Raw genomic sequence first — 72,089 nt, 5'->3', positions numbered from 1 at the left:
ATAAACAGATGATAGATAGGTATCAATCTTATACATAAAAAGGAAATTAAATTTAGAGTCATGTCAATTAGACATGGCAAGAACAGCACCAAAATTATATTTGGTGTTTTAATGTTGTCCTTGAAATGTTGACTAATTTCAAAAAGACATAAAGCGGTAATTATGTTATTATTAGAAAAGACAAGAGAAAATTATGATAATTTACAATTGATACTATTGTGTTCATCACACAAAAAATCAGCACATAAATATGAGAAAAAGAGACCTCAATAAAATGATGAAAGATAAGATCATTTTTTCAGCTGTTTATTTCAGAAACTATTACATCTATGAGTGTTGAGGCCAGGCACAGTGACCTCACGCCTGAAATCCCAGCACTTTGGGAGGCCGAGGTGGGCAGATCATGAGGTCAAGAGATCAACACCATCCTAGCCACCATGGTGAAACCCCGTCTCTATTAAAATACAAAAATTAGCTGGGCATGGTGGCACGCACCTGTAGTTCCAGCTACTCGGGAGGCTGAGGCAGGAGAATTGCTTCAACCTGGGAGGCAGAAGTTGCAGTGAGCCGAGATCGCACCACTGCACTCCAGCCTGGTAACAGAGTGAGACTGTATCCAAAAAAAAAAAAGAAAAAGAGTTGAAAGAGTAGTACAATGAACACTTGTGTTTTTTAACCATGATTCACCAATTGTTAAAATTTTTCTACATTTGCTTTTTTTCTCATTTGATTTTTGTCTCTCCCTCTTTTTTTTTGTGGCTAAGATGTTTAAAAGAAAGCTGAAGACATTGCAATGCTTGATTTCTAAAATTTCAGCATGTATACAAAACTATTTTAAAAGTTGATATGTTCTCATAGGTAAACAATAACTAGTTAGAAGGTATAATGAAAAATGTATCATTTTCAATAACAATAAAAAATTAATGACTTAGTCCATTAGAGCTGCTACAACAAAATGCCACAAACTGGGAAGATTATAAACAATAGCAATTGATTTCTCCTAGTTCTGGAGGTTGGGAACTTCAAGATCAAGGCACCAGCAGATTTAGTGTCTTATGAGGGCCCATTTCCTTGTTCATAGATGGTGTCTTCTTGCTGTGTCTTCACATGGTGTAAGGGCAAGGCAGCAATTTGGGGCCTCTTTCATAAGGTCAGTGTATTAGTGTGTTCTCATGCTGCTTATAAAGACATACCTGAGACTAGGTACGTCTTTATAAAGGAAAGATGTTTAATTGACTCACAGTTCAGCATGGCCAGGGACGCCTCAGGAAACTTACAGTCATGGTAGAAGGGAAAGCAAACATTCCCTTCTTCATATGGTGGCAACAAGGAGAAGTGACTAGCCAAAGCAGGGAAAGCACCTTATAAAACCATCAGATCTTGTAGAACTCACTTACTGTCATGAGAACAGCAGCATGGGGTAACCACCCCCATGATTGAATTACCTCCCACCAGGTCCCTCCCACAACACTTGGGGATTATGGGAACTACAATTCAAGGTGAGATTTGGGTGAGGACAGAATTGAACCATAATTCCATTGATGAGGGCTCCATGTTTCTGACCCAATGACCTCCTAAAAGGCCTCACTTCCAACCACTTCCAGCGTTGGATTTCAGCATATGAATTTGAAGAGGACACAAACATTCAGACCATAACCATAAATGGCCTTATCGAAAAATACATTAGATCTAAACAAAAAAAAACTATTAAAAATTTACTAAAATCCATCAAAAACAAATTATATTCCTGGATAAAAGATAACACATAATATACCATTTTCAAATTAATATATATATATTATAAAATACAAAATCCAATCAAAGTTGTATTGCGATATTTTTAAAAAAAACAAAATCTTCCTAATGTTTATCAGAAAGAAAGATCAGGCAAAAATCCAACATATAGCTTTGAAAAGAAATAAGGAAAGAAGACTAATCCCACATTTTGGCTTCCTAGTAAACTGGAGACCATAAATTCTGAATTAGCACAAAATTTGAGTCTCAATACATCACTACAACTTGTGTGACCTCTGAAGAGTGATCTGATTTCTCCAAATTTCAGGTTTCTCTTCTATAAAACAGACATGAAGATACCTGTCTTGCATAGCTGTATGAGGTTTCCAAGCAACTCACTTTAAAAATCTAGCATAATCTTCAGATAATGAAGAAAAATTGTTGTCTATATTAGAGGTTATTGAGATTATAATCAATTTGGATCTAAAATAAATTTCAGCTCTATATAAAGATTATTGCAAAGAAACATAAAATTTAAAAATTAAAAAGTAAGGAAAGATAAATTGTAGAAAAAGAAAATATAAACTAAAATTTATCAAATCCCTGGAATAAAGACTTTTACCTTAAGAGTGATGTAATTGCCAGTCATGGTGGCTCATGCCTATAATCCCAGCACATTGGGAAGCCAAGGCAGGTAGATCACTTGCGGTCAAGAGGTGGAGGTTTCAGTGAGCTGAGATCGTGCTACTGCACTTCAGCCTGAGCAACAGATTGAGACTCTGTCTCAAAAAAACAAAGAGTTATATAATATTTATTAAAAATTATGCATAGAAAAATTTCTGAAAGAAAACATCCAAATTCAGTCATGCACTGGACCACATGTATGATGGTGGTCCCATAGTATTGCAATGAAGTTGAAAGATTTCTACTGCCTAGTGGTAGTAGCCATCTTAACATCTGTAACACAAAGAATAACTCACATGTTTATGGTAACGCTGTATGAATAAATCTACTACACTGTCAGTCATATAAAAGCGTAGTACATACAATTATACAGAGTAGCTAATACTTGATGATAATAAATGACTATGTTACTTGATCTATGTATTTACTTCTTATCATTAGTGTGTTCTCTTCTCATAAAAAAAAAAAGTTCACTGTAAAGCAGCCTCAGACAGGTCCTTCAGGAGGAATTTCAGAAGCAAGTATTGTTATCATAGGAGATGACAGCTCTCTGTGTGTTATTGCCCCTGAAGATCTTCCAGCGGGACAAGATGTGGAGATGGAAGACAGTAATATTGATGATTCTGTACCTGTTTAGGCCTAGGTTAATTTGCGTGTTTCTGTCTTAGGTTTTAACAAAAAGTTGGAAACATTAAAAAAAATTTAAAGAGAAAAAAATCTTATGGCAAAGTTATCAAGAAACAAAATATTTTGTACAACTGTAACAATATGTTTGTGTTTTAAGCTGTTGCTTAAAGAGAGTCAAAAAGTTTAAATTGTTTTTAAGATTTGCAAAGTTAAAAAGTTAAAGTAAGCTACGGTTAATTTATTATGGAAGAAAGAAAAATATTTTTAATAAATTTAATATAGCTTATGTGTACAGCCTTTATAAAGTTTAGAGTAGTGTACAGTAATGTCCCAGGCCTTCACATTCATTCACCACTCATTCAGTGATTCACCCAGAGCAACTTTCAGTTCTATAAACTCCGTTTGTGATAAGTGCCTAATACTGGTATACCATTTTTTATGTTTTAGACCGTATTTTTTTATTGCATTTTAGGTTTGGGGGTACATGTGAAGAACATGCAAGATTGTTGCATAGGTACACACATGGCAGTGTGATTTGCTGCCTTCCTCCCCATCACCTATATCTGGCATTTCTCCCCATGGACTGTATTTTTACTGTATCTTTTCTATGTTTAGATCTGTTTGGTTACATAAACTCTATTATAATTACCTACAGTATTCTGTACAGTAATGTGCTGTATAGGTTTGTAGCTTAGGAACAATAAACTGTACCATATAGACTAGGTGTATACTAGGCTACACCATCTAGGTTTGTAAAAGCACACTCGATGATGACAAAATCACCTAATAATGCATTTCTCAGAACATATTCCAATAGTTAACCAATGCATGACTGTACATTCCTCACTGGGTAAATAATTGAATGAATGAATAGGTTGATTGATTGGAATTAAGAATTCTAAGCTGGTGAGAAATCTGATAAGAAGGGGGACAGCTGTGGGAAGCATGGACTGGTAGGGAACATAAAGAAGAGACATTAGGAGGCCATTGCACAGGTAATAAATGGCGGGCCTGCTTTGTGAGAATATGAACAGAGCTAGGAGGGTAAGTCAGCTAATCAGCTGTGTGCTTGAAGCCAAATTTTAACATCAGTGCCTTAGCTCTTTTACACTGCATCTACTTTACTACTACTGTCTATTTTCCCATTATTCTCCACAGAAACCAGCATACAATTTGTTTGATCTATTCAGTACCTAGGCAGTGCTTGGCATAAAAAGGGGGAGAATAAGAAGAAAGAGGTTCAAAGAAGGAGTCAGAAAAAAGGAAAGAAGGAATTCAAAATAGGAAAGAGAAAACGTGGGAGAGACAAAAAAGAAAAATGAGAGAGAAGAAAAGACAGGCAAAAAAGAAACAGGTGAGAAAAATACGTAGGAACAACTGAAATATTGTATGGGTAAGAAAAAGAGAGAATTTTAAAGATACTCATAACTGAAATAGTGCCTATGCATGTGAGGCAAATCATCAGAAATATTTCATTTATGGTTATTTCAATGATTTGCACTTATTCCTATTAAGTTTCATCCTGCCTTTCATCCTTGTTTCAATTTATTTTGCTTTTATGGAGTGGAGCAGTCAGCAGATGGATTTTCCAAATACACTCAATGGACCATTACTGCTGCTGGACTCCTGTGGGCTCATCTGTAGCGCATAGGTGCATGGCTCAAGTTTCCAAGTCAACTTCAGTCCTGATGCAGAAGGAAGCCACTTCCCATTCCAGCCAAAAGTTTCCCTGTGATATTTGAATTTGCACTTTAAATAATACAAGATAATAAGGGTATTGAACAACTTGGTCAGTACCAAGGGGCTAACACTGCTATCATTTGCTAAAGGCAATATAATTTGATCTGGTACATTTCCATTTACTTAACTATAAATCCTTATTCTCAGTGCCAAATATAAATATCTTCTTGCCTGCGGGGAACAGTTTTTTGAAAAGATGATATTTTTATCTATTTGAATAACTCGGGAAAGGAATATAGATCATCACCTCAGATTTAAAAAAAGAAAAAGAAAAAGAAAAAAGCTTTATTTTCATGAGCACCACTGACCACATCATTTACTAGTGTTGGCAAGGGTGCAGCGTCTCATGAATAAAAATAGCACCTGTCGCCCCTCAAGAGGTTACTTTTTTATATACAGCACATTTGAGGAGTGTTGTTTATTACAGCTTGGTAAATATTTTTAAAGACTTGTTTTGATGGAAGCAGTGTTTCTTCTAAGAGAGGTTTATAGGGATATTGTAGCAGCCTAGCATATGCAAATCAGTAGCATTTATGAGATGGAAAAAGATAGGCAGGCATGAAGTTGTGCATAACATCCAATGAAAACGTACAACTTTTGCCGTTAAAATTGCACATGGATATCCAAGAGAAGTTATTATTTCTCTTAAAGCACTTGTCTTCCTGGTGTATCTGTGAGCTCCTACTGCACCTGTTGTGTATGTATGCTCTCATTCAAGAAAACATTACAGGCAGAATCTTAAATTCTTGAAAGATATAAATTGAAGAACCATTATGTACAAGTCAAAAGAATTTTTAACATAAATTTTTTAATAGATGTCTTCCTTAGTGCATTTACGATGTTATTTGGCATACAGAATTGTGGCATACATGCAGTCTATCAAAATCACATCTATTGGGTAAAGTAAGATTTATCTATTGGGTAAAGTTGTATTTAAAGAATATATAAGAAAGTATACAACAGAAGTATGAAACTACCTTAAAACTTACTCATTTTTGAATTTCGAGATCCTTGGCCAGTATACGGGAAAGACAAGTATTAATTTAAATTTGCATATAGAATTTAAAAGGAGAGTCAATATTTTCTTCTTGCATAGTTGAAAGACTATTAGAGTCTTAGCTAGATTACTGACCATGGGCACACTGGACATCAGCTCCCAAACCTATCTCTATCCTTTGAGACTAATGTAAGTTTTGGGAACGGGTTCACTTTAAAAAAAAAAGTTTCTAATATACTTGTAGTCCTCAAAGTGTGGTTTGCAGACCAACAGCATAAGCATCACTTGGAAATTCGTTAGAAATGCAAATTATCAGGCTCCAACCCATACTTAATAAACAGAGACTCTGGGAGGGTGGTCCAGAAACCTGTGGTTTAACAAGCACTCTCGATGATTCTGAAACACACTGAAGTTTAAGAAGTACTGAAGTAAACTGTAAAGAGATTCCTAATCTGTGCATACATCAGTTTACTGCTTCAGACAGTTATTTTCAAACTCTGTTTTCTGGAATGCTAACTTATGTCCCAAAGTCCTCTGATGGGGAGCTGTGAGGAGTGAAGGAATATAAGGGGAAAATCTGTTTTAGAAGTGTAATTGAAGTTAACCACAGTACTTAAAAGTGAAAATGTGTAGTAGGTAATTGCAATTACACGTCCTGAAAACAGGAGCAAGAGCAGTACTGACAGGAGGGACCAAGAAGAAAAGAAAAAAGGAGAGCGGAGTTAAGGAGGAGACGCAGAAGAGAAAGAAAAGGGAGACTGTAGTCTTAGTTTAAAAATAATTTGCAAAATACATACAACAATCAGGATAAATGAATTTATACTGTGGATATTCATAATGAAGCAATATAGAAAATCTTAAATGAAAAATTTTGAATGTCTACATAAAGCATAATTTTTTAAAAGCTAAAAATAAAGTAAAACATAAATATGCTTTTTAGAAATATGATTTGTTGGGATAAAATGATGTAAGAAGCAAAGCAAGAGAACAATGAACATAGGACTTGGGACGGTGATTGTGTTAGGTCAGAAAAGATGGGTGAGGGGACTGAGGAGAACCACATAGCCAGAAAGAAGTTACTGTTAAGGCCTCAACTTTTGCATTGAAAAGTGGATTCATGACGGACTCTGTAACATGCTACATGAATGGATAAATTTACAGGGCCATAAGTGAATTAATGATGACTAAAGATTATTGGAATCCACTTTTATGCACCTGCTGTCCATTGAAATATTATGAAGATTCTAGTAGTGGAATTATGGAAAATGCCCTTGAAACTATCAACAAAATCGTTCCAAAACTAAGATTTCTTCATTATAATAAGTTCTTTTAAAGACAATAATAAATAATTAAAATAAATGTCCTTAGATAGAAATTTATTATATAGTCTTCATCTGTGGGTTGTTTAACAAAAAAGGAAATGTAACAAATTCCAGTTCTAGGCAAGATTGACAGAAATACAGTGTGTCCTCAAGACCTTGCTTTCCCATGTTTTGGTGCCATTTTGCTTCCGTTTTTTACCTGATTCCTAAATTTTCAGGGCTCTCATCTACAGAGAGTGGAGGTAGAGGGGTCACTACCCTTAGTTGCCCTAAATACAATGTATTGTTTTCAACCACTTCCATCAAGCCCAATCTTGTCTGTGTATACTGAGGCTCTTCTACTGCTGCATAACAAACAGTAGCAATTATTCAAATAGGCTAATTAATCCCTACAAACAAACTAGGTACCAGCTACTGGTTCACTTCTCTTCAAGGGATTGCTTAAGCTGGTTGGAAGGTATAAAACCTTTATACATTACAGACCCTTATGGATAAATGAATATTTGGAATTTGGAACACTGTGGTATGCCATGGAGGAAGATATTTCTCATCAGAGAGTCTTCTTCAAAGCACACCATCTAAAGAGCATTCTACCTTATTACATGTAAGATTGACCAGTAGGTAATTTTCATTAATACAGATTATTTCAAAAGTACGTATATAATACTAGGTGGTGACTGAAGCTGAAATGATTCAGTCTAGAAGGCTAGACCATGTTACTACTAAATCACTTAAATTCTGTGGAATAATCACATGCCAGTGGGACCAAAGACATTTTCCCATGTTTACTTCTTTTCTCATTGGGCTTTAATTGAAAGATGCACAAATATTCTGTTTCTTAAGTTACATGGAAAAGGAAAGGTCATACTAAATGAATAGACTTGATCTAAATAGACCCCAATTTAGATACATCATTATTTTAAAACATAGATTGGTTAGACTTGATTTTCTTTTTACCCAGTGCAATGAAATGAGAACTGGATTATGTTAGATCAGAGACAGATACATAGATAGATATATAGATATAAATATAGATAGATAGATAGATATAGATACATTACCTACTAATATATAAAAATGTTTAATTATATTCACTTTCAAAGAAATGCCACCTAAAACCCACAATGTTACAGTCTTATTTTTTTTATTGTACTTTAGATTCTGGGGTACATGTGCAGATCATGCAAGGTTGTTGCATAGGTACATTTATGGCAAGATGAAAACCACAATATTATGCTCTTAACTGTCTAGACTCAAATGTCTTTAGGCACTTATACCATAAGCATCTCTTTCTCCATTATATATGAGGGCAGATTCCTTCAGGGTAGATAACAAATTTTTTCCTACATATAAAAACAAAAACACTAAATAGATTTAGTTCAAGATTTTGCAAAAAGGAATTTCTCTTTGCACTAAAATCAGTTAATCAGACTCTTAAAATAGTTATGCATGAGCTAAAAATATATCTGTAATAGAAATTACTTAGCAAATGGAACCAAGATTCAAAGTGGCATGGACATGCATTGCTCCCACAAGAGAAAAGAAAGTGTGATCATTTATTCACAGGCACAGATTTGAGCCAGATACCCATAAAAAGTTAATGGGAGAATTCAGACCCTCATAAAAAGCTGTAGAAGAGCATCCTGTCCCACATCAAATCACCATACACATCCGCTGTGTGTGGTATACGTTATATGTCTTAGAGGGTGGAAATTATGCATATAAAAGGCTGCTACTAGGTTAAATTACAGATATTCACTAACCTGGATATCTATCATATTTAAGACACTTTATTCTCAGCATTTTTGGTGAGAACCCTGTCAAATATAACTCAAGAGCTTATTGTTAATGTTTTCTGTTAGCCCTGACTTATAGGAGATGCAGATGAAATTTGTTCCAGATCTCCAAGGAAAATTAGCCTTTCTCTGACACACTCCTCAAAATCCTTCCAGACCTCACCCGCCGTTCACCATGGCAGCACGTTACCTCCAGGCACCAAAATCTGTATTCGTTATCTATGGCTGAGTAATAATTTGTCCAAAACAAAACTTGATGGCTTAAAACATTTATTCCTACTGGTTCTGTGGTTAGAAAGCCAAGCTTGGCTTAGATGGGTCTCCTAACTCAATGTTTCTCACAACATCTCAAGGCTGGACCAAGGGAAAATCAGCTTTCAAGCTGACTCGCTGGTGAGTGGCTGGTGACAGGCCTCAGATTTTCACTGGCTATTAGCATGGCACCAGTTCCTTGCCATCCTGTCCCGTCTTTTGGGCCACTCACAGCATGACACCTTGTTTTTCTCAGGGCAAGGGTTCAGAGAGACGGCGAGTCCATGACAGAGCCAGTAAGATGGAAGTCACCATCCCTTTGTAACCTTATCTCAGCAGTGATAGCTCATCACTTTTGCAGTGTTCTCTTCATTAGAAGAGGGTCACAGCATCCAGACCACACATGAGTGGCGACACATTACACAAAGCTATGAATTCCAGGAGGTGGGGATATTAAGGAGCCATTGTACAGGCTGCCTATTACAGAGATCTTCTTGTACTGTAATGAAGGAATTTGTCACACATTCCTAATTGTCTAGGAATTATACAAAATTTCTGAATAGATAGCATTTGACCATAGCATTGTATCTACATCTATATTGTTAATGAAATCTGAAACAGTCTACCTATACAGTTTAAAAAATCATGTAAAAGTGGATCTAACTATGTATAGATGGTAAGGGAAGAGGCCCCTGAAGAAATGACTTTTCAACCATGACCTGAAGGGCAGTGCAGACAGCAAAACCTGCATGGAGGTTAGAATGCAGGAAGGAGGGGCTGTATTTAGGAAACAAAGGAGAAAAGAAGAATCCTATTCAGAACACTATATGTTTCTTGGCTGCCACTTTTTCTTCCTCATGTTAATCTTTTGTGCCAAGATCTATTAACTTATTGTACTAATTTAAGAACAGATTTATTCACTTTGATATAGTTCAAGAACCTAAACTTTAATGAGTTTGGAGCCCCAGTGATTTGAAAAAGAATGTGAGAAAGAAAGAGAATGAGAGAGAGGGAGAGAGAAGGGTGCAGGAGAGGAAGGCCAGGGAGAGGAAAAGTGGTGAGGCAGAGAACTAAGAGAAGGAAAGGACGCTTCAGTGCACTCCTTTATCTTCGCTTCTGAAAGATTCTATACAGGTAGACAAGAGAGTCTTTGCAGGGACATGCACTAAAGTCTTTCATGGTGAAAAGACATTCTGGGGTTATTCAAATTGGAGTTCAATTCACAGTCAATAATACAAACCCAAACTACCAAATAAGGGAGCTGCTGGAAATAGAATCGGTACCCCTAAAGAAAGTTCAAAACAAAACAGCATCCAGAATGATGGGAGAAGGAGGGCAGTTATCTGAGGTGACAAAGGTAGAGGAAAGGTTACATAGGGTGAATAAGGAGAACCCAGCAATCCAGCTCCTTGAAGACGAAGAGAATGTCTGAGTGCTTTACACATATTTTTCTGCACCAGCTTTTTTCATTTCCGATGTTGTTGATATTTCTGTCTCCCATTTGAATGTAGTTCACAGGTGAAACCTTCCAGTGCAGGTCACCAACTTACAGACTTCTGAAATACAGAACCATTTTGGCCCTCATCTCACTCTACAGACCTGACAATCAGCACTGGTGTGCCAGCTGTAGCCCTGGGTTTCTCCTGGTTATTCTGTATCTAGCTGGGTCGGTTGCGCCCACTTGCTAATAACTGCCGACTCCCACTGGCTTGCTCTTGGACCAACTAATGGAGACAGAAAATACCTACTGTCATGTTACATAGAGTGTGTCTCATGGAGCAGCAGTCCAATTTCTGAGCAAAAATAACTTTCAAGGTTAAAAATATTTATTTATAATAGGCGCGTTTAATAAGTCAATGCACATTATTAATTTCAAAGAGGAAAATATAAACGTATTATTTTTCAAAGGTATTTACCAGGAGGATACCCTTTTTCTCGGTGAAATGATGGTTTTGAGAGAATTCTTCTTTTGGAAATGTTGATCATATGTAGCTTTATACTCCATAAGTACATTATAGGTTTGGTGATGTTTGATTGACCATATAAGATCGTAGTGACCTAGAAGGCTACCAGGGTGTCTTGGCCAACAGTTGAAAAGACAGAATGATATGATAATTACTTAATCAGCTTTCTTGGACATGAAAATAAGACAGAAGCTTACCAATCTTGAAAAATTTTCCATGATTATGCTGAAGGGGAATTTCCGTATTCATCTGAGCAACATTTTCTACTCTTTACTTAGTAAATATCTTGGCAATCGTGGTTTCTGATCACAATAGCGCACTTAAATAAAACTTATGAACAGACACACATTTCTGGTGTCTTAAATAATAATTTCAGTGGATCTTATACACAGTTTCACATATGATCACTCACGTTAAAAAAGAATAGCAAAAATGACTAGATCTTTATGTATAATATCTAATCCCTTGGTAAACTTCCTTTGGGCCAGAATGTTTTGATATAGCTTTTTCTTTATACCGTGCCAGCATAGCAAATAATTAAACACACTGTCCATTTAATTTCAGAGCATGAATAAATTCTATAATGAATAGATCCCAAATCTTGGTCAGAGCAGGAGTTTGTCACTACAAGGACCATGATAATAGAGTAAGAAATTTCAAATCCATAAAATGTCATAGGTCAGAGGAAAAGCAGAACTTCTATTAGGAATCTTCTCCTTCAGTACACTTAATGCTATTAAGAATCCTTCAGTGTTTATTTTATTGACTATACTGCTTTCTGGAAAACAACCAACTCAGGAAGTAGTTCAAAGGTTAGTTACAAGATAAACTAATAGCTATGCTAAGCTATTACTTTGTAGAGCCAATAAAAAAAAAAAGAAATAAACTATATTATTTTCACAATCTGTATGGTCAGCCCCAACAATGCCAAATCAATAATAAAACATTTTTATTTAAACTTCCGCCTCCTTTCCCATGTCTGCTTGTGAAATGTTATCCCAACAGGGAAATCTCCTTGGAATATACCATAAATATAAAAAAGCAAGAATGGACAATGTAATAAATGTTTTATTTTCATTTGTTAATAGATGGTGAAGTTCAGCTCACTTGTGGTTTGACCTTATTCTAGTACATAGACAATTTTTCTTAAAAATAGCTTTCCTATAACGCCAGCCTTCTCAAACTTCTGCACTCACCCCAGGGAAATAGATCTATCATACACACACACACACACACACACACACACACACACACACACACAGAGAGTAATTGCAATGTAACATTATTTCAAAGATCTTTGCATACCACAATTAAAATCATATGGCCCCAAACATTAGTCATACATATAAGGACCTGATAAAATTCATGAGCCCACATATTGTCTGTACTATGGCATCAGATAAAATTTTTTAGATGTTTCACTGTGATGTTAATGTTAATAAAACTTACTACTAATAAATGATAAATATTTAATTTTTATTGGAGTGATTTTCATGTAGAGTACACAATGAGATCAGACCCAGGTATTCAGATCCAATAGGTCTGGAGTACAGTTCAGGCAGCTGTAGTTTTTGAAGATCCACAGGTGTTCCTGAAAAAAACATAAGGCTTAAAACCACCAACTTATTAAACCCTTATTGTGTGGTGAGCCCTGTGCCAAGTAATTTACATTCATTATCTCATTTAATTTTTATGACTATATTGAGTAAGTTTTATTATCTCCATTTCACAGATAAAGATACTGACACTTATAGGTTAAATAATTTGTTCAAGGTTTCCCAGAGCTGAGATTTAAAACTGGGTTGCATAAGCCTGTGTGAATGTAAATATATAATTCTGTATTTTTATCATATAACTCCACAAATAAGTAAAAATAAGACTGGGAAAAACTAATATGAGTTAATGAAAATTCATCTTAAAATATTAAATGGTCTTCCCAGATTAACTCCTTCTACACACTGTTCCATAATTCATTCTCACTCTCTTCCAATCTATTTCCCATCCTGCACCATGGTGATCATTTCGGAAGCCAAGCTGATTGAGCTACCAAGGCCCTGAGCCCTGAACTGCATGGGATTATGTCTGGTTTTGCTCCCCAGCATGTCCCTATCTTTGTCATGGTACCTAGTGCGCGATGAGAGGTGAACAAATATCTGTAAAATAAATAAATGTCACAGATTTATTTCCCAGTAATTGTTTCTCAGTAACTCTCATGCTCATCTCCTGATTCTTTCACGGTACTTCCTTGTCCCTAGCTCTAGCTCCTCTTTTGACTCTCAGCACCTCTGCAGGTTCTGGGTTCTGAGTGAGCAGTTGTATGAAGCTTGATTCTCCAATCACAGACTGAACCAGCCACACTCTGATATTTCCCTGGAGGCTCCAGATTGTTCTCTGAGCAGACCCCAACTCACCACATGGCACAGCAAGTGGGCTATAGAGGGAAGCTGAGACCCAGCGCTCCTGTTTCCAGATGGTCATTTAGACCACAGTACAGGACTGTACTTCAGAGCCTCTGCCCCACTGTACATTGTGCTGATACAATACTTACATTAGGTTATTCTGTCCCTCCTTACTGAGTGAATTCCAGAAATGGGATGCAAGAAAGCAAACGCCCTTTATTTACTGTGAGTGCAGGCAAGGCTGGAGAAAAGTGATATGTGATCTTTTTATCATCAGACTGATTTAAAGACAGCCATGTAAATCACCTAAATTGGTGTCATAGGGATATTAAATGTGAACCCAAGTTCATGGAGCACGGTAAAGAATTTGTCCTATGTGACTCTGCCTACCTTTCAAGAGAAACAATAGCTTATCCTCAGAACTTGGAGAGACACCTCAACAAATGTCTCACAATTAATACATTTGGCCTAATGTTTTAGGACAAGACAAATATTTAATTTGAACAAGATATGTAAAAGTTAGGAATTACTCTGGTGAAGAGAGATTTGGATGATGATGGACAGTATTAGTGTGGTGCCTCAACAAAGACTTTTGCTTCTTGCATACTATTATGATTGCATGGTAATCTTACCCAGCTAGTGTTTTCTTAATGTCCTAGGGAGCCTGATCATTGTAAATTACCTGTGACATCTCATTAATCCTCTTTTTCCTCACAAACGCATAATTAATGGTAACATTGACAATAATACACAAATTAGCTAAGTGACGCTTTATGGTGTTGGTTTTGATTAACGTCAGGAACCCAAAAATGACATTAATGTAATGCAGATCCCAAAAGGCAGTCTGCACTTTGACCCCAGACACACATTTTGTTTGCACCATCACCAAGATTAATCCTCCTCTGGATGAAGATGAGACAAAACTCTGGCCACTGGCAGTGTGTGCTAGGCTGTCGGAAAACAAACCGCCTCAATTGCATTTGTTTAAGAAGGAAATCTTAATGCATAGAAAACAACAGCGTAGTGTCATTTCCTATTGTCTAGTTAGGACAAAGATAAATGAGCAACTGTCGTGATTTAGATCAACTGCTTCTCTGCTAACTTCTATTATTTGCTTATTTATGGACTGGTGTTTAATTAAAAGTATACCTAGATATATAAACCAGATGATAAAATAATTAAAATTTCTTTTGCTTTCACTATAAATGGTTTTTGGAAATCAAAACTGATTTTTATATGCATTTCAACCTGCAGAACCTTTAAATGATACATTCTTATTAACCAAAAGAGAGTAAACAAAATCAATGCCTGAGAAAATAGTCTTTGTATGTTACTTGAGTAACAAAGTGAAAACACTAGAAGAAATTTGGATAAAGTTCTTTAGTTCAGCAGTGAGGCATCCTAATAGACTCTGAGGAAGCTGAAATAGAGGCGCTTTTTCCAAATTGTGAAAGAGACAAACGCTTTAAGTCACAGTAGCGTCTACTGCTGCATCATCAACTTCTAAATTCAGGCTGAATCATGTGACTTTTATATAATTATAAGTTTCTTAATTACAATTTTCACAAATCCAAGTTAAGTAGTGAATCTTCTTAACACTCCAAAGAGGTAACATATGCTAATTTTTTAAAAATGCAACCTTCTATTTTCTTCGTAATGGTTATTTATAGCTGAAAAATCTTAATGGTATACATTTTAAAAATGATAATAGTCTCATTTTTGGTTAATTTAACATCTACTTATTTAGACTGTTTTTCAAAATGTTGCTGCTACTAAACCAAAGCCCTGACTAATGATCATTTTCCACTTCAAAAATGAAGAAGAAAAGCCATGTTTTCATGCTTTGTTCTATTTTTCACATAAATAACTACCATATATGGACAAAAATATGTAACACATAAAGTGATATCATAAAACTTTGAAATAAATCCACCAAAATTGGAAAGCAAAAATCACCAAAATTATGAAACATGGGTATATTTGATAAAAAAGAAGATATTATTTTTGGTTAAAAAAAGAGAATATCTTTAAAAAAAGATTTAGGGATATTTTCAATTACGATACCTCTAATCCACCTCTTCCCCAAAATAAGAAAACAGACTGTCTTACAACTGCTTGTCATAGCAGTTTAATTTTGAAAAACGCCTCATCTGTCCCTGCCTGCAATACATTGTCTTATGACTACGTTTATCTTTCGGATTTTATTTGTTTTGAAAAAAAAGTTACAAGGAGTAAAATAATGTTTCTAGAGAATTTTTGTCTTCTCTCGTTTAAATATTATTTTAAAATCAAAAGCAGCTCATTTTTAAATCGACATATTAAGTGTTAGCTGCACCAACTCTCACCAGCACACAAACCCATTGTAAAGCAAACTGGAATTTAAGGGGCAATGGGGATTCCTACAGAGGTCATATTTTCACTCTGCCTAACTAAACCATAAATCGAGATTACAACAATAAATTATTTTTTTTATTATTTTGGCAGGAATAAGTACAGCCTTGAATTTTTACAGATATTTGGGCTTAATTCATATGTTAAATAGGTCGGGATAAAACAGTGCTAGAAGAAATTGAAACTGGCCCAATATTACACAGAAACTCAAATTAGGCACTCACCACCAAACTAATTAGTAATTGAAAAATTTACTATAGTAATCTAATTTCTTTATACTGCAAAGACAAAGAAATACGATGATTGAAAACTTCAAATCTTAAAAAAAAAATCTGGCAATCTTTTAATCAAAGGCATTGTTTACAACGTGGCTTTTAGGAAGCTCTAGTAACATCTTTAACTGGTTAAAAACACTCATCAAGCTATAAAACTACTTTCTTAGATGTCTATAACAAACTGTTCTTTTGAAACCTCCCAAAGTGCCTTAATTTATATTTTTCCAGCAGTTACAATGAATGTTACTTTCTACCAGCCCAAATGTATCATTTTCACTTTGTAACTTATTCAAGTTCATAGAGACAACCTATGAAGCCACAATTTTATAGAAATCTATTTTTCAGGTTTAAATGTGGTACGCTGACTTTTCATAAGCTCCAATAATTGTGCCAAGTTACTTTTCTTGTTATTCTAAGGAATAATTTTATGCAAATAAAGAGGCTGCTCTGTGGGAAAGCATGTTTTCTCAAGTATTTAATCGGACATTTCCACACCACAACACTTTGTAGACATGTTTTTGTTTTGAAAACATAATCTTATCGGGGGTGGTTGGTGTAAAATTCTTGTCTGTTTTCTTACCTTTGAATCTGAGCTCTATTTATAAGCCTCAACTAAATGATGTCTGCAGCTAAGGCATTTCCTTACTAGGGAGTTTTACATGAACACAATTAATATGAAAGTACACAACGCATTGAACAGGGTGTCAGTTTAGCTTTCCTGTAGAGTCTAACTTTATCAAAGTGTTCCCCTTTACATAGAAGAAAACAAATGTGATAAAGCAGTTAAATATGTATCTGGTCTTAGATTTCTAGTATTTCCCTCTCGATATGTCTTTTGAGAATAAACAAAGGGAGGTGAATTCTTCATTCCTTATTTGTACACACAAGTGAAATTGGGTCCCCTTCACGATGGAAGGCACTGGCCTTTCTCCTCTCATGGAACAAGCTGCTAAAGAAACTTGGTTTACACAAAATGGAAACATTTAATCCTTGCATCTATATTTCAAAATAGTACATGGTTTTTCCATAAATCTATGTGTGATGACATATTTCATAACATTACATAAGGCTTTCCATCCATTTTTATTCACAGGAGAATTGCTTGCAGAAAATCACAACATTGTACTATGCTTCTCCAACAAGTTAATTTTCACTTTAAGGTGAATATACAATTTATGGAAAAATAATAGTTATTTAGGTATAGCATACTTACCTGTTGCTGTGAGAAAATTCCTACCATTAAAAATGTGCTTTCACTTCAGTTATTATTAGTAGACTATACCAATGCCTGATGATTTTTATAAGCAGAGCCTGTAAATCTGCATTTTGGTTCAGGGGTGTACTATTTAAACAAATGAAAATGAAGCAGCCTGACATGAAGTCCAAAGGAACATTCTCATACATGCCTCAACTTCGGTTTTTTGGTAACTGCCCTTTGGAGACTATCCTTTATTAAGGATCTTAATGAGGGTTCTGCCTGTATTTTTCTACCAAGAATGTCAAATAAGGTTCGAAAGCAAATGTAAACTGTAATACAAGTGACACACACTAAAAATAGCCCTATAAATCTGTTCATTTTGTTTAGATAGTCTCCAGAGTTGTAAAAAGTAGGACTGCTTGGCTTTTTTATTTGTTTTGGAAAAACTAATTCTGTAGAGAATAAGGCCACTGATAATCCTATATTATTTTATAGGAGATTTATTAAGACTGTCTCTAGATTTAATTTTTTTAAATAAAGAAACTCTTTCCTGTTCTTATTTTCCAAATAATCTATGAGATAATTAACTGAATATCATCTATAACAGTAAAGAAAGTTTCCCACTTACTCATTAGAATTAAGGTTTTGAAAGGCACATTTATTGAAAATAAAATTAATTAAAATTTCAAATGGAATTCTCATTCCTATTAACCTGTCAAATATGTTGTTTTCAATGTTTCCAGTAACAGAGCAACAATATTTATTATCCAACATACTATGAGTTTTTAAAAATAACTCCAGGAGAACATTTTTAGAACATTTACAATCCGAATAGACAACTTAAAAAATCAGACATTTTTGTGTGAAAAATAGCTCTTGTAAATTAAAATGTTTGATGGAGACTGTATTTTTAGAAAACCATGTAATTTGAATTTGAGAAATTGGGTGGCAGAGCAAAATTGAAAGAGGGGGTGTGAGTCCTATCATTTGTGAAGGAGGTTGAGAAAAGGAGTTTAGAAGAGGTTTCTCTTGAGAAAAAGTTTAGGAGGTTTAAACTCTTCCTTAACCCTTTCCCCATGATAGTCAGGAGGATTTCTTGGATTGACTGGATGACTTTGCACTCAAGCCAAGATTGATTGCAATCTAGGGCTTTGTTTTTTGATATCTTATCCCAACGGAGGCATGTATAAACAGACAAAATGACTAAATTGGGCAGCAATCTGACCTTTTAGATGAGAGGCAGTTCAAAAACTACATCAACTTCTCTTTGAAGAAACAAGAACATTGTGACTGAACAGAACCTTACAGCTTAGTTCTTTTTCTTCCACATGGCCGGACTATACCCTGGAATTATTAAGAAATAGGAGTTTCCAAGGCTATGGGCCTCCTTTCTACCCCAGCCCCTCCCAAACTCTCTTCCCCTTGAGTTCAGAAAGAAAAAAGTGTTGCTATTCATGTGATAATTGTCAAAACCATGACAAGGGCCAAACAAGACAGTGCCAAGAAATCATTAGTTCAGTATACATCTCAGGTTTCTGTAATGTTCGATTAATGGGCTGGATTTCATCAGACCTTTTTGCTTGTAAATTCTCCTTAGTTTGCTTTTAGCCACCTTTTAAAAGAATTGTGTAAGCCAGGTTTTAAGCAATTCTTTTTCCGTGAAAGCAAATTTTTTTAAAAAACTAAATATTGAAATGTTGTTTTTTTTTTTACAAATTCTTACATTCCATTTTTATTATATACATTTTGAAATTACTAATTCAGAAAACTAAAATGCTGTAATGAAAAACCTCCCAACGCCCTATTAGAGCTGAACATCATAGCTCAAGCACATAAAACATAGAAGGGAGAGAAAATAACCAAAATATATTTAAATGAAAAAAAAATTCTGATTCATGTAGAGAGAAAGATAACACACAGGAAATTTTAAGAACATTTTTTATTCATTCGGGTAAATGCTGATGCAAGTCCGTCTTTTACGAATATGAGTTACATATAATGCTTCAAATATATATAATGTCATTCTTTTTAAATATTTTATAGAAATATGCCACCACAGAAAAAGCAAATATTACAATGAGAGTAACCAACCAGAATTTTGAAAAGCAAAGGAAAAGGAATAGTACAATTTTTGTTTGTAAACCTATTGACATAAATAGTCTGACCTGTCACAAATTACCTTTTAGCTACCGTATGTTAGGTATAGAACAGTCAAAACTGATAACGTTTTGCTTTCATCAGTTTTGTGTTAGAATTCTGAAAACCGGAAATGTTTATTGTGGTGAAATAATCAAATGTATCTTCATAGCATGCCTACCCTGGACATGTTTATTCTGGTAAGAATTCGTCAATGGAAAACTGGGCTAAAGAACAGGGTTATTGCTTCTAAAAGGCAGCTCATGGGTTGTTTAATAGTATTTTAAATGTCTGCTAGTGGGAGTCACAAGAAACCACAGAAGAGTAGAGAACTGGTTCCAGGGTAATCACACAGTAGTCAAGAAGATTAACATGCCACTAGGGGACAGCAGAAAGTCACAGAATGAGGTAGTGCCAGAGAGACCAGAACAAAAGGCTTTTCTTTGTCAAGAGACAGGGAGAGAGACTAAGATGTATTTCCAAACTAAAATCATTTTACAAGTATTTGTAAGTGTATTTTTAAAAAGCAGTAAAAAAATATATATTTTCAAGGTTCTATTTTTAGATTGCTAAGCTCTGTGTACCAGAATGTTATAAAATATACATAACTATCATCTTGGCAAAATAAATTCAAATATGGGCTATTCTATTTTCTGCTTTTTTAGAGTGAAGAAAAGTTTCAAACATCAGGAAAAAAAAAACTGCGTTGCAAAACACATTAGACTGAACCTATCGATGACAAAATACAACTGTGAAGTAATGAGACTTCGTTCAACAAAGCTGAACATAAGCAGGGTTCATTCCATTTTCAAAGAGGGAGAATGACTGGGAAAAAAAAACCAAAAATCACTAAAAATTAATAAATTAATAAAACTGACCAAATAATCTATGCAGGAAGTTGCTTATACAGACCCATAATATATTACATTTGTGATCATAAAGCACAATTTTGATTTTGGAGTTGCAATCATAGTTCAAGGAGAGTAAAAATTTTAACCTCTGTAATTATTTTAAAAGCGAATGCACATCCTTTAACAATTCAGTTTGCTGAAATGGTCAGTTATGCTTCTGTATTTATACACCTAAGCATCATTTAAGTGCAATAGATTTTGCAATCCCAAGTGATTTACCTAGACTGCAACATTCTTATCAACTGACAACCTTCTAAGTTTCTCGAATTCATGGATCATATTCCTTTGTTTGAGCTGCATAAAACCTATATCACTGAACACTCACTTAATATCTCTCAAGATAAGGATGTTAATGAGTTTTGCAATCACTTTTCTGAGTTATTTCTGCTGTTATAATATTACTTCTTGAATTCCATACATTCTTTATTCTAGTTTTATTTGGAACACATGTTCTTATTTACTTCCCAGTTTTCCCGTATGTCATAAAATCAAAAGTTCAAAAAAGCTTTGAGAAATTTGAGAAATTTAGTTAATCTTCCATTATTTTTTGTTTTATGCAAAACTGGGAATAAAATATGGCAAATCTGTTTATTTGCCCTATTCTTATTTTTCACCCTGTTTTTAATATTTAAGAATGTCAATTGCACAGATTTTTTAAATTTCTACTGGCTGTTATGTATTGTACATAAAATATTTAGAATTCTTTTCTTACCATCAAAATGTAATTTTGACTAAAATTTTAAATGTATTCTAAATTTATGGCATCCTTTCCATTTTTATTATTTTGTCTTTATTTAATCCCTTTTTTCTGTAATATATTTTCCTTTCTTGCCAAATAACTTCTGGAATTCAGTATTTCTTTCATCTATCTCAGATGGACTTTATCCCTAGATCCACAATTACTCATTTTTTGCCTTTTTTCCTGTGTGGGTTCCTGTTTTATAGATTGCATTCTCTCTTTTTGTTCTGCAATTTGGACTAGCAGACTACAAAAATAATAATTCAACACATGTTAGATCCTCCTCTCCCTGCACTTCCCCCGAGATGGAGAAGATCTTCCAGATATCTTGCTGAAATCCCCTTCTACTACATTTAAGACCCTGCTGTCTGGTACTATTCTCAGGGGAAACAGAGACCAGCTGTTCACCTCTACCTGCAAAGGACTGTGTTCCTTTATGAACTTGAAGACTGTGATTAATTCCTTCCAAGTCTTTTCTTCTCCAGACTAAACAAGGCCAGTTTCTTTACCCTTGTTTCATTTGGGACTATTTTCCAACACTTTAGTTATTTGCTGCTTCCTCTGGACCTACTCCAAATTCTGCACATTTGGCATAAGTGTTAGTATCCTAAAGGATACAATAGGATAACGAAGAACACATTAATAATGCACATTAAGTGAATGATTCTGTTTCCTAAATTCTCACTATCTGTCAGTATTTTGTTTTGGAACAATAGGACTGTGTTTTTAACCCATAATTAGTTTATGATCCACTGTGGCCCCTTGTATCTTTTTTCTTACTTATAATTTAATAAACCTTTCCTTCTTTAAAACTAAAGTTTATTTTTTTCTCTCTACCAGTTAATTGCTTATGTTTTTTTCCAATAACCCTCACTCTAATTTTTTCACTTGCTCCCTCTTTTTCTTTTTACTTTGGTTGTTCTCTTGCTTAAATTCTAAGTACAGCTTCTTGGATAGTATCAAGACCTCAACAGTTTCTTTAGAATGCAAAATTAATTGAAATAATTACATGTCCATTTAATTTGCTTAAGCAGACTCTTAATAAATAAGATTAGTGAGTTTTTACAAAGAAAAAATATCTTTAAAAGATTAACATTACACTAAAAGCTAGATAATTTTTCCTTCCAAACAAGAAGACTTGTTTGATGTGGCATGTGTGAGTGAAAGAGAGAGAAGAGAGGGTGTTGGTGTATAGAAGTAAGTCTAAGTTAACTTCTAGAGAATTGGAAGCATTTGGCCTTCACCCTTTTCTTACCTCAGAAAGGACCTGAGATTTACGATTTTCCTCACAATTGCACCCTCTGTCATGTCTAATACTATCTGTCTACATAGAGAGAGAAGATAGATATGAATAAAATTATGTCTAATCTCTCTCATCCTTAACACCTGCAAATTACAGCACTCCTTCAGCACATTCACCTTGTAGAATAGGTTATTCCACTTCAAAATTTTATTAAATGTTTAGTCTGCAGAGAAAAAGCTATGGACCAATTCTGCAAATTCTGAGTAGTTCCCACTGTGAGCCATTGGTGAATAAACTGACCTATAGTAATAACACTGAACAAATAAGAGAGAAAAGCAAAATCACTTTGTAATTCCATTATTGCCTTAATATTGTCTGTGAAAGCAAATAAAAAATTGAAAAACTATGTAGATTCAATAGAAAATTATGATTTAATAAATTTTCAATACCAATCATCAAATTTAAAAGAATAGCCCTACTTGGTGCAAAATGATCATTATTTGTGCTATCTTGCTTACTTAAAATAATAAGAAGATATTACAATAAATTTTTTTATTTTTTGTTTTTAAGACAGAGTCTTGCTCTGTCACCCAGGCTGGTGTGCAGTGGTGCGATTTCTGCCCACTGCAACCTCCGCCTCCTGGGTTCAAGCAATTCTCCTGCCTCAGCCTCCCAAGTAGCTGGGACAACCTACAGGCGTATGCCACCACACCCAGCTAATTTTTGTATTTTTAGTAGAGATGGAGTTTCACCATGTTGTCCAGGCTAGTCTCGAACTCTTGACCTCAGGTAATCTGCCGTACTCAGCTTTCCAAAGTGCTAGGATTACAGGTGTGAGCCACCATGCCCAGCCAGAGATCACAAGAAATATTATGAAACTGCTTGAACTCTAGCATCCATTCATCTCCAAACAAACCTTAACCCAAAAAGGTGGGGGAGGGGGAATAAAATAAAACAAATTAAATCTCCAATTTTTATTCCCACCCAGATCTTAGCCTGTAAAGAAGAGACATTCTTGCATAAACAGTGCAGGGCTCTATTGCTTCCAGCACCTGCATCGAAGTTGCTGACATTGCAAAGAAAAGTTCTGTTTAAACCATGTCTAATGCATATGAGTTCTTCCACGGTTTCTTAAACCCATTAGTTGCTTTCATGAAGAAAATACTACCTTCAAGAGAGAAGACAACAGAAAAGGTCTTCTTCTGTTTATATCATTTCAATTTACAAAAAATTAAAATAAATGAAACTTTGGGACTGTACTATAGCTGTCATTTGGCACATGGTGAATTTGATCAGACTGTTTACTTACACAGGAGTCTTATCTGAAGGTCAGAAATGTAATCAAGAACTAACTAAATACAAAGAGAAACTGGTGAAAGATGGAATAATCCAAACGCTAAATGCCCTACTTAAATCTCTTAGGGTTTTTTTTGTTTGAGGACTTCTAAAATTATTATTTCTCTGGAAATAATTACAGCTGTATTAAAAAATAGATGTCAAAAAGCCTCCACTATGAACTCTATAGAATATTTTTAAATGAAAGGAAATGTGCAAAACACCGTATATTAACTGCAATGAATATACGTATCTTCCTACACATGTTTGTTTACACGTGGCATATGTAGAAGAAGGGTGAAATTGAGCCTCTGACTTACTGTTCTTTGAATGGATAGACCCCCTTGGCTGGAAACATCAGGGACCCTTTGCTACATTCATTTCTTTCCCTCTATCTAGCACCTTCTTTTTTGATCAGGCTTCTGAATATTACTCCTTTCTCTGTCGCTCTTAACAGTCTTTCTTCTTTCTCTGGGTTCAGTAAATCTCATTTTTCCTATGCAACAAATATATTTATGATGTTGAATTGTATTTGTACTTTACCTTCATGGAGTCCCTTTTTTATTTTCCCCTCCCTAAATCATTTCTATCTTTCTTTCCAACTCTCTTCTCTTTCAAGCCCTCTCAGTCCCCTCCAGCTTTTTCCCTTACTCTGTCACCTCAAGGTGCTGCTGAGCTTTCTGCTCTTTTTCCAGGCACTCTGAACAATCTTCGGTAGCAAATCTCTTTCCTACTTCTCTTTCCATGTGGTCTGTGTATGCATTTGGGAAGGATGACTTACACATGGGGTCAGGGTGAGGGAAAGGGGTCTTCATACCCAAGAATATGCAGAGTGTCTCAGGAAGAGTAAACTTTTCAAAATATTTTATTTTAATGTAGAGCACCAGTAGATGCAAAAATTTAAAAGTAATATCCATAAAATATGATCCCTGTCTATTTCGCATATACTGCCTCTATATCCTGCAGGTATTCTTCAAGACCAACTTGAAGCACAGTCATTTAAAAGAGGTCTTATGATTTTATTTTTACATTTCATTTCCTAAAAGGCATTAAAAATTTTCTTTAGTACAGTTTACTAAAAGGAAGACAAATGTATTTTTCTACAGAATCTGAATGTTTCGGTTTGGCTTAGAAAAAGTGTGTTTAACAAGTCAGTTCTTAGCAGAGACACAGTTTAAATAACCTATTGCGCATTTCATTTGTAAATAATTTATTATTGAATACAAATCGCCATACTTTCTAACATGTCAAAATCAACATGAGGCAGGACTTGGTGTAAGGGTTTACCACTAGCCCCACTAAATTTTTGTCAAGATTGTGTGAAAGGCATCGTTAATATTTAATTTAGCTTATAACACTGAAAGGCTCTGGCATCCACCTTATTGTAATGTTATATACAAGGCTGAATTGGGTCTTTCTCATTTGCTGAAAAGAAAAATGCTTAAATACCCCACCAGTGAAGCATCTGAAAACCTGGATAACTTTTAATGTTTTCTATAATCCCACCTTTAAAAGAAATAATGAGTGTTTATATGTATATTCAGCAATGGCTATGATATCGCCATCACCCCATGCCCCACACCCCCCACTAAAAAAAAAATTCTCTGACAGATTTTCAATCTTAAAATCTTCTCTTTGCATTCTAGGAAACTGGAGAACAATAGGTGGGTTTCATATAGCACCTGATTGATATTTCCAGGGTGTGAAAACCTCTACTGGCAGATTAGCCTGATATTGCATATTCAAACACATACAATGCTATATTTGTCATTGCTATTGACCTTTATCTCTCCAGTTTCCTGACAACCTTCTGCAGTTATTGACATTACAAATACCAGCAACAACGTGCAGGGCAAAGTATAACCTTTCATTTACCTTCATGTCCCTCAAATGACTTGTGTAGGTAGTTTCAACAAAAGCGGCAAACAATGATACTGTTGATTTTTTTTCCTTAACTTGCTAAAATGTTTTCCATTTTCCTCTTGTTCTCAGAAAATCATGCCAATAACTCTCTACAAAGGAAACGATTTCAGATGAATACAGGTAATTAGAAGTGTCAAGAAATCAGCAAAGTAGGGTGTCTGCCATCATTTCTGTGGAAAGAGTGCCAGATTCTCTTTCAAAAAGGTCTTTGTCATTTTTTAATAGAAGGTAATTAATGTAAACTGCAGTAAAATGTGCAGGATTCCAGTTGCTTGTCTTTCTTGCCACAGAAATGGGACCATAAAGATGTTTTGATATCTAAAAACAATCTTCAGGGGTTATTTAAAAATGACTTTTAATTACAAAAGTAGTCCTTTTAGTCTTTTCATTTGAAAAGAAAAAAAGATTTAGAAAGGGCATATTTATTAGGAGACAAAGGAAAGAAAGTTTTACAAGGAAAAATTATCCGGAAAGTGAAAAAACAGGATTTCATAGAGCTGACAAGAGTTGAGTATGCTGTAAATTAGTCTATATCGCAAATGTTTCTAACAGTAAGAGAAATAATGCATAATGTCCTAGTGAAGGTAATTACACACTGCTGACAGTATGACACCATGGGCAAAATGAGATTCTTTTTTCCCTCTAAGGCCAAAATAGAATTGACTGACTCAATTAAAGCCACCCCTCCATGAAATCACTAAGAGCAAGTGGCTCAAAGATGTTTATTAAGCAAAATAATCTTTAGGACCATCCCCATTCTTTTGGGGATAAGGGTGGAACTAAAGTCTACTCTGAGATCATTTGAAGGTCATAATTTACCCATATATGCTATACAAATGGAATAATCCCACCGAGATTAAGTTTTACATGGATTTAAGTAGAAAAGTATGCCCATTTCATTTCTTGTTTCTCAAGAAACAGTATGTTTTCTCATTTAAAGTTTTTTTTATCTTGGGAGTACAAAAATATCTCATAACAAATACATTCTAAAACCCTGAAGTTTGAAATTAAAATTGTGATGTTATTTCAATTGACTCTATCACTGAAACACTGATTAATATGCATGCAGCCAGATAACCACAGGGTGAGCAGTACATATTATTAACACTACCTTCCAAATGCTGTCTCAAGACATGTTTTTATTTTTAAATTCAGATATGCATATAAGTATTCAATAAGTATGATCATTATTATCTGTTATTGAAAATAAGATGGACTGGAGAAAAAAATACAGCCAAATTCCCCTAATAAATCTGTTTCAGTACAAGTGGAATATTATCTTGGTTTTTTTCTTAATCTTCTTTCCTGAGATTGTCCCTCTTCAATGGATTCCACAGCATTCATCAAACAAATGATAAACACTAAACGACAATCGATGTGATAATGGTTATGTTATGCCACTTACCAATATGCTCTGGAAATCAGAATTTAGTGTAATTTGTTTATGAGCCAGTCAAATCAAATTTTTTGAATGAATGTTTCTAGGCATTTTAGAAAAGACTATACTTCATACAAGCCTAATCTTTAAAGTCTGACATTAAAATAATGTGTAAAAAGTGATACAAAATGTCACAGAGTCATTTATAATAGATACCCTCCCAAAGGTAGGAGAAGGAACAATGTAGTAATTAAGACAAAGTCTAGGAAAAGTAGGTTGGTTCCTATGTTAAAATTGATCAGATCACACACAAGGTTCAGAGTGATGGACTCAGGCTTAAACCATCACGTATACAAAATAATGACAGTGCTTTAATGATCAAAGATGAGTAAATCACTGATATGGTTTCACTCCATCTTCCCACCCAAATCTCACCTTGAATTGTAATAATCCCCAGGTGTCAAGGGCGGGATCAGGTGGAGCTAATTGGATCATGAGGGCAGTTTCTACCATACTGTTCTCGTGATAGTGAGTGAGTTCAGGAGATCTAGTGGTTTTATAAGGAGTTTCCCGTTTGCTTGATTCTCAGTTTCTCTCTTGCCTGCTGCCAAGTAAGATGTGTCTTTGTTCCTTCTTCACCTTCTGCAATGATTGCAAGGCTTCCCCAACCATGTGGGAATGTGAGTCCATTAATCCTCTTTAAATTACCCAGTCTCCGGTATGTCTTTATTAGCAATGTAAGAACAGACTAGCACAATTGCCATTCACAATCGGAGGGAAATTCACAATCTTATGTAAGAAACACAGTCAAGAACACAGAACATAGTCAGAAAAAAAGGATGGGGAAGGTAGCAGAGAGAGTGGAGTTCCAGAAGCAAGTCAGTATGAAGGAAACAAAGTTGAACTTCTTCAAGTACCTGAATTCAGCTGAGTGTGCTTTCTCAATTATTTGACACTCTTTTAGCCCTGGTACAGTGAGTGGTCAGGAAAGTAAGCAGTCTATGGCAGGATCATTTCAAGCTGTGCTGCTTTGTCCTCCAAGTAATATAATCTCAACTAAGATTTCTAACTTAATGCTGTCTCAGAGCCTGTATCATAAAACTCTTCCCAGAATCAAAGGAGAATGCAACAATTATTTGGTAGACCATATTCCAATTATGACAGTGTAAAACTGGTCTATATTTTGCTTCTTCCCCTCCTTGCTTACTTGTAGATGAATAATTCCATTGGGGTGCATGGCATTACTACTTTCCTGTGAAAGACAATGAAGATAAATCATTTCTCCTGTTACTGATTCCATGGTTGTATTATGTATGGCCTTAAAAAGCAGATGAACCTATTGGTTAACCACTGTCAAAAATAATAGCAAAATATTAACCATGCTCAAATCAAAGATTACTGGTTTTGTCATTTCTCATCATTCAAACGTATAATTCTAGGCAGGGCTGATATTCAGCCAGTAGGTAACAGAATAGCCATGTTGATTATTAAAATAATGAAATACTGCCATTCATCATCATTCATCACTAACCATTAAACAATGCTCTTACCCCTCCCCTAAGGATCACCCATGCTCCTATCCACCCGGGTTCCTTATCCCCAAAATACCCCCACATAAGCTAATTCAAGTTATGCCTTTTATAGCATCAGGTTCTCTGGGGCACACCTTCAGCAATATGAATGATGTCTCTTCTTACTGGTTTGTGACCATACCATACCAGTCGTTAAATATTTTTATAATTACCTTTGATTCCAGCTCCTCTATCCACACAGTAGGTTAATATAGCCAACCTCTTGAAAGTATATTTTGCACTTGTATATTTATTCTGTAAGTGCCACATTTGTATTTCATAGCTAATATGGTTGATTGATAAAATCTACACTTAAATTTCCTTGTCAAATTACATCTTCCACACTATAGATAGGCAAACGTGTCTTTATCTGTTTAAGCATAATCAAACATATTTTAAAGATTTGTTTTCTCACGGCCCCTTGCAACCCTTCTTTGCACAGAGATAAGATGACACTATATTTCAGTGGACAGTTTTGTCAGGCTTATTAATTTTCATAATAGAATATCAGCTTTGTCATCTTCAAATATGATATCTAAAATATACAGTTCTCACTTCAATAAGTGGGAATTCAAATGTTATTTTGGGCTAGGCAACTGGCAACATATGGTATTCATGCCAAAGGCACATGCAATTTAATTTTTAAATGAGTTTCATCCAAATTCTACCAAAACATGGTCAAGACAATCAAGATTTGAGAAAGACTGAAAAACATATTGACTATCCATTTCTCTCAGATTCTATAAACTCTATTTCAGAATCTAAACAATAGAAAGTAATGGGGTTGGACTATATTAATTTGGTACTCTATAAAAATGCTTTCATGAAATTACCAAGTGTTATTGGAATTCAATACAAGAGATGGTATTATAGAAAACGTTTTTTGCATATTCCCTAAATTAATAATTCAATGTGTTACGTAATCTCACTCCCAAATTTGTGTCTTCAGTTTAAATCAGCCTTAACTTCCTTTTCTAATAACCTCTTGACATATCCACTGCCTCAAAGGCATCTGAAATTCAACATGTCTCAGAGCCAACTATTTGTCCCTCCAAATATGATTGCCAGGGATACCCTATCTCAGCAGCTTCCTCCATTCAGAAGAAGCAAGTTTGAAATTCAGAAATAATCCTTGATCTGTCAGTCTCCTTCACCAGTATATTAAACCCATTATGAAAGCCAATTAATTTAAACCCTCAAGTATCTCTCAAGTCTGTTTCTTGCTGTCTCCACACTATCATCTTTCACCTAGACACCAGAATCTAACCTAAATAGCCCTCTGCTTCTACTGTGAATATTCTTTATTTGGTCTTTATACTGCAAGGGTGATATTTTCCAAATAGAAATCCTGTGATGTTCTTCTTCTGCTTAGGAATCTCCAAAGATCTTCGTGTCTCTCAGGCCTGCCAGCCCTGCTTAAGTGGCCAGAGGGTGCATAGATGTTCATTACCTTCTCATGCCATTTCCCCCTCTTGCTTTTACTCAACTCCAGCCACATTGCTCACATTTCAGTTCATCAAGGCTTCTTCCTCCCACAAAGCCCTTCAGCACATTGTTCCCTGTATCCTATCTCACCATTTTCTCTAGATCAGTGCCTCTCAAACATTAATGTTAAGAGGAATTAACCAAAGGTCTTATTAAAATGCAGATTCTGACAATAGGTCCAGGCTATTGTATATCTATACAGTAGATACTGTATCTCTAAGAAGTCCCTAGTTCATGCCAGTGCTGTGGTGTACGTACAGCACTTTGCAAGAAAAGACCTAGATAACTTCTGCGTAAGACTGCCAGTCTCATAGCACTTCTTCAGGAAAGCTCTCCTAAATCCAAGTCTAGGTCATATTGTTTTGTTATGTGCTCACATAGAGCTATACTCCATTTCACATAGCAATAATCCCATTTTGTAATCGCAAACTAAGAAAAAGATTAATGGCTAATTTCGTCCACTACTGCACCTTCCATATAGGCAGAGAACTATTTTGCTCACTGTTGAGTCCCCAGTGAGTAGAGCAATACTAGAGCCATAAAAGCCATTTATTAAGTAGTTGCTGAATGAAGGAAGGGAGGAGAGAAGGAAAAACGTATGTAATAAATTAATGGAATTTAGCATCAGAACAAAGTTTGAAATGTGTCCCTTCTGAAGAATATGTATACATTTCCCTTTAGTAAGAGCCATAGAATTCATCATCTTTTCCTTTCTTGCTTGTCTGTGGGAAGCATTTCCAAATTTACTATTCTATGGCAGTAATCAATTTAGCTTGGTTTTTTAGCTTTTAATTATAATAATCTCACCTTCTATTTTTTATGTTTCTAACTCCTTGTTTTATCTCATTTTTTGCTGTCTTATATGTTGACATTTTATGATAAGCTGCATCAAATCTCTTGAAAATAGTACTTTACTTGAAAACTTCTACATAAATAGCTGTACTTAACACATTTGTAGTTATGTAGACTATAGATTTTTCAAAACGGGCTCTAGAGTCCCACAGTTGGTATCTGAATTCTGACCTCGTGACTTAATAGCAGCTCTGTTTTATAGACTTGTGAGACTCAAATAAAATGACATTTAAAAATGCTACTGTGCCTACCCATGAGAAGCGCTAAAAAAAAATTGTTTTGTTTGTTGTTTGTTTGCCCAGGTTGGCCTCGAACTGGGCTCAAGCAATTCTCACACATTAGCCTCCTGAGTAGCTGGTACTACAGAGAGATGTAATCGTGCCTAGTAATTAGTTAATATTTGTATGGGTGTTAAAGGCACAATCAGTAATTAAAAATGTTCCCAAATTGAGTTGCCACTCACTTTAGACTATAAGATCAGAGTACTCCTTAAACTAAAACACTGTACAGTAGGCTTAAAACTGGAGCAAGCATCAGTGAGAATCCTCTGATTTTTACGGAAAAGCCTCAAGTCCTCTGTAAAAATAGAATAATATTGCCTTATATTCAAATAATATTAGAGTGTAATTAATTAATTAGAACAAAATCATAAAGCCAGCCAGTGGTATAAGTACATGTCTCTCGATAATCCGTAAGTCTTGATTCTTCAATGATTACATGATATTCAACTTTAAATACCTTTATATTGAGAACAGCACTTTAAAGGTTGAAAGTAAACTTTATAGCATAATAAATAAAGTTGGAAAATTATATTGAATATATATGTCCACAAACTGAAGAGATGCCATAAAAGGCCCATATGATATATTGCAACTGAACAGAAATGTTGCCCTCAGGGAAGCTTCTATTTTAAAAAATTTAGTGTGTGCTATATTTCCAATGTGTAAAAAGTCCTTAAGCTTAACAGCAATGTATAAATTAATTGTTAATCAATATAAAATGTAACAATCAGGGTAGAATTTTGCTTCTAAATGAGTATATAGAGAGGTCTTATTATCTTCAGAAAGGGGCCAGGTGAGTGCCACTGGGAATAAAAATGATTTGGATATGAGAACAGCATTTTACACAGGTCCCACATACAATCCATTTTAGAAAGCCCATCGTCGGTTCAAGAACAGAAGTTTAGAAGAATACAACAGGAAAAATGAAAAATATATTTTTCCTATTAACAAATGTTAATTTAGCACAGAGCCATCAGGTTTTTATATACGTTCTCATTTCAGTGATACTAGACAAAAGAAACAAGTTCTTTACAGTAAAATGTCAAAGTATTCAAAAATTCTCTTGGAATATTAAGGGGCTTGCATCACCTTTCAGTTTTCAGTTTTACTTCTGTAATTCATGAGTCTCCAAATAGTATGCAAAAGAAAATTTTTAGAGGAGACAAAATATTTATTTTAGTCTGAGAATGTATTGAACCCCAAACCAGCAATTAAAATTCAGAGTAATTTATGCTCATATGTAAAGAGGTAATAAAGCCCCCTATGGAATGAAATCAACTGAGTTTCACTTACCTTCAGTAAATGCACGACAGCTCAATAAGTATTTAGCTGAGTTCAAATGTTCTTTGTTGTTATCTTTCATTCCCCAATTAAGCCTCTTCAGCAAACATTTGGTGGGATAAGCAAGACTTTCATTTCATTCAGCATTTTGGGATTTCTAGGTTATGCACAGACCTGTTCGTGTAAAAGTTCAATTCCATTCAAATCAGTAGAACAGACAAGTCCTCTCTTGCATGATTGAACTTTTGAAAACATGCATATTGCTTTTACAAACACATATGTTACTGCAAACCAAGAGAAATTCCATACAAAAGAAAAATTTCCCATAGAAAAAAATGGTTAATTTCTGGCTTAAAGAAATGACACACCACCTTCCAAAAAAGTGCATAGCTGTGGAAATATAAAATGCAACATTTTAAGGGCTGAAATGTAAGAAAACCCTCTGTCATGAAGACATCCAAATATCTTTTGAACTATTTACACCATATGCGTCCCAATAAGGCTCTTTTCTGATTAAATAATGACAAGTAAGTGGAACCAAAGATGGCTTCAAAGACCCTTGAATCTTTACACAGCTTTTTGTAATTTTGCAAGTGTGAAATTTAGCTATCATTATACAAATGCTCTAAAGCATAATTTTCTTGGTCTGTAAAATATGTCTAGGAATAAGATACTATGCCCCTCGTAGGCACTCAAAAGATATGAATGAATAAATTAATAACAAATGAAAGCTTAGGAAAGCAGCTCTTATGAACCACATATAACATTTTAAAAATTCTGAGCACAAATTTAATTACTTGAAAAGAGTAATTGTGAACCTATGATGGACAACCACCTCTTACACAGAATTAGCTGAGAGCTAACCGAATGCGTTCACTTATGTGTGACAATAAGATAATGGCCAAACACATGTGGAACACACAAAGAGGGGGAAATTGTGCCGTCATTAAAATTCAGAATAGCTTGTAATGATGTAGGAAAATATTTATAATGAAGTATTAAGTGTAAAAAGCAGGAAAAACTATGCATATAACAAAATGTGAAGGCTTTCATACTCAGAAAACAGGACTGGATTAAAACATTCAAAAAGTTTCAATAGTGGATATCTGGGTAATGGGATTATAAATGCTTAATTTTAATTTAATCGAAAATGTCTTCCAATGAACATATGCTTCTTCTTTTCTTTTTAATTTATTTTTTAGTTTTCATTTTTTTGAGACAGAGTCTTACTCTGTCGCCCAGGCTGAAATGCAGTGGCACGATCTCCACTTGCTGCTACCTCTACCTCCCGGGTTCAAGCGATTCTCTTGCCCCAGACTCCCAAATAGCTGGGGTTACAAGTGTGTGCCACCATGCCTGGCTAATTTTTTATTTTTAGTAGAGATGGGGTTTCTCCATGTTGGCCGCGCTGGTCTTGAACTGACCTCAAGCGATCTGCCAGCCCCTGCTGGGATTACACGCGTGAGCCACAGTGCCTGGCCTACGTCCACATTTGGGATAAAAAGTTGTTCTTTAAATGGTAAATAAGAGTGCTATAATGTTATAATACTTTATACAATTTAAAATTCCTTAAAGAAGATGTGGCTAGTTAAGCAGCGTTCTAAAAATACCTATAGGCTCTTTGTAGATTCAACTGCATCCTCCCCAGGTCCCCCAGAGAGCCCGAAAGGGGTACTGGTAAGCATCTGAATGATATCTGGATGCTTTGAATTGACCACACAAAAAGGAAGAAGTAGATCACAGAAAGAACTTCATTGTGGCTGAATAAAACTAGAGAAGTCCAAATCTCTTAGACATTTTAGATACCACATACTTTAAGTTTCTACTGCATAGCAATGTTCTAAAGCCAGTCATCAAGACACTGTAATATATAAGGGTGTAATAGTTCAACCCTACTGTCATGGCATCTCAGGAATTGATGGGAATTTAAGAGGGCCATCTGGTATGGCACTTGATTGGAGACTTAACATCCCAGAGCCAGCATCACTGTCAAACAAATGTCTGAGTCTAGACAATCTTTAGGAAATTTGCCACCTCTATAGCAAATATGATGACAAAACTGTATTTTCTCCCTCAGCATCCTTTGGAAGCAACCACCTTAGATATTGATTTTTTTAAAAAAGAAAGAAAGGAATAAAGAACATGTTAGCCACAGCCTTTTGTTTCGTTTTGAAACAAGGTTTTGTTCTGCCATGCAGGCTGGAGTGCAGTAGCACAGTCACAGTTCACTGCAGCCTCGAACTTCTTGCCTCAAGCTATCCTCCTACCTCAGCCTCTCAAAGAGTTGGGATTACAGGTGTAAGCCACCACACCTGTCCAACAACAACTATTTTGTTTACAATAAGGGAGAAAATATTTAAAATGGCTAAACCAAGAAGCAAAACAGAAACATGTGTTGAACATTCCAGAGGTCAAGCTGGCTTGGGTGCAACTGGATCCTCACATAGGAAAATCAGGACTTGAGTTCACACTGTCTCTTGGCTCCACCTCTTTCTTTCTTGGCTCCATTGTCAGGCACACTCTTCAACTGTGACAAGATAGGTGATAAGATGGCTCTGACAGCTCCAGACCCAAATTCTTTGCTCTCAGCAATCCTCTCAAAACACACAGACACAAATACACACACACACACACACACACACACACACACACACAATTCCTCAACAGTCTGGGCCTGACAATTATTGTCAAACTTGAGCTCTGTAACCTGCTTAAACCAATATCTGTAGTGAAGGATATAAAATCCACTAATTGATTATTTTTGACCATGAACCTGCTCTTAGGACTGAGTGAAGGGTCACTTACAGTCAAAAGAAGAGAAGGAAACAAAGAGTGAGGTCATCCTAACTGAATGGCAGAGGAGATACTAGATGATGATGATGATTGATAGAAACACGGATAGATAGGAATAGATGCTCATCTATTACAAAGCATTTTCTTTGCAGCTAAGCTCTCCAAAGTCTTGACATGAAAAAAAATAAGATGGAGTAGGAATTGTACCAATGAAAATGCAGGGAAGGCCGGGCACAGTTGCTCACACCTGTAATCCCAGCACTTTGGGAGGCTGAGGTGGGTAGCTAACTTGAGCCCAGGAGTTCAAGACCAGCCTGGCAACACAGTGAAAGTCTATTAAAAATACAAAAATTGTCCAGGTGTGGAGGGATATGCCTATAGTCTCAGCTACTGGGTGGCTGAGACAGGAGGATTGCTTGAGCCCAGGAGGTCGAGGCTGCAGTGAGCTATAATCATACCACTGCATTCCAGCCTGGGCTAACAGAGTAAGACTCTGTCTCAAAAAAGCAGAAAGAAACGAAGAAAAGAAAATGCAGGGAAAGAATTATTACTCTGCGTGTGCATCAGAGGACTTTACAGGTTTTAAAATAAAGAAACAGAAAATGAGCATAATGGTGAACCATTTCCCAAATATTGTGGTAATATTAGCAAACAATGAAACAGAATCAAAGATAAATTTTGTGATGACCCATGCCATCTGCTGCCTGGCATGGTCTAGTATAAAACTGAAAATTCTGTCACCAAACACCACATGCCTTCAGCCTTTCAACAAAAGCAGCATCCAGTCATTCAAGGTGTTGGGCACAAAATGACTAGTCGGAAATGTGCTTGCTTGAGTGTGTATCTCTGACAATCCCACACAGCTTGCAGTAGGAGGAAATGTGTTAGAAGCAGTTAAATGAATTTGAGAAGTGTACTATGGGGTGAAAGATGAGTGCAATTGTGTTTTGTGATGAGTGACTTAGACAGAACTTCTAATGGAGGATGTTTCAGAAAGCTGTGAAATAATAACTGAGGGAAAAATCTTGGTGAGACAGCTAAAATTTAAGGGATTATGCTGAATGAAGAAATTAAAGCACATGCATATTCATGTACCAACTGAGAGAAAGGGAAAAAAAATCAAGATACAGAAACAGTCAAAAGAAAATATAAAAAGATGACTCCAGAGGAAAAACAAGTAAAAGATATAAATCTTTTGAAGACAAAAATCATTCTTTTGATCTTTCTTTTGACAAGATTAAAGGAACAAAGACAAACAAAAGTAATCCTGAGTAAAGCTCTTTCATCTTCTCAGCAGGTATTTATTGAGTAACTATTTTGTGCCAGTCACCCGACTCTATCCTCCCTAGAAATATCCTCCCTAGAAAGCCAAATAGATACGGTGTCTGCAATCAAAGAACTTGTGACAGTATCTAGCCTACAGTATCACAAAGACTTCCACGAGAAAGTGTTATTTAAGCTGGGATGTTAAGAGTAACTAGGAGAGAATTAGGCAAAGGTTGGGCTTCAGGAAGAAGGAACTCTATGTTCAAAAACAGCCTGAGGCAGGTGAGAAAAATGGAGCGTGCAAAAGAGACAGGGTGGGTTGTGAATTGCAAGATTGGAGGTCAGCGTTACAAGGTGAGGCTAGAGGCAGGGGTTGGTGCCAGATTACACGGGGTCCTTTTCACTGCTTATGTCAAGAGCAGTGAAAGGCCACTCAATGGTTTTGAGCAGAGTGGAGTCTTGAGAAGATACGTGCTTCCAAAAGGTCATTCTAACTGCAATGTGGCAAAATAACTATTATCATATAAAAGTTAGCGGGGGAGTGCAGGCTGGTAGAATGAACATCAGAACTAATGGGGGATCAACATGGAGAGGGAAAGAAGTAGGTGATTTGAGAAATATTTCTAAGGCCCGATTGACAGAACTCAAGGATGAATTAAGCCAGCCACGGTGGCTCACACCTGTAATCCCAGCATGTAGGGTGGCTAAGAGGCAGGCAGATCACCTGAGATCAGGAGTTCGAGACCAGGCTGGCCAACATCGTGAAACCCTGTCTCTGCTAAAAATAAAAAAATTAGCCGGACATGGCAGCACACTCCTGTAGTCCCAACTACTTGGGAGGCTCACTTGAACCCAGGAGACGGAGGTTGCAGTGAGCCAAGATCATGCCACTGCACTCCAGCTTGGGGGACAGAGCAAGACTTTAATCTCAAAAAAAACAAACAAACAAACAAAAAAAAAAAAACAGGATGAATTGGAGAAGAATGAATGAGGGAAACGGAGATGACCTCTGGTTTTTTATGTGCAGCGATCATGGGTTCACTAAAATAGAGAACACTGGAAGAGGAACAGTCCAGCGGGAGGACAGGATTCTGAATTTTCTTGGATGTCTTCAGTATGTGGTACTTTTGATACAGCAACTTAAGAAAACAGAGCAGACAGTTTGATATATGGATATTAAACCTGGAAGAGCGATCTAGGCTGGAGCTACAAATGTTGTTGTTGTCGTTGTTGTTTTTTTTTTAATTTGAGATGGAGTCCTGCTCTATCACCAGGCTGGAGTGCAGTGTCACAATCTCTGCTCGCTGCAGCCTCCACCCCCCAGGTTCAAGCGATTCTCCTACCTCAGTCTCCCAGGTAGCTGGGATTACAGGTGCCTGCCACTGCACCCGGCTAATTTTTGTATTTTTAAGAGAGACACAGTTTCGCCATATTGGCCAGGCTGGTCTTGAACTCCCGACCTCATGATCCACCCACCTCAGCCTCCCAAAGTTCTGGGATTACAGGCTTGAGCCACCATGCCCAGCTGACATTTGGTTATTTAAAAAGAAAAAAGTAATTAGTGATATTACCAGAAAGATTACCAGAAAAGAACACAGAAAAAAAGAAGGATAATTTTAAGATCCTTGAGCAACTAATGCTTAGAAGAGCAAGTACTTAAAAACAAATAAAAACAAATCCAAGATAGAATCTCCTGCATGATAAAAAGAACATCAGCTGGAAGCTGAGGCAGGAGAATTGCTTGAACCTGAGAGGCAGATGTTGCGGTGAGTCAAGATCACACCACTGCTCTCCAGCCTGGCGACAGAAAATAAAAATAAAAAATAAAGAACATGAGGATTGTGAATTATGAAAGTCAAGAAAAGAGAAAGCTGAATGAAGGAAGGACTGCTGGCCATGAAGCAAAGAACCTTCTGTTACTGACAAGCATTTGCAAATTCAGAACAATTATCTCAAAAGAACCAAACAAAACAATTAACTCAAAAAAAAAAAAACAAACAAACAAAACTCTCCTACCCAAACAAACAAAAGAAATTGCTACTTCAGGATCCCAAAATATGTCATCATTTTTAAATAACAATCCTGATTTAGTCTTGTACCACTGTGTAAAAGTTTAAATAGGCCTGGAAATAGGAACTCCATACCTAAGATTTTCTCTTACAAAGCAATGCTGTCACGGAATTGGCTACTGCAAAGTTGTCAGGCTGCTTCTTTTACTGCCTCTCCCTCACAGACAACAGGAAGTGGGAGACGTATCCTCCCTTAATGCCAGAAAAATTAAGGTGCAAGGAAAAAGACCCCACTCTTCCAACCAGAGCTACAAAGGGAGCTGTTTATTTTCTAGAGGCTGGCGGGGAAGAGAGGTGGGTTCATTTGTCACTGCTGCCCTGCATTGTTGATAAACAACTCAGGATGGAAACATGATGGAAAAAAATCATTAAACAGGATTATAGGTCAAATAGGTTTTCTCTAGATCAACTGGGACCGAAACCACCATGTAAATCCTTTCTCCCTAGGAAAAACCATGTACAAAATTTGCCTTTCCTTAGCACAAAATTATCCTGTAAGCTTCTGATCCTCTCTCCAGTTAGTATCTTTGGGCCCAGGATAACTCACATGCTACAAAAAGCATAACATAAGAAAGAGAGAAAGCAGTCTTGTTTGTCAATATTTATATTGCTGGGCCCCCGGTCATGTTTTAAGAAGATGCTGGAGCAAGGAAAATGCAGATTCTGAGGAATTGCTTCTCACAGAGTCCATTGAGGGATCAAATGCCACTGAAGCTCAAATGCATGGAGATGATGTGGCCTTGATTTCAGATGGGTCTTTAGTGCTCCTACGTTAGTGAAAATGAAAATGGCAATATTCTTCTTGCATCGGAAATTTTCTTAACAGACCCAGGCACTTAAACAATTAAAAGGTGATGAAACCCCATCTCTACTGAAAATACAAAAATTAGCCAGGTCTGGCGAAGTGCGCCTGTAATCCCAGCTACTCAGGAGGCTGAGGCAGGAGAATTGCTTGAACCCAGGAATAGGAGGTTGCAGTGAGCAGAGATTGCGCCACTGCACTCCAGCCTGGGAGACAGGAGACTCCATATTTAAAAAAAAAAAGAAGTTTTGTACTTCAAGGGTGGATCTAACCATAGATGACAAGAGTGTCCCCAGAATGAAGAGAAGGAGCTTCTTTCCTGCCTTCCATGGATTACAGGAACCCTAGGAGCTCTCCTTGGTGCTACTAATATCAGGACTCTGCCCTCTTTGCTGGATGCTATCTTTGCTCCTACTTCTAAATACAAATCTGCTAGAAATCATGACTCAGAGAAACTCTGCTTCCTGCTTCTGGCCAGCTGCACTGGGCTACCACTTTCCACCATCACCTCTGTACTGTTTTGTTCTTGCACTGCTATAAAGAAATGCTTGACACTGGGTAATTTATAAAGAAAAGAGGTTGAATTGGCTCACGGTTCTGCAGGCTATACAGAAAGTAGGATAATGGCCATTTGCTTGGCTTCAGAGAAGGCCTCAGGAAGCTTATAATGGTGGAAGGCAAAGGGAAAGCTAGCACTTCACATGGCTGGGAAAGGAGGAAGAGAGAGAGGTGGGAGGTGTCACATACCTTTAAACAACCAGATCTCATGAGAACTCTATCACAAGAACAGCGCCAAGGACGGTGATAAACCGTTCAGGAAGGATCCATTCCCATCATCCAATCACCTTCTACCAGGCTCCACCACCAACACTAGGGATTACAATTAAACGTGAGATTTGGGTGGGACACGGATACAAACCATATCAACCTCCATCTCCACCCAATTTGTCTTCATTTCACCTGAAACAGAGAAGCCTCCTAGCATGCACCTTGGATGATGCTTCTGCCTAGCATTCCCCTTTAGAACTCTCAAAACTCACTGTAAATCCTTAATAGTGTTACATCAAAAAAGTTACAGAACCTGAAGGGGGATTAAAGATTATTTAATAAATACTAATCATTATCACCCAGAGTTCAAGGCACTGTCCTAGAATTCATTTAACCTTTACAACATCTTTAAGAGGTAGATGGTCCTATTACCTTCATTCTATGCATCAGGACACTAAAACCCAGAAAGATTAAGTAGCTTGCTGTTTTTCTGCCTGGATCTCAGTCTAATTACCTTCCGGCTACTCTATATTGTCTGCTTGGGCCTGTGGCTACTACTGGACATGATCACTTGCCCAGCTAATTCTACAACAGCTGTCAGACTCAGTCTCCTTCTTTGCACAGCCATTGCTAGCCTACACTCATCAATATTTATTCGCCAACCCATATACTCTAAGTACAGACTTTAGATTTTGATTGACAGAATTTGAAGCCTGGCTTTGCTGTTCCATAGCTCTGGTACCTTGTGCATTTTACTGAAATCTCAGTTTATTTATTCATCTTAAAACAAGAGTATTTATACTTCACCTGGTTGTTTAGAGGCTTACAAGAGAGAACACATCTAAAGTAATTTGTGCATAATGGCTGCTCAATAAAAGAGAGTTATTATTTTTGAACACCTCCCATGTGTTGAGCAAGGGACAAGTGCTTATTACTCTCATGCTCTGCATGCCAAGAACAAACTTTTAAAATGGGCTCACATATAAATTGGGGGCCAATTTTGCACAGTTTTCTATACAGTCTATACATACACATGCCCTACAAATTATAAAATATTACTTATGTTTTAGAAATACGTGCCACGGAGGGTCATCATTACAAGTAATCTGTTAACATTTTCTATGTTTGCAGTTACTTAATGTTTTCTGAGGGTAACATGTACATCCAACATTTACTTGTGTGTGGTTTCAAATTATGTTCATGTACATTAATGTTCCCAATTACAAGACAGACCCCTGAGCCCCATTTCCCATTCACTTTACATCAGGAAGTCTACAGGATGACTAGATCTAAGCAATTGATGCCTAACACCAAAATGTCCCAAACATAGTCAACTGGTGCCAATGCCATGTGCTGAGTAAAAGAGCTGCATACGTGAAAATGGAAAGAGCTGCTCCTGTGATGGTCTGTAATGAGTCCCGCAGCAAGAACTTCTGGCTTTGGGATCTGAGCTCCTCACAGAGGTTTCTCTGAGGGAGTCGACTATCTTTTCTAAGATAGCATTTGGATCTGAGCCTCCCTAGTTCATCAGATGCGTTTTGAATAATCTTTAAGCTTTATTTGGGGATTGAGACTGACAGGTTCAGATCTAAGGTCTCTTTTAACTCAAAAGACTAGTCTACCCCTATGTAAATTTATAAATGCAGGTATATGTAGATATTAGGAAAAGGGTATTGTTTGGTGCAGAGACCACTGTCATCCATTAATTCCATTGGATTTTTCTTCTTCTTCAAGCATACAAGTAGACAACGTATCTTAGGCTCCATGAAGTTAGGGTTTGACCTTATGAACAAATTCTCACCAGTGGAACCTGAAAAGTATTGAAGACTCAGTCTATAACAAACTCCCTGTGGGATTCTTCATGCTATTTCCTTTTCTGCTGGCCAATTTTAAATAATAATGAGGAGTTTGGAGGTGACAGGAGCCTGGGTTCCTGAATGATCATGTGGAGAAGAGCTGCCCTGTTGCCCTGAACACATACCAAGGCCTGACAAGCTCATATGTTGTTCAGCTGTTACATGCCTGTGTCTGTTGGTCACCATAGATGTTATACTCCTACAAATATACTGCTTAGTTCCTCTTGGAAGCTCTGAAGCTCTAAATGCAACAGGAATGTTGGGGGAGAAGTGATGTACCTTGAGCATGTATAGCATCTAAGTCTCAGGCTCTGAATCCAGTCTAAATACCCTGTTTAAATATCTGGTTCAGACCCAGTTGTATCATTCCTTCATGACAGATAAGAAAATATAGGAATTGCCTGGCCAGGCATGGTGGCTCACATGTGTAATCCCAGCACTCTGGGAGGCTGAGGCGGGTGAATCACCTGAGGTCAGGAGTGTGAGACCAGCCTGCACAACATGGCGAAACCCTGCCTCTACTAAAAAATACAAAAATTAGCTGGGCGTGGGTGGTGCATGCCTGTAATCCCAGCTACTCAGGAGGTTTGGGTAGGAGAATTGCTTGAACTCGTGGAGGCCAAGGTTGCAGTGAGCCGAGATCACACCACTGCATTCCAGCCTGACAGAGCGAGACTCGATCTCAAAAAAATAATTGCCTAAAATCACACATCTTGTAAAGGGTAAAACTACCATTTGCACCCCAGTTTTAGACTTAGTCCAAAGCATCTTCCACCATCTTTCACCAAAGGTTCCTTAAGAGCTTCCATTCAAAGACCATTAGCTACTAATGCTACTTTACGATTGAACGATGGCCTCTAGAAATTTATTTCTTTTCTCATATTCATACTTCTAAATTCATTTGAAGTAATTTTTTTTATGAATTTGGCAAATAGGGATATTAAGGAGAAAAAAGTTGAAAGAACTACACAGAACACAAGTTTTTTCAACTGTGAATTTCAGAACAATTATTTTCTGAACTTCTAAAAATGTGATCTCTTTTACAAACAAACCTACTTGTAAATAATGAATGAATGAATGAATGAATGTGTTTGGGCTTATCTCTTTTTCTCAGTATCTTAATAGGATTTTATAGTACAGATAATTCAATAGCTTTAACTATAGCTATTTTTGAAGTCTCAATGGTAAGAGTCTTAATGTAGATGTAACTCTGATTTTAAAAAAATACTTTTTTTCTTCCATGTGTCTATATTGTGTGTAAGCCTTTGGGGGTTTAATTTCAGAAGTATCTCATAGGCTGCAAAGACAATAATTTGTAAGATTTAAGTCAGTAATGGAAACATTGCTGTCTAAATTTTAAAGCAGAATGTTGCAATACATACAAAAAGATATCAAATGCTCTAAGGGGAGTCGGATCCTGCAAGCTTGCAGCATCAATCACAATTCCGTTGAAGACTTGACACAGCAATTAATGACATATCTGGCATGTATAGGTTCTTCTAATCATGTCTTGGACTACATACCAAAATAATACCAGGCAAAGACTTTCAGTAAATTACTTTCATTTCTCTGTGCAACTGAGTAGAAATTCTTTTCTCAGAGTACTCTGGACAGATTCTGTCTTCCATACGTGTATTTTTGACTCGGGCAACAAAGAACATAGAAATGGTAGTGATCATTCACACAACACAATGACTCAATCATGTGATGATCAGTTATAACGCCCAGTTGGGAAGCCACAGTTGACATCCTTTTTGGAATAATATTTCTCAAATGGTCCTCCAGTGACTATAATATTCATGGAAAAACGGGATGACTACATAGACAGCATCTTGCTTCCTCTCATCCCAACGCCCGACCAGTCTGGAACAATAGCATGACTACAATATTAAGCTGCATATTTCTTCTCATTCCAAGAGATTTGTCTAATATTTGAAATTAACAATGTCCTCTATCATTTTAACTACAGCTATGCTGCCATACCAGTTTTCACATTACCATGACTATTTCTAGGCACTGTGTTAAATATGTCTCATTTTAATGTGATATCACTATGTTGCTCTCATATTAGATTCTGCTGTCCTGCGTCTTTAGATGTTGAACAGGGTGTACAGGTCAATGGTATATTAATAGGAGTTAGTTATGGTCATGAATTGTTGATTATTTTGTTGTTTTAAATATTTGTGGAATAAGAGCATAAAATTAGATTATTTTCACACACACACACACACACACACACACACACACACACACACACACTATGGTGCCTATATAGAAAGGGAAAGAAGAGAGACAGAAAGAGATTAAGTTTTCATAGTCCAGCAAGTCTTATTCAAAGCTATACAATCACTAAAGCAAGACAAGTCTTCTTTGGCTAAGGGTGAAACTCACTAAAGTGTATAGATTTATAGTTTTAATTGAATTTTAGAAGGATAAGTTATATAATTTTTGAAAAATTGGAAGAAATTAATATAAAAATAAAACAGATATGTAAAAGAAAAGATTATATAAAGTTCAGTATAAAATTGGCTATAAAATTAGTTCTTTGATGAACAAGTATTCATAGAGTAGATACACCTCTTTGTGCATAAGGTTCCCTCACAAATATTTAAATATAGCTTATGTATAATTATTGCAGTTGCAAAGAAAGTAGCTGTATGTGCTTTCCTCAAAATTATTTGGCTGCGTTATAGGTAATTTTGAAAGCAACTTTATCTTGATCAGAAGAAAAAGAACACAATGGCCTGGGCCAACTGCTCATAAATGTCAGATACACTTGTGCTTGCTAAGATTAGCATGTCCGGTAGGTCATGAGGGCATGACCATTTCAGTTCAAAATTCCCCAAATTCATTTACCTTTTATTTGTCATCTCTTATGACATTTGAAGCTCAATTTGTGTGCTGTTTTTAGAATGTCTTATCTAATTGTTTCTATAATTCAGAGTTGCATTCTACATCTTATGATGAAAAAGGAAAGAATTTGCATTTGCTATCCATGTTTTCAAGAGCTTATTTCCAAATGATATTTTCTTAAGTGGAGTTTGACGGTTTTCTGTAACACAATTCAAAAGTGCCTCTCCTGAAAGGGACAGGTTCCTAAAGAAATGAATCAATGTATATTAGATATAGAAGGAAGAAAATAAAAAGCCAAACTTCTACTGGTATCCCACTATCCAGCCCCAGTATATCTGCCTTTTTTTTTTCTATCTTGACAGAGATTCACAGATGTCTTTTTAACATCCATAAAACAGAAATGCTCAATATGAAAACAAAGGAACACGTACATTGCGGGTAATAATTTGGTAATCTACAACTCCTTCCATTAACACTGTTGTTTTTATCCGTTTCCACATACAAACTTCTTTCTGCTTGTAAATCAGGAGACTAAAGGGGAATAAATACATACGTATCATAGTGATCTAACATCCATCCCAAGCAAGCCTCATCCTGTGTCACTGTCTAAGTCATGCAAATTACACCAGAGCTGCCAGTTGACTAAGATTAATGACACTGCGCCAGCTTCTTTGTTTCTCTCTGCGGCCGTTTAGTGTGAAATACTATCCAAAAACATTATCTATCCTCGATTAATCCCACAAATTTGTTCACACGATGCACATTGTTTAGGGCAATTTACAACAGGAACATACTGAGCACAATTGCATTTAATTACTTGGGTTCTAATTACATTCATTAAAGGCTAATAAAATAAATGAAACAGCTTTAAAAGCTTCTGCAAAACACATGGGTCTTGTCTCCCTAGTGAAACATACAGTAGATGTTTGATGTGAAACACAGATTTGACCATATATGTGTGTTTATAGATGTATATATATACATATTCCATATGTTATATAAGGTAGATTTTAAATCATCAGCAATAAAACCTCAAATGTTCTACTAATGCATTTATTTAGTGAGTGGGTGAAAGATTTTAGGAACCTAGCACTACTTTTTATGTGGAGAATAAAGAGAAAAGCAAATCCGTTTTTTAAATCGCTTTTGAATCTTAATTGTTTCCACCTGCACAGCCCGGATGCCCAACCCTCTCTTTTCCATGTCCATTTATAAAGGCCACTGACCAACAGAAGGGGGATGCATTCCATTTAAGCTAGGTTCTGGAGAATATTCCCATCAGCTTCAATCCCAAAACTCAATCAGGACTTTTGGCTTACTCGCTTCTAACCCAGTGGTAGCTTGTTGAAAAGATAAATAACCTATTGTATAAAATTCACATTTTAAGACACCGTAGACATGCAAAGGTTTAAAAAGAATGAAGTGGTTCCTACCTGATTTTGCTAATATTTACATATGTATTTAGTGCTTATTGTGGAAAACCATTTAAGAAACACAAAACATAAAATAGCATTGTTGACAATTATGCCATAAATAAACCAGTATTGGATACTCACGAGAATGGCTTTAATTTCATCCATATTTTTGATCACCTCAGATGGAGCTCAGAATAATCTATATCATCCAAAAGGAAATATCTACCTAACTAATTATCTTATGTACTTTTGAGGTTCATGCTTTACTTTATCAAGTCCGCGGGTGAGTTTATCTGGTAAAGCCAGAAAATGGAGATGCAACACCTAAAACTCAATGCAAATAATTGGCATATCTCATCACAAACAGAATTTTGCTTCCAGAGTAGATTTTGAACATAATCTGAAAAACAGCAAGCAGTTCTGGAATGATTTTGATAGGTGCTTGGATTTAGAGTTTCAACTAGATTTAGATCTTTGCCAAAGAATAAAGATTTTTTTTAAACCTTTCATAAATGCATTGGAAATAACCTATTATTGTCTTTTCTTATATGTGTACCCTGGCCCAGCGTTTCCTCTTCTAGGAATCTGTCTTGAGGAGATATTCTCACATATGCACAAATGGAGTTAGGAAGATGGTTTATAGAGCATTGTTTTTAGTAGTGAAAAAACTGGAAACATTGTAAATGCCCATCAACAAAGGAATGGTTAATAAGCTATATAAATGTATACTCTGTAGATCTATATAGCAATTAAAATAAGGTAAATCTGTATGTGCAATTGAATGCTCTCAAAAAGCAAGTTGTGGAACAATATATATTACATGAATCAACAAGGTAAAACAGTATATAAGGGTGTGTGTGTATGAGTGTGTGTGTCTGTGTGTGTGTGTATAAATGCATGGGAAAAGGTCTAAAATAATTAGAAATCTGATAGCAGTGATAACTTCTAAGGAGAGTAGACATGAAAAGACAAGGATGGAAAAGACGAGTCCTCAGGGCAGAAAAGGACTTTCACTTGTTACTTGATAGACTGCAGAATCAAGTGGACATTCATAAGAAAAATGTATTTAAGTGCTATATGTAATATTTTGAAATTAATGTGCAAGTTAGAGTCATCATGTGTCTATTGAACCCTTCCCCACGCAAATATACACATAGTAATTTCCCAAATATTTTCATCTGATCGCTCTTTAGAATATAATCTGGAAGAGGGTTTCTCAGAAAGTTATAAAAAGGGATGGAATTTTGCAGCCTAGAAGTTTTCTCACTTAGACACCCTCTCTCTCTGCTTCTACTTTACTATTTTCAGTTCCCTTTGTTATGCATAAGTGCTGGCAATTTGGGGGAATTCCATTTTCATAACGCAGCTGCTGGGGCACTTAGTGTCTGCGTGGAATCCCTCTAACAGGAACACCGACTTCCTTCAGGGCCTCTCACCCTTAGAATATTCAGTTCAGAGTCATGTCCAACACGGTTGAAGATTATCTCTCTGAAGTGCAATGGTGTGGGCTTAGTGCAAAGTAAACACTACTGTTGGCTTTTAGAAAAGTTTTAATATAATACTTTGCTATCATTCACTCATTAATGTGAATGTTTTAACAGTTTCATCACTATTCTATAAAACTCACAACGATAATAGCTCAGAAAAAGACATAAAAGAAAAAAAGATGAGTAAAATTAGAAACAGAGCAAGAACTATAAAGCCTTGGAGGTTTATTTTCTGGCGCAATTCTGCTTTTGTCTTCACCACATTTTGAACACTACAAGATTCCCAGCACTTACTTGTAAGATTAAGGAAATCTAAATCTGGGCTGGGCATGGTGGCTCACGGCTGCAATCCCAGCACAGCCGTGCTGGGAGGCAGAGGTGGGCAGATCACCTGAGGCCAGAAGTTCGAGACCAGCCTGGCTAACATGGTGAAACCCCATCTCTATTAAAAATACAACAATTAGCTGGCCATGGTGACAGGTGCCTGTAATCCCAGCTACTTGGGAGGCTGAAGCAGGAGAATCACTTGAACCCAGGAGGCAGAGGTTGCAGTAAGCCAAGATCATGTCACTGCACTCCAGCCTGGGTGACACAGGGAGACGAAAGAAAGAAAGGAGGGAGGGAGGGAGGAAAGGAAGGAAAGAGAGAGGGAGAAAGAGGGAGGGAGGGAGAAAAGAAGGAAGGAAAGGAAGGAGAAAGAAAGAAGACTCAAAGTGGAGACCCACCATTTTATCATATGTCATCTTTGATAATGCCAACAAAATGCAGTTCAAATCCTGGGATCTTACATTCAAGGTCCTTCACATTTATGGGGTTTTGTGTCTTGCCACTTTATTTTATATGCCATACATACCATTTGGATTTAGCCACGTCTTGCTGATGGTCTTTCCTCCTACAATATCTTTGTTGCTCTCTGTTACTCTTCACCTGTTAGGATCTCTCAGGGTTCATCTTAAATATCATTCTCTTTGGCAGTTTTCCCTAGTATCCTGAGTGATACCTTTTCTGTTGAGAGTGATCTTTGCCATTACCGTAATTCCATTGCAGCTTATGTGTGTCTCTGTGGCATGTGCTCTTTCATTATAGAAGTCGAGGTCTGCCTCATATTCCCCTAATAGAATGTAAGCTCCTGAAGAGTTTGAACAGATACCACTGTGCCTATTAACTAAGTAGAGTGTTCCTCATATAGCAAGAAATTTATTTTATTTTATTTTATTTTTTTGAGATGGAATATCACTCTGTCACCACGGCTGGATGGAGTACAGTGGTGTGATCCTGTCTCACTGCAATATCCGCCTCCCAGGTTCAGGCAACTGTACTGCCTCAGCCTCCCAAGTAGCTCGGACTACAGTGTGCGCCACCACGCCCAACTAATTTTTATATTTTTAGTAGAGATGGGGTTTCACTGTGTTGGCCAGGCTGGTCTCAAACTCTTGACCTCAGGTGATGTGCCTACCTCAGCCTCCCAAGTGCTGGGATTACAGGCATAAAGCCACTGTGCCTGGCAAAGAAAACATGTTTTAGACCTAATAGTCAAACAAAGGAAAATAGTTTCTAAATCATTTAAATAATTATTTAACTCTTTTTATTAATATGTAGTTGTCAGTAGACAGAGTATCTCCAATGTCAGAGTACCTGGTATATAGCTGGTGCTCAATATATATCTGTTGAATGCCTATGAATAAGTAAATGAACAAACACAGAAACAAATCAATGAGGTGATTTTTTCTTTCTTCCTTTTTCTCATTTGTCTATCCCAGTGGGGAAAATGTTTATTACAGTATCTCATGAATAATGTCAAAAACCTTAAATACAGCAGTCTGGTATTACAGTCTAAAACCGTAATAACAGCTTTATACAGAGCCTATAATTCAACATATAGTTTCCATTAAGATTTTTGGACTGACTCTTACATAATGACACTTTAAATTGGTTCTCTTCTACAGTAAAGGCTATAGGATAATTACAAATATGTTTAAGGAGTCCTGAATTAGTAATATGATATCTTTAGAATTCTGTCTTTATGCATACCTGCAGAGATTTAAAGATAGGGTTCATTTAATGCATGAGCATCCTGAGAGGGGATAGGCAGAAGATATGCCTTAAACAAGGAGAGCAGAGGCTGTGCCAATTCTTTAGTCAGTAAGAAACTCCCCTGTACTTTGACATGTCTGGGCAGAAGACCACAACTTCTTCTGGACAGCCAAGGGGCAGCAATGTATTGTGAACACTCAGATGCATTTCTTTCTGTGACTTATGAGAGCTTCTCCTTCCCTCTACTAACAAGGAAGCACATGTGGCCGGAAAAAAACAAGCACAAACAATATCAATGCACTTTCATGGAATATGGAATTCGAGAGTTCTTTTCTTCTTTCTTATTTTTTTACCCATCCCTAGGAAACTAGGAGGAGCTGTTCCACGTAAGCACCAGAGAAATGAAATATATAACTACAAACTGAAAGCCCGTGACCTCAATCCTCAGCCGCCCCTTGCCCCTCATTACTGCAGCACTTGGTGTAGGGAAGGATTAAAGAGGGCTGGAAATCACTGGGCGAGCATACAAGGGCTCAGAAATTTGACCTTCGTTACTTAAAGCACACAGTCTCCACTAAAAGCTGGTATATGAGGAGAATTAAAAACAGAACCAAGAAAGGTCAGGTGGAGTGCAGATACACTAACAAAGATGAACGTGAAATGGCAAAAAAAAAAAAAATCCTCCAAAATATTCATCTTTTCTTTTATTGGACAAAAATGGACATCTCTAGGAGACATTTTGGCTTCTGCCCCTAACCAAAACTGCAAAAGAGCTCTTTGCCAAAAGTAAGAGCTTAAAACATCCAATTGCCAGAGCCAGAGAGGACTTTAGAATGCAACTTCCCATGCAGGAGACTTTCTTAGGGCACTTTCTAATGAAATGGAATGAGATTGTGCCTCCCTCTGTATCTGATAGTTTTATTATCAAGATCTATGAATTACTCAGTTTAATGGGAAATACAAGAAAAGATTACAAAAGCACTGACTAGTAAAATATTTTTACAATTGCGAAACTAGCAACAGGGCTCTCTCTTTTCTGGGAAGGCAAAGTAAGGGGCAAGGGGCTCATGCCGTAAAGCAAATGACCATGGCAACTGCCGCACTGGGGGCGTGAACTCAGAACCATTTCAGAAAACATACACTAAGAAGTGAATGATTCCCATCTGTCAGCAACAGTGGAGCCACATTATTCATTGTTTTGGCAGTCCTGTGTTCTGTGAGTGTTGGGAGCAGACCTTCTCTTTCAGAGACTCCTGCACACAGATGAGGAAACTGAGGTATTTAATTGAACCTAGCCTAATGACTACCCCAAATAGGTAAGCAGCCGGAGATCAGTAAATATTTAACGTGTTCTGAAAAGAAAATCTATTAGCTATCTGTTTTCATTCTTAAGAACGACAACTATTATAAAGATATGATAGATTTCCATAATGGCTTGTACTTTCCGAAAGAGTTTCATAAATTTTCAATGAAGCAAATAAATACGTTAAGTACTATCATAGAAAGATGGCAAGAGGTGTGCGTGAGACAGACAGATCTCTACCCCAATCTCTTTTTTTCCATTTAAAAAGTAAATCTTTTGGAACAGTGCTGTCCAGTAGAAGTAATATGATACACTTATATAGTTTCAAATTTTCTAGCAACTGTAGTGAAAAAACTAAAGTGAACAGGTGAAATTCATTTTAATAATATAGTTTACAGGGCCGGGCGCGGTGGCTCAAGCCTGTAATCCCAGCACTTTGGGAGGCCGAGGCGGGTGGATCATGAGGTCAAGAGATCGAGACCATCCTGGTCAACATGGTGAAACCCCGTCTCTACTAAAAATACAAAAAAAATTTAGCTGGGCATGGTGGTGCGTGCCTGTAATCCCAGCTACTCAGGAGGCTGAGGCAGGAGAATTGCCTGAACCCAGGAGGCGGAGGTTGCGGTGAGCCGAGATCGCGCCATTGCACTCCAGCCTGGGTAACAAGAGCGAAACTCCGTCTCGGAAGAAAAAAAAAAAAATAATAATAATAATAATAATAATAATATAGTTTACATAACACAGTAGATCAAAAATGTTTTAAAATGCAACTAATAAGAAAATTATTGTGATTTTTACCCCGTTTTGTATTAAGTCTTTGAAGTCTACGTGCAGTTTATACTCACAGCACAACTCTGTTAGGACTAGCCACCTGTCACATTCTCAATAGCCATGTGTGTCTAGTGGCAACTATTTTGAATAAGACAGCTCTAAGTTTTCGTTTTTCACCCGATTTGGATGTTGTCCTGCCTTGGTTTTTCTGTTAGCTGGTATAGACTTCAGGTATCAAAATTAGTTGATTTGATTTAGTTTCATATTCACCAAGGGCATTTAACAATGCATTTAGAAGATATCAACATATTCTCTCAAGTCCTAAGGATGAATATGTATGTGTGCATTTATGGTTATAGTAGTTTATATGTGTGTGACAAGCATTCATTGTGCCTACTCCATGTAAAAGCAATAAGCATTAATAGTGTTGAATATCAACAAGCGTTAATAGCATGTCTATTCCATGTAAAGCACTGGAATTCAATATCAAGTCATCATTTTGGCCAAAGTATTTATTAAACCACTACAGTACATGAGACTGCCATGGTCCTTTGACCAGCAAGCCTCAGGTCCATTGTAAACTTTTCAACAGCTCTGAGTGTCACAGAGTTCAGCATTAAACAAGGGCAATGAAGCCCTGACTGCACATCTTGTCTCTGTCCTTTATAAGCACTGTGATTTCGTGTAAATCATTTCTCCACCCTAATTTTTACTTTACTTATTGGTAAATTGAGGACTAGATGACCTGTAAGTAACTTTGCAGTTTTAGCAGACTATTATTATTTGGTAATAAAAGTGCACCTCCTTTTAGCCTTAAGGAGCATATGGCTTACTCTTCAGCAATGTCTGTTCAGTGTGAGCCATGGAGTACTAGCAGGGTTGCCAGATTTTGAAGGAAAAAAAAACACGCAATGCCCAGTGAAACTTAAATTTCAGGTAAACAACAAGTAATAAAGCATAAGTATGTCCCATGCTATATTTGATACACACTTAACTAAAAGAACTATTGTTTACTTGAAATTCCAACTTAGCTGGCATTCTGCGTTTTATCTACTGACTGACCCTAGGTACTCAGAAAGTCTCATCCCAATCAGAGCTTCACATTTTCACGCTGTAGCACAGTAGAATGAAATAGGCACAACTTTTTTCCTTTTTTTGAGACAGAGTCTTGCTCTGTCTCCCAGGCTGGATTGCAATGGTGTGATCTCCGCTCACCACAACCTCTACCTCCGGGGTTCCAGCGATTCTCCTGCCTCAGCCTCTAGAATAGCTGGGATTACAGGCATGTGCCACCACGTCCGGCTAATTTTTTGTTTTTTTTAGTAGAGACAGGGTTTCATCATGTTGGCCAGGCTGGTCTCAAACTCCTGACCTCGTGATCCGCTCACCTTGGCCTCTGAAAGTGCAGGGATTACAGGCGTGAGCCATCGCACCCGGCCAATAGGCACAGGGCACAGATTTTTATCAGACCCCATGGCTATTAACCCTGGCTTAGCACTTTTCATTGTGTGTGACCTCAGTTTTAGAGCCTCTATTTCCTCCTTTGTAATGTTGAAACTTATCCTTAAGGCATAATAAATACTTCTCCTCATCCTATAAATGAGGAAACTGCTGGTCAGAGAAGTTGGGCTGGTCACTCTGTATTCAATTAGTAGAGTTGGTGTTTTCCTGTGAGAGGATAAGCATTAAATAAAATAATGTATGAGCCAGGTACATCCTTTTTTTTTTTTTTTTTTTTTTTTTGACAGAATCTCGCTCTGTTGCCCAGGCTGTAAAGCAGTGGTGCGATCTCAGCTCACTGCAACCTCTGCCTCTGGGTCGAAGTGATTCTTCTGCCTCAGCCTTCCAATTAGCTGGGACTACAGGCACGTGCCACCACGCCTGGCTAATTTTTGTATTTTTAGTAGAGATGGGGTTTCGCCATATTGGCCAGGCTGGTCTTGAACTCCTGACCTTGTGATCTGCCCGCCTTAGTCTCCCTAAGTGTTGGAATTACAGGTGTGAGCCACCATACCTGGCTGAGCCAGGTACATCTTAAGCATTCAATAAATGGCACATATTACAGCTGTTATCGAGACTGTAGGAGTTGTGGGTGGGGTAGGTGGAGAGGGAAATTGTTGAGTTAGAGTGCTCTTTAGGAAGGACATACATGAGTGAGACTTGATAACAGTCTTGAACAGCTGAGATAGAGGCGATGAGCCAGAGGTAGGTAGGAGAGAGGCATAGGATTGAGATGAGGGGGCACAAAAACCTTCACCACTTCACTTTCTAACGTACTCACTAAGCATGCACATCGCACTCCAGTGCCAGAGCTCCTCTGGATTTCCAAAACCCACTTTCAAGCAGGCACTGGTTTTATTCTCCCTCCTTTCCTCCCCCACACCCCCACCCCAATTCATGTTCATAGTACTAGGTAAGGCAAGCTGAATTGAGATTTTTTCTCTTTAGGGAAGGGGTGGATACCATACCCAGGATGAATCTCCTTCTTCATTTCACTATTTCCATATAGTACATGCAAAATGCAATTGCAACGTACAAGAGTAACCTTGTTGGGAAAAGCAAGCCTCCAGAGAAACCTGGGGCTTTCAATGGAAGTAAAAAAGGGTCTATCTTTGCCTTTATAGAATTATGCACTAAATTGAAAGCAGCACGTTTGGGTTTCTTTCCAGTACCGCTGGTGGAGCCAACACTTTCGCCCATTGGTGGCTGTCTGTAATATAGCATGTCACCCCAAAGCTTGAAGGCCAGAAAGTTCTTCCCAATTTTGCTGTAGCCTTGAGGAGGCTCTGTCCCTTCCAACTGAGACTGATTTAAAAAAAAAAAAAATCTTTCCCCACAATCCCTTTCTAAATGCTTTTTAAATGACACTGGCTTGCCTTCTTCAAACTTTGCTCTCTGTTTTTTTTTTTTTTCTCACTATGCATCTGTCAACTGCTTTTTTTTTTCATCACCCTGAGCCCCACTTCTTACATGAAGCTTTCTTTGTCCACCCACCTAGAGTTACGTCATCTTTCTGTTACTGTTCAGTAAGCATTTATATTGCCTTGTGTGTGGGAGGTGTGTGTGGGGGGTGTGTGTGTGTGTGTGTGTGTGTGTGTGTGTGTCCAATTGGAATGCAAGCACTTTGAGGACAGAAACAGGGTCTTACAGTTCTGTCTCCTCACACTGAATGACAATACCTTTTATGTGTTCACTATATGTTACTTTTTTAAGGTGATAGTAATATAACCCATCAGATACTTAAATAATTGATGATTTTATCTCATTAAAGCTGATCTAACCTGTTGAAACCAATAAAAATTGTCAAATTTGTATAAGTCAGTCTGTGGAGCATACTAAGACTTTAGGTGGTGAGGGGCAAAAAGGAGAAAGCAGGAGCAGATTGATATTGAAGCTAGAAAGCTGACCCAGCAGAAGAGCTGGCCGCTGTTACATTAGCATTTTATGATAGTGCAAATTAGCATCTGTATCCATAGGAGTTTGTCTGTGAGGACTATTACAAGAGTCCTTTGTGATCTCAAATTTAGTGTGCAGTGGTGTCACATTTTTGGCTTTCAGTCCATTTGAGGATGAGGACCCTATTTGGGAACTAGAGGTACCTGAGAAAAGTTCTAGCCCCCGGGAACACTGGCAGACAAGTGACAGGCAGGGCACCTGCCAGTGGTCTGGAATCTAGGGCAGAAAGCCAGAGCCTACAGGATCTTGGAATATTTATCTGAAAACCCAAGGATATGCCTATTTGCACTCACTGGATTTTCACAGAAAGATGAGGGAAACTTACATCTTAGGGGATATATGAGTACCAGCACTAACCTTAGACAGCAGATCTTAGGAGATCTTTTAGAAGCAAGACTAATTTTAGATCCCACCCCTGATGAGGCAAAAATCTCCTAATGCTCTTCCCAGTGTCAAGTTTTGAGCCCAAGGATATAGCAGGATTGAGACTGCAGATGAAGGGCCTTAGTACTTACATGTATCTTTAGGCCCAACAGGACTGAGAAAGGTAAAGGCTGATCATTTATCTTATGAATAGCTTAACAGATTGATATGATCAGTAGTTAGACAGCTTTATGTCATATGTACATATATATACACGCACCAAATCTTCTCAGTTAGATTAAGTGCCCTATTTTATTTAAGTCCTTTTTTTTTTCCGAGATCGAGTCTTGGTCTGTCACCCCGGCTGGAGTGCAGTGGGACCATCTCAGCTCACTGTAATCTCTTCACCCCGGGTTCAAGCGATTCTCCTGCCTCAGCCTCCCAAGTAGCTGAGATTACAGACATGTGCCACCATATCTGGCTAATGTTTATATTTTTATTAGAGATTGGGTTTCACCATCTCTACTAAAGATGGTGAAACCATCTAGGCTGGTCTCGAACTCTTGACTTCGTGATCCACCTGGCTCAGTCTCCCAAAGTGCTGGGATTACAGTTGTGAACCACCGTGCCTAGCTCTCAAAAAAGTCCAATTTTTAAATATTGTTTTAAAATTAATTAAGAAATAAATACACACACAAAGAACTACATTTCTCTAACCTGTAGTTTGAAAAGCAGGTCTAATAAAAGTCCAAAAGGGGTGATTTTCTTGGGTTTAGAGAAAGATAATATTATTTTTCTTTTGTATATGATGCAGTAATAAAGGCTGCAATAGAAATATGGTGAGTGTTCAGCAGGGCTTTCCTACCTAATGCCTCTCCCACCACTTTTTTGTGCCACTCAGTCATTTTCGTGTGTGTGTGTGTGTGTGTGTGTGTGTGTGTGTGTGTGTGTGTGTTTTGTTTGTTTCTTTTTGTTATTTTTTCTTTTTTGAGGCAGAGTCTCACTCTGTGGCCCAGGCTGCAGTACAGTGGCACGATCTTGGTTCACTGCAACCTCCGCCTCCAGGGTTCAAGCGATTCTCCCACCTCAGCCTCCTCAGTAGCTGGAATTACAGGTGCACGCCCCCACACCCAGCTATTTTTTGTATTTGTAGAAGAAATAGGATTTCACTATGTTGGCCAGGCTGGTCTTGAACTCCTGACCTTAAGTGATTCACCTGCTTTGGACTCCCTACAGGTGTGAACCACAGCGTCCTTATTTTAAATATTAAGGCCTGGTGTCTTAATATCTTATTAAAACACTAGAAACCTCAAGATTCTGAAGTTGTTGTAATATATTATTGTAAAATATCTTAAATTTGTAACATATAAACTGAAATTAGAAGGGGAGATAGTACAAATTTCCTTTAGAAAATACAGAACAAAAGGCAAACAACCCTAATGCTTTTCTGTTTATTTATCATTGTCTCCATCTGTTCATGCATGCTATATGTTAACATAGGACTTTTCCAACATTTTGAATTCCATTAATCTAAAATATAAAGCCCTATACCTGTGATATATTACCAATGCTAATAGATAAGATCACCCAATTATAAACTTCAGTTTACTCTTATTAATGCAGCAAATGAAGTCATGGAGTGAGTGAGATCTCATTTTGGATAAGGCTCCATTTCTTGTTAAATGTTGTTATTTCAGAGTTGGGCATATATCATCATTGATATAACAATAACAGATGTCTTATTTGTGGATTCATCTCCTGTCTGCCTCACAGCAATGATTTTACTACTTGTGAAGGATTACAAAAAATTACTGGAGGATTTACAAGAGGCCTCTGCAGTATTTATCTAGAAGCCAACTATAATATTGTTTTTCCATACCCATCAACCAACACAACTTAATCCTGACTCAAAACAGCTGCATTACTCTTTCCTTAGCCTGTGTGATTATGGCTTCAGAATCCTTTTAATCAATAAAAGTTGGATTAGTTGCAATAGCAGATGTTAGATGAGGAAGCAAAGAAGATGCCATCTTCCTATTCTGCAAACATCAAAAGTCATCTTTTGCAAGAGGAGCTAGCAAAGAGTTTTGCAGTGTATACCTATTGAGTCTATGCCTTTTTAAGTTGTGGTTATACTTCTCATGACGGCAGTTCTCAAAGGATCTGGAACTTCCTTGTTTTCAGGTTAAACTGAAGTTTTTGTTGTTGTTTCTGATGAATTGGTTGAGGAGAAAGGCAACAGAAATTTTAGAAAAAATTCTCAGCACATTCCGATCACTTCTGCTGTTAATTGTCTACTTAAACCAGTGAAATGAGCCTTTAAACATCATCGTCCTGGGCTCAGTCACCAGGGTTGTGTCCTCAAATGACAGCAGCAGCAAAGCACTATAGCTTCTTCCAGAGATGAGAGACATGTCCCAGGTCAAGTACATGATGGAGGGGCTGCGAGTAACTCTTAGCAAAACCATTTATGGGCATTCTTAATACTTTAGGAATTATTCATAAGACTTCATTTGACATTCACAAAAACATATTAGAGCAATAAACTGTTATTGTCTTCTTAGAGAGTGGACACAGACATGGTGATTTTTCTTCTACAAGTTAGGCAATGGGAACCTATGTCATATCTAATGCACTCTATGTTGTTTTCAACAGCATATCAGGAACTAGTCAAGGAAACATACTTGAGATCTTTCATGTAGAGACAATTTAATATAAGGAAAATGGCAACTCAGTGGTGGAAGAGTAGAAACAATTCAGCAATTAGCAACAGGAGGAAGCTCTGCCACATCTAAGAGACAAGGACAGGAGGTGTTCTTCCCAGACCTCAGAAGCCAGGGCTGTCTAGAGGAGTCAAAACCCCAGAGGAGGATTACCCAATGAGAACTGGGACCATGATGGAGCTAGAGCCACCAATGAAAGGTAGCCACTGCCCCAGAGGAACTTCCTGAGACTCTCAGCCTATGGGCGGATTGCACTGCCCCGGAGCCTACCTTAACAACCATGCCATTGGCTCAGACTTCATTTCCATCCACATTATCTCAGCAAAGCTCCATCTCCACTAATCAAATTATCTTACAGAAACTAAATACTACTCAAAGTTTTATCAGCATTTATACCCTAATATTATTATGTGTTATGAATATCTGCTGTGGCAGTGTCCATTCATACTGAGGAGACGTCTTTGGAGCTCTGACAGCTCAGATACCAAATATTGTTTTTACTGCAGCTCTGATTACAAATTATATGAAGTTTTGAGTGGTCTGCTCATGAACTCTTTTTTTTTCTTCTTCTTCTTTTTTGCTGACAGGATCTCACTCTGTTGCCAAGGTTGAAGTTCAGTGGCAAGATCATAGCTCACTGTAGCCTTGAACCCCTGGGATCAAGTGATTCTCCCACCTCAGCCTCAAGAGTAGCTAGGACCACAGGTGCAGTCGCTGCACCCAGCTAATTTTCTTATTTTTTTTGTAGAGATGAGTTCTCACTATGTTGCTGAGGCTGAGCTCTTCTTTATTGTTTTTGTTAGGTTTGTCTTGTTTTTACAGAACACTGAAATTTTCATAATATATCATGTTATAATAGAAAGAATATATTATGTTATAATAGAAACACTTGTAAGTAAAAATCTTATTTCATGTGGTTACAAAGCACTATAGTATGGGGAGAAGATCAATATAGATCATTTATTCATTCATGCAGCATTTATTAAATGTTCTTGTACTTGGCAAATTCAAACACGAATCAGATATTAGGAGTACCCTCTCTCCAAAGAGTTTACAACCAGACGTGTTTTGTTTTGTGTTTTTGAGACACGATCTCATTCTGTCATCCAGGGTGGAGTTCAGTGGGATGACCATAGCTCACTACATCCTCAAACTGTCAGGTTCAGCCATCCTCCTGCCTCAGTCTCCCAAGTAGCTGGGACTCAGCTGCATGCCACCACAACCAGCTATTTTTTTTTTTTTAATTTCTAGTAGAGACGAGGTCTTGTTATGTTGCCCAGACTGGGGAACCCGTTGTTAAAGAAAGCAGTAAATGTTAGAAAGAAAACAGTAAATGTTATATTAGAAGTATTATCAGCATGATGAGAAAGTCTAGAGAAGGATAAGAATATTTTTGCCTGTAGGTGTCAGGAAAGACTTGAAGAGGAGGTGATATTACCATGCTTAAAAGGTAAGAGTTTGCCAAATAGTGAAGGAGAAAAGAAGCATCCCCAGGCAGTGGGAAAGCATGTGTGAAGACCTTAATGAAGATAATTAACTACTATAAGAGTTTGATCTGGGTGTTTAGAAATGGAGTCAGAAAGAAGCATCCACACAGAAAGCAGCAAGAACTGTAACTGGAGAAGTAAATTGATGCCCAGTTGCAAACTCCCTGTAGGCCCCGCTTAGGAGTTTAGAGTTCATCCTGTGAACAGCTGGACTCCAGCCGAGGTCTTAAAGGAGAGAAGTAACTTGATAAGAATTGTTTTCAGAAAGATCATTTCGATGTCTACGTGAAGAATGGACTTGAGGAAAATAGATGCCAGGAAGATCAGATAGGAGGCTGTATTAATACTCTAAACAAAAGTGATGAGGGTCTAAGCCAGTGGCCGTGAGGATGATAAAAAGGGACTTTAGCCAGAGGACACTTCTGACAGAGATCTGACAGGTCTGATGATCAATTGGACATGGAAAATAAGGGACATAAGTCAAGGATGACTTAGAGTTCTAGCTGAGGCAACAGGGTGTATTGAAATGCCATTAGCTGAGGTATAGAATTCCATAAGCAAAAGCAGGCTTGAGGATGAAAATAATTGAGGATGAGGTTAGTACCTCTATTTTCAAAATGTTGAGATTATTTCAGAAGTGGATGTGGGGCTTTAGATTCTGTAAGATAGCTATATCCGTTGAGGGGAAATCCACTGTGGAAGAACACTTAGCTATTTGGTTTGCATATTATAGCGAAATCATAGGTGGCCTAATTTCCTGGTCTGTTCAATTAGTTTTACTTGGTTATGTTTATAAAGAGATCAAGCAAAAATCTATACTCTCAACATTTTAAAATATTACTAAAAGCGCAATGTATTTCTAATCCTAAAAGCATCTGTACAGTTTGGCAAGCATACAATATGGAGATTGAGAAAGAAACAGTAAAATTCAGGGTGGGAGTGCTGCATGTTATAGCTGAGGACAGATGTAGTTTCATGGAAATGCTTGTACTATACATAAAGAAGGCATCACACATCCTTGAATTAATAGGAATATATATTCTAATTAATTGACAGCAAGAGCTGTTGATAGAATGAAAGAATAGATCTCAAGCTCCCTAAGCAAGCACCCAGACACAGCCAAATAAATTGCTGAGACTGTCTTTATATAATATATGATGCAGTGTTGCAATAATCAGCCTATGTTTTCCTGTATTCCATCCATTATTTAGGATTTGAGGCTGTTTTTACACTTAAATTTTAGCATGCATAAAAGAAAAAGTCTAGAGATGGAGATTAGAACAAAGAGAAAAATAAAAATTCAGAAAGAACACTTTAATTCAGATAAAAAGACCACCACATTGTATAAAGAGTCTGTGACTTAAAAAAAAAAACAAAAAAAGCTATATCATAGGCACTTCTTCATTGTGATGCTTTTTCCAGAAGAAATGATGAGTTGTACCAGGCCATCAACGTTTTTGTGAGGGGGTTAGGATTAGAGATACAATTTTCTCAGTACTAAGTTAACATATTACCTTGCTTTATTAGTAGTATCTTTAAAAAACAAACGAACAAAAACCCTAGATGAACCATTTCAGATAATTTACCTACATACATGTTAAATCCCTAGGAAATATTAAACAAGTCAAAAAGGTAGAGAGGGAAGGGGTTTCCTGAAACCTGAGCTCTGGTTCAGACTCTTAACTTTCATTTATAACACTGTCTCATGAAGTAAAGAATTACTTCAGGCTGTTTGCTTAAAACATTGCTTGTATGTTTATATTGTACTGATTTTTGCAACACAAATACTTTAATCCGGACTATTCATACAAACCGTTTATTTTAATATGCAATTGATTAGCTAGCATTGTACAAAAAGAGAGAATAATTGTAAATTGCCCAAGAAGTCTATAAATATTCCCCTTAGAAGTGCCAAAATTGCAAGCCATAATACTATGATAGTGATGGAAACTTGAATAAACTTCTGTAAATTAAAATTTACTTCCTAACAATGTCTCCACCAAACCAATATTACCATTACCATTTACTAAGCAATTTATTTGGTGCCAGGCTCTGAGTTGAGGGGAAAGGACGTAAAGATAAATAAGATTCAATCTTTTCTCTCTAAAGTTAGTAGTTTAGAGAAGTTAAAAGTATTACCAGCTCTCTATAACAATTATAAATGCTATTACATACACAGATTCACATCTGTGCATGGCATGACAAGCACCCAGCAGAGTACCTGGCGCACGGGAAGTGTTCAATAAATATTAATTATTACTATTAGTAAAGGCGTCATATAAATAGAAATTTAATAGAGAAATGGTGTTGGACACTGAATACTGTGCAGTTCAGACTCTAAGGATTAAGTGAGAGTAACCACAGAGCACCATCTCTTTGGGTACAGAGGAAGGCGCGTGAGGGCCATGCTGGTAGAAAACAAGTGTGTAAATAAAATGATACAGAGTCAGAAAAATCAAGAAATCTAAAAGGAATGAAACTGGGTCAGGAGCTAAGAACAGCTTCAGGTAAAATAAACAGATAGCGTAATTCCCCAGCAGGACGAAGGGTGTGCAATCGGAGTTCTTTTGGTTGCGCAGCCAGTGTGGATGACTTTCTCAGGAAACACAGGAACAGCCCAGGCTACTGCTGTTAGGTACCACAAGAGGGGCATGTGGAAGGAGGGTAAGGCATTTCAGAACATCTGTAATGAGAATGGACTAGTATTATCAGAGCATGGCATTCATTACCTCTCTCACAAGCCACCCGGAATTGTGCGTGTTTTAACACAACAGAATTGCTCATAAATCTGTTGAATTCATAAGCATTTCAGTCCTGTTGTGGGAATTGGGAACTTGGAGTCTTTACACTCGAGGACACTCAAACCACTCCTGAAAACTCTGCTTGCAATTTTTAGCTCACTACATAACAAAAGACACAAGATTCCTCAGGATCCAAGAAAGTGATTCCCTGCTGGGATGCAAATAATTCATCCATTAACTTTATCTTGTAGGTTTTCTAAAACTGCATTTTAAAAATTACTGTTTGGTGGAGAATACTAAGCAAAACAGAAAAGCTTTGGGAGCCAGGACCCAAGGATGAAACACCTAAGGAGTATTCTATGCTCCTTTAATGCTTTGCAAAATTTTTGTGTTGTGGTGCACATAGAAATGAATTCTGAATGTGAGTCAAACAGTGGGAGGGCACTGTTGGCAGCTGGATCGGTTGGAAAGCTGCTCACTTATGAAAAATGCTGCAAGGAAAATTATGAATTTCCTGCTTGGCATTCACTTTAATTCAGCAATACTTTCCTTTAAAAATGTAAAATAGCAAGAATATGGTAAATGAAGTGCATTTTTATTTGTTTATGACCTGAAAGTTTCTGCCTTGTGAAAGGCTAAAAGACCTAAAGGCAAAGGAAAATTTCCTCTCAGAGGGGAAGTGTTGTGGAAGAAAATAAAGGTCGAGTTAGGTATTCAGCAAGATTCAGTCACTCTCAGGGGAAATGTCCTTCATTTGGGGAGATTCTGAAACTCATTCAGGCTACCAGAGTACCGGTTAGCACATGGCAGTTGTAATTCTCTAAATGGAACCCTGGTGGCCTCAAAGAATCAATGCTACCAAAGAGACAAACTTACCTACAGGGAGCAAATTAGGTGCTAGCAGAATGTCTGATTATTTTGCTATTTATATTTATAGAGTCAGTGAGTCAACAAGTATTTATTGACCTCCCAGAGGTTGCACAGCTCTCTAATAAATGTTTGGGTGCTTATTACGGGTTAGACACAGTCTCCTGCCCTCAAGGAGATTTACAATCTAATCAGGATGATAACTATCCTTTAAAACCGACACTTGTTAATAAATGCAACAAAAGGGAAGTTAGGAAGTTTGGATTGGAGATTTTATTGACACTTTGGAAAATGAGATATTAATAAATCAGAAACAAACCTCTAGAAGTTGAGGTTTGAGAGGTTTTTTGTTTGTTGCTTGTTTTTGTTTTTTGTTTTATTTTGTTCTTAAAGGCAGAGATAAAACCAACAGAATGAAGAGAATTATTTGAAGCTGTCAGAAGAGTCTGGGTTGGAAGTTTTTTAGATTAAACAAAGAAAAAAATAATGTTAGCATGAAATTAATCCTGTCTTGTGTGGAAGGCTAAAAGATACAATATTGCCTGAATTATATAAGAAAGAAAATAGACTTTGTGCATTTAATTGGCCAATAGAAGTTTTAAAGAAAAAAGGTATGGAGACCAGAGAGATGTGATAACTTTCCTCACCCATTATAAGGGTCATAGCCAACACTCTTGTGACAAAAGTCAGGTTAACAATATGTATTAGTTCATTTCCACACTGCTGATAAAGACATACATGAGACTAGATAATTTATGAAGAAAAGGAGGTTTAATGGACTTACAGTTCCACATGGCTAAGGACCCCTCACAGTCACGGCGAGGGAAGATCAAAGGCACGTCTTACATGCCAGCAGGCAACAGAGAAAATGAAAGGCAAGTGAAAGGAGAAACCTCTTATAAAACCATCAGATCTCCTGAAACTTATTCACTACCACAAGAACAGTATGGGAGAAACCACCCCTATGATTCAATTATCTCCCACCAGGTCCCTCCCACAATACACAGGAATTATGGGAGCTACAATTGAAGATGAGATTTGTGTGGAAACACAGCCAAACCACTTCAGAATAATAAAGCATAACAGATTTATTTATTCAAAGTTTTATGTAACACAGAAGGCTTAGGAAATGAAAACTCAAAGACCCAAGGGAAAACTGTTCATTTTTATACTTAGATTCAATAAAGAATGGACAGCTATTTAGAAATGTGATTGGACAAAAAAAGAATAATCTAATGAGAAGGGAAACTCAGCAAGGCCTATCCAGATTCTTCTGGACCTCTGTGTTTGGTAAGGGAAGAACCTCTTCTGGAACAAGGGCCTCATGATCTACTGTCAGACAAGTTAGGTCAGATGATTTCTTCATGGCCAGCTCTTCCACAGAAAGGCAAGGTATAGTTGGAGTAATGTTTCTAGGCCTTATAGCTGCTTTTGGGGGAAAAGGATGTGGTTTCTATGATCTGCCTTGGGGAAAAGAAATTCTAGTTTCTATGGCCTGCCTTAGAGGAGAGAGAGGAGCAGGAGAAAGAAGGGCAGGAGAAAGTCAGAAGAGACTTTGTTTCTTGTGTTCTTCTGATGTTCAAAGTACTCAGCATTCCAAAGAGCCATGCTTTGGAATATCATTTTCAGAGCCCCAACAAATGCTATTACCTAGTAAAGAAGTCTTTGGAGGTTAGTAACAACAATATATGATCTGAGTAATCACAGTACTAAGAAATGAACAATACTTTTTAGCCATGTGCAGTAAAGCTTTAAGTGAGAGGAGCTCGGGACTAAGAAGATGTCAGCCAAAAACAGCCAATCATCTTGTATCCGGGTCTATATCAAACTCTCTGGTGGGGCTAGAGAAGAACAGACAATGAGAAACAAAGGTGCCTTTGCAGAGAATCTTTTGAAGGGGCAAAAATGTAGCTAATAAGCTCAGTTTCAGTCATATTTAGCTTGATAATGACAACAGGAAATCTAGTCAGTGAGTGTAATGAGGGCCAGGAGAAATCTGGGACCAAAAAGGGAAATTTCTTTAAGAGGAGAATGAATGTGGGAATTTAATCTATAGATGAAAGTGTAATATTGGATGAAAACTCCAAGAGAATTTTTCCCATATGAAGGAAATGATAGCAAGGAGAGATGAATTACAGTTGCATTTGAGATGTTCTTCCAAAGATTTCTTTTCTATAAAAAGACATAACTTCATTGCACTTGTTTAATATTCAGTGAGCTTAAGAAGTTTTATCTGGGGTCCTGGTTGGAGTATCAGAGATGAAATGCTTCAATTAGGGGCAATAGAAGATTTAGGGACATTTATCAAATGATTCTAGAGTCTCCCTGAAACTCTTCTTACCACAAAGTGGCCTTCCATGCTAAGCAGGGCCTCTTGCTACCTTGAATTCTACTGTCATATCCATAATGCAATCCCACGCTAGACCCATGGCTCTGCAAAGTGGTGTTGCAGAAACAAAGTAACTCGAATATTAGTTCTGTGACATATGATCTTAAGTCTTAAGCCTCTTTGAGCATTCATTTCTTCAGCTATAGAATAGAGTTTAATAATAGGCTCCACCTCAGAGGGATGTTGTGAATATTAAACAAGATACTACATAGCGCATGTCTGGTACAGAGTAAGTACTTGATAAATGTTAGCTATTATTCTAATATATACTTGGGTACATATATATAAATGTGTATTAAATATGCTAGTAACTTATAACTGTTCATATTTTTCTCCTTTCTATAAATATCCTCTTCCAAATTTATGTCCTTCTTTAGAATCTACAGTAAGTTCTATATTTTCAACAACAGCCACCCCACTCTGATTACTTTTAATATTTTTTTCAAAATTATTACTGTGCCTTTTAAAGCGACATTAATGATCATTCGTTTCTACTTAATAGAGTTACATTTTAAAGGACCAGGGATATGAAATCAAAAGGTGTAGGCCATCAGCTGTAGCTGTAAACTTGGACAAGTTTCTTAACCTCTAGGAATCGAAGTTTTCTGTTTTTATGAATAGAAATAATAGCAACAAGCATGTGTATCATCAGCATCACAGGATTATTATTAAAAGTAATTTATATTAAAAACAATTTATGTATGTTAAGCACACTCTGAAGGAGGGGACCACCTACACAGGCTTTGTGTGAGTAGCAACGCAGTTTATTCACTTGGGTGCAGTCGGGCTGAGTGTGAAAAGAGAGTCAGCAGAGGGTGGTGGGATAGGAGCTGGTTTTATAGGTTGGGGGTAGGTAATGGAAAGTTACAGTTTAGGGTGGTTTTTTGCAAGCCAGAGTTGGGGGGTGTCACAGGGTCCAATGTCAAAAGGTTGACCTATCAGTTGAGGCAGGAACAGTGGTAGAATGTTGCAGAATCAGTTAATCACGCTGCAGGGTCCAGTGTCACAAGGTTGACTTATCAGTTGAGGCAGGAACAACAGTAGACTGTCACAAGGTCAGTTAATCAGGCACTGCAGAAGCTAGCTATTCTCCTTTTGTGGTTTTCTTGTTATCTCAGACTTTCTGGCTCCAGGAGGCCATCTGGAGGTGTACGTGTGGGTCACAGGGGTCACCATGGCTTGACTATGGTGTAGTCCATGGTGCAGTCAGTTCAAAGAACCTTGCAATGTAAGAGCTGCAGCAATTTTTAAATTCTTGTTGTAAGCCATTCTGAGTGGCATGCTTATTACTGATTAGATGATGAACTTTGAAAATAGCACTGCATCTAGGACAGAATATTCATAATGTCAGCACTTAAGAAGTGCTTTCTATGTGTCTCAACAGAGGAGAAGCTTGACAGCCACAGAAAGAATACAGACGCAGACCAAGAGAGCTGAACTCTATCCCGCAGAATGATCTTTTCAAGCAGGGAGATATTGAGGGTAAGTAAGTGACCACATGCTGGAAAGACTCACTAGCACGTGGTCCTGACTCCTTCCGACATGCTATGTTATCCTTGATGGCAACAATGGAGTTTGAAGTTTTTGACCAAAGGAATGATTGATTTCTTGGTTTAACCTTGCCACCTAATCCCTAGTCCAATGCAGTGATTGCCTCTTTGTGATTGCCTTTTCACAAGCCTTAAATCAAGCATACTTACATAGAGGCTCCTGAATTATATGGTTCGCATATAATCTTCAGTGTGGAACTTTCGAGTTAGCATGTCATGTTACACAGGGCTCTAGAGGGCTTAAACTAGCTTTCTGGTTATTAATGGCATAAATGGAGCTCTAGAATTCTATAAATATATAGAAGCATGAGCTGATATCAAGAAAGCAGTATTTTAGCAGGGTCTGAAGTCCTAGGAGTGACAACTTCTGCAAACTGCCCATTTATTTCAAAAGCCTCCAAGTCTGGTCCAGCTTTGTGTGCTCTACAACCATTCCATGTCTTCTGGTTCATCTTCTAGTTTCCTCTCACCAAACTTCAGCTCTGAATCTCTTTCTGTCTGTCATATACTTTCTTTATGGGTAATCAATCAATTGAACTGTTATTATTGACAGGTAAGAAAGAGCTTTAAAAGGCAAAAGATGCCAACTTCAAGAATAATAATGGTAACCAGAATAAAGCCGAACCAGCTTATTCTTACCTTGAAACCAAATTCAAGTTCATTAAAAAATAGTAACAGTTCACTCATCCAAAAGTAAGTCACAAGCAATCTAAATAAATACCTAATTACTTCAAAGCACACCATGCCTCACGCCCAAGAACATGTTTTGAAACCAGCTTTCTTTATTTCTCTCTGTATAAACCATACATCAACTCTTTCTCCTCCCTGTTTAAGAGTCCGGATCCTCTATCCCCAAACCGAGCCCATGTTAGCACGTGGGCTCTTGCCCTTTTTTCTCAAACTACTGGTGCACTCTCTCCTTTTCTATGTGAGTTAATGTTTTCTGTTTTCTTCAGCTCTCTACTTAGCCTATCAACACCACAATAGTCACAGACAAGTAAGAGAAAGGGGAGGCGAGAGGAAAAGGTTATGAACAGTCAGGTTTAAAAGGTTTACCTGTCACAAAAATTAAGATTTAAAGCTTGAAAAATTCCCTGAGTTTGAAGCACTGTCTGAACTTGATAGCATATAAGTAATGAGCAAAAACATTTGAAACCCTTCTAAATATTTTGTACACCTGGATATGCCCCCCAGGAAATTCCTAGCAGTGACTGCTGCTTTAATTTTCCCCAAGTATGGCAGACAATAGTGAAGAATTCCTATCCATCCTCTCCCGTGAATTCAGTTTCAAAGCTGTTAGCACAACACTAGTATTTCAACATTCCTACGGCTTTACTATCTTTATGTTCATTTTAAATTAAGAAGTCTGAAGCAGATCTTATCAAATCCATGATATTGTTAAGAGCACTTCAAGGTCCTTTTAAAAACAAGAATTACTTACATCAACCTACTTTATTGCTTCGTTTTCTGACTCTAAAGGACACAAAGTATACTAAAGCAATTTAACATGGCTGTAACCTACAATTTTAACTTACCCTGAGGGGCCATTTCACCTCTTGTTTTACTTTTCCAGACCAAATCAATAAAGGGAAGAATCAAGTCAAGACACATGTCATAACTGTATTAAAGGTCAATGAGGTTTAAACAAATTGGGCTCTACTCATAAATAATTGGCTCACAATTTGTACCAAGGTACAGGGTAAAATGCTATTCACCTGAAACATCTCTACAGTTTATTGTACCTATTGTTGGCACCTGAGGCAACTATAACTGAACATATGCTAGGATCTGAAAGTCAGCTATCAACAAAGACTTTCTCTTAAGAAAGTAAGAGGTAATAATTCAGCAAGAAACTTGCACAGTCCACCTTGTTCATCACAAAAGATGTGAAAGTAGACTTTTGGTGCCCACAGACTTAACAGTGAGGGTCTGACTAACTGTTAGCAAGCCCTAAGATCTTCACCATCATAGAATTTGTAACTTTGCAGAGGCATGAGTTTAAATTTCAGGTGATACAAAGTCGATGTAGAAAAATGGGCACAACTCCAAGGACGGGATCCTCAACAGCTGTGCAGTATCTAAGTACTACGCCCTCCGCTTTCTTGTCATCTACTTAATATCACATAGATTGTAACTGCCACTAAGACTCTAAAAGGGTCTTGAAATTCCTCAGCTGGAATTCACTGCACTTGGGGAAATTTGGATGCTGGTAGTATTTGTACACTTGAAGAATTACAAAGAGACCCAGTGTTGGAACGGGAAGTACAGGGAAGCTAAATCAAGGAGCTCCTGGAGGCTTTTCTTGTCTTAGAAGGCACAGGCATGAGTGGATGGCTCAGTGGTGCTGTCCATTCCCCTCTTATTATCTTGAACAATAACCAGATGCCTACATCTGTGACAGCCATCTTGCAACTGTGAAGTGACAGGCCAGAAATAAAAATCTAATACGCTAAGTATGGTGGAGAGGAAATAGAAAGAGCTCGGGCCCTTTAAAAAACTGTTAAACTGCCTTCTATTTCCAGACTTACTTTGAGAGACAATTATATGTCCCTATTGTGAAAAGCTGACAGCATTCTTGTTGATACAATGGTAAGCAATAGTGTCCTCAAGGAGTATAATTGAATCAAGGAAATTATGTAAGAACTCAAATGACTTTGATGACTAGTAAAAAGTATATATATATAAGCCATGTGAAAAGTGAAAACAAAGTGCTATGAAGACTTACTGTTGGGAGGGACCTTGTCTACCTGGGTTAAAGTGGGAAAGCAAAGGCCTGGTGAGATCATGGTGAGAGCCAGTTGAGGCAGGAAGGGGAGCTTTATCTTCTGGCTTTGCCACTACAAGCTGTACAATCTTGAACATGTAGTTTGGACTCCTTAAAACTTTACTTCCTTTGGAGGGTTTCAGTGGCTATTAGCAAACTTTGGGTAAAGAACCTAGACCAAGTAAGCAGTGCTGAAGGAGCAGCTATTATTATTGTTATTGTTATTTTATTGTGTTTGGGCTCTGGGGTACATGTGCACGTCCTGCATCCTGCAGGATTGTTGGATAGGTACATACATGCCATGGTGGTTTGCTGTCTCCATCCCCGCTACTTTGCCTACATCAGGCATTTCTCCTGGTGTTATCCCTCCCCTTCCTCCCCACTCCCCCTGTTGTTCCCCCCTCCCCTCCCCTCCACCCCCCCAACCTAGACCTGTGAGTGTTGTTCCTTTCCCTGTGCCCAAGTGTTCTCATTGTTCATCACCTGCCTGTGAGTGAAAACCTGTGGTGTTTGGTTTTCTGTTCTTGTGTCAGTTTGCTGAGAATGATGGTTTCTAGGTTTATCCATGTCTTTACAAAGGACATGAACTCATCATTTTTTATGGCTGCATAGTATTCTATGGTGTAAATGTGCCACATTTTTTTTTGTCCAGTCTGTCATCGATGGGCATTTGGGTTGGTTCCAAGTCTTTGATATTGTAAACAATGCTGCAATGAACATTTGTGTGCATGTGTCCTTATGATAGAATGATTTATAATCCTTTGGGTATATACCCAGTAATGGGACTGATGGGTCAAATGGAATTTCTATTTCTAGATCCTTGAGTAATTGCCATACTGTCTTCCACAATGGTTGAACTAATTGACACTCCCACCAACAGTGTAAAAGTGTTCCTATTTCTCCACATCCTCTCCAGCATCTGTTGTCTCCAGATTTTTTTAAGGATCGCCATTCTAACTGGCATGAGATGGTATCTCAATGTGGTTTTTATTTGCATTTCTCTAATGACCAATGATGATGAGCATTTTTTCATATGTTTGTTGGCTGCGTATTTGTCTTCTTTTGAAGTGTCTGTTCATATCCTTTGCCCACTTTTGAATGGGTTTGTTTTTTTCCTGTAAATCTGCTTTAGTTCTTTGCAGATTCTGGATATTAGCCCTTTGTCTGATGGGTAGATTGGGAAAATTTTTTCCCTTTCTGTTGGTTGCTGGTTTACTCTAATGATTGTTTCTTTTGCTGTGCAGAAGCTCTTAAGTTTAATTAGGTCCCATTTGTCTATTTTGGCTTTTGTTGCCATTGCTTTTGGTGTTTTAGTTATGAAGTCCTTGCCTGTGCCTATGTCCTGAATGGTTTTGCCTAGGTTTTCTTCTAGGGTTTTTATGGTCTTAATTCTTATGTTTAAGTCTTTAATCCACCTGGAGTTAATTTTTTTATAAGTTGTAAGGAAGGGGTCCAGTTTCAGCTTCCTGCGTATGGGTAGCCAGTTTTCCCAACACCATTTACTAAACAGGGAATCCTTTCCCCATTGCTTCTTTTTGTCCAGTTTGTCAAAGATCAGATGGTTGTAGATGTGTGGTGTTATTCCCGAGGCCTCTGTTCTGTTCCATTGGTCTATATCTCTGTTTTGGCACCAGTACCACGCTGTTTTGATTACTGTAGCCTTGTAGTATAGTTTGAAGTCAGGTAGTGTGATGCCTACAGCTTTGCTCTTTTTGTTTAGTATTGTCTTGGCTATGCGGGCTCTCTTTTGGTTCCATATGATGTTTAAAGTGGTTTTTTCCAGGTCTGTGAAGAAGGTCAGTGGTAGCTTGATGGGGA

The sequence above is a fragment of the Sapajus apella genome, unplaced genomic scaffold (genome assembly GCF_009761245.1).
Source record: "Sapajus apella isolate SASKATOON/1434 unplaced genomic scaffold, GSC_monkey_1.0 scaffold122, whole genome shotgun sequence".
In the NCBI taxonomy this organism is placed as follows: Eukaryota; Metazoa; Chordata; class Mammalia; order Primates; family Cebidae; genus Sapajus; species Sapajus apella.
This window is presented reverse-complemented; position numbering follows the sequence as displayed.